Genomic DNA, 72,089 nt, shown 5'->3' on the forward strand with positions numbered 1-72,089 from the left:
ATCTGCCTTCAGCCTGGGTCATTATCCCAGAGTCCTGGGATTGAATCCCACATCAGGCTCCCTGCTCAGTGGGAAGCCTGCTTCTTCCTCTCCCATTCCCCCTGCTTGTGTTCCCTCTCTCGCTGTGTCTCTCTCTCTGTCAAAGAAATAAATAAGTTCTTTAAAATAAATATATAAATAAAACACAGATATTTCTTAAACCACAGCACTGAATTCATAGTATGTCAAAATTTACTTTTCACTTAAGCATCTCAACTGCAGGATACATCCAACTGTGTACATAAGTGGTTTGGACTAGATTAGATTTACTCCGAGGACCCTGCCAAGTCAGAAAGCTGTGATTTTGACAAGATGCATAGAATGAAATTGGAGATCAGGAATTCGATGTGAGAAATTACTAAGAAACACACACATATATACACAACTACCCTCCATAACCACTGATGAGATACCAACTAGTAAAGATTGGTGGGGACAAGATCCCCAGAAGAGGGCATGGAGTTTTCCCTTAGTACAGTTACTGCTTCTGAAATATAGGCTGAAAGGCTGAGGCCAACTCTCAGGGTTGAGGGAACAAATGTGGACTAAAGGGCACCCCACAGAGGATGTGTCCTGGTAAATACTCCATACTTTAAATTGGTATCAGTGAAGTGTTACACACTAGAGAGTCATGAACGGGACACCCCTTAAGTCCATTGATTTAATCATCAATTTAAATCAATAAATTGATTTAATCAATTTAATCACTGATTTAAACCCATGGGTTTAAGGCAATCTCTGCTTGATTGTCAGAGTTCCCAAAATGAATTTCAAGGTATTAAGATATAAAGTCTTGGTGATCTGTGCTATCACTGAAACACCCATACACAGGTGGTGAGCATGTGAGTTGGTATAACCACTTGAGAAAACTGTTTTGCATTACAACCAACTTGGAACTCACACATATCTTGGGACCCAGTTATTCTACTCAGGCTGTATAACCATCAGAAATATGAACCAGAATGGCTTCAAAATACATGCACCAACAGACCTACATGGGGGTTCATGACAACATTTTTCACAAGCCCAAACTTCAAATAATTCCAGTGTCTGACATTAGAATGCATGAATAAATTGTGGCATATTCATACAATGGAACATTAATCAGCAATGGGAAGGCGCTAACTACTCTTCACCCCAAAACTTGGATGAGTCACAGAGATATGTTGTGTGAAGAAAAACCAGGCACATATAGACTGTGTGTAGGAAAAATGACTTAATGGTGTTAGAACTCAGCACAATCGAAGTATTTGGGGGAGGAGAGATAGGCTAGTCATTGGGGAAAACATTGGAAATATTTCTGGGGTGATGGTAATAATTTTTTTTCCCCAAACATATAAACAGCTCTTATACCAACTAATTCAAACAAACATATGAATAATCTGGATATAAAAATGGCCAAAGAAAATAAACAAATGGCCAATCATGAAATTGAAGTAGATCATTTTAGTAATGCAGAGACATGAGAATGAAAAACAAGAGAGATTATTCTTTGCATCTCATGAGATTGGCAGAGATTTGAAAGACTGTAAACAGAGGGTAGTGGAGCCAGAAGGAGACCACAAGATCTTTTTTAAGTCAGAGAGCATTTACAGAGAAGGAGGAAATGTTCCTAGCAACAGGCCTGGCACATAGAAGGTGACCAATGGTAACTAATGATACCCCAAACTTTTCATACTCAGGACCCTCAGAACCTATCTCTGACTGAGTCCAGCACCCATTTGGGCCTCCATGCATCTGCTGTCCATGCATTCGGATCTAATCATTACCCTCTCCCACAGGAGGACCCTCCCATCTAGAGGGCCACATCCTTCCCCTCAGCTCCAGCTTCTCCAACCACCAAGCTGTCCACAGCTGTCACCTGCCTTCCCTTTTCCAGCAGGATGAACTCCCTCTGGCCCCACCACCTTTGTACCTGCAGATCCCTTAGTTGTCTCCTATGCAGCCACCAGTTCTCCATTCATTTGTCACTTCCTCTTGATCCGACCTTCCTGACTCTGTGGTGGGTCACCTGTCTTAACACGGTGTCACAGAACAGTAAGGATAGTATCATGAAGTCACCTTTTAAGTCCATGACTGTTGTAAATTCACACAGGTCCTGGAGATCTGCATTCCCTACAGAAACATAACCTCCATGCTATGACCACCATGACTGTATCACCAAGTATCTCCTCAATCCTTGGCTAAAGCTGTTGAAAGACTAAACTTGGCCAGGTTTCTCGGTCTCCCTTAAAAACTGAATGTCTTTGGGCAACTCGTTTATACCCTCTAAGCATCTGTAAGCAGGCAGGTGGTTAGATTAAGGAAGATCAAGCTTGCACAGGACCTGAGCACCAGAGCTCTTGGCCTCAAAGCGCTAATCCCTCCACTCCCCACCTATGGGTAATCGCCCCTCACTGAGACCTCCCGGAAGGGGATTCTACATGCAGCTTCAGATCAGCCCCTCTGGGAGCTTTGTCATACGCAGATAGTTGTCTACCTGTTTTCTGCTCCTAGGATAGGACAGGGTAAGAACTATCAGTATTTTTAGGTGACTTAGGACAAGGCTCACTGAGGGACTGGTAACCATAAGAAATGGCATGTCTTTTAAGAGAAACCAAACCAAGGGAGGCCTGGGTGGCTCAGTCAGTTAAAAGAAACCAAACTCAAGATGAGATTCCCTTGCAGGGTGCGATTTCTGGCCCTGCAGGAGCAGGAGCGCAGGGGACTACATCTCGTACCACTCTCCAGCCCCCTCTCCCCGTCCCCACATTGTCCCAACTCCCTGCTTACCTGGGACAGGCGACGCTGGACGGGTCTGTGAGGCTTGCACCCAAGAGGCTCACACTCAGGGGCGGCTGAAACCTCTGCGCATAAGAAGCCACTGCCCATAACTGTGTGTGACCACCCCATATATATACCGCTTGGTGGGTGGAGTTATTAGGAGCCCGCCCATCAGTCTGCTCGCTCCTCCTCTGCGGAGGAAAGGTGGGGCCAGGGCACTGTGAGGCAGTTTCAAGGTGCTGTTCGGTGGGGAGGGCATGTTCCGTGATTGAATCAGACCAGGTGGAGAGGGCTGTGTTAACACGCATAATCTCACATGTGCCTTTGCAGTCCTCCCCAATCCCATTTTGGCTGATGAGGAGACCGAATCTGAAAGGCTCATGAGGCCAGTTCATTCCCCCTCCCCCACCACCCCCGACCCAGGGATGTAATTCAGGTGCCGAGTGACACCCTGTCCTCCCAGTATGTCCGTCCTGCACTGTGCAGCACGAGGACTGTGGAGCATCCTGCCGGAGCAGGTTTCAGGTCTGCAGCTTCTGAGAACCCTCAGAGACTGAGCCTGTGCCTTGGACACTCTAGTGGCCGAAACTGCCTTTTTCATAAGTGGAGCCAAGGTGAGAAGGCCAGCCCCGTTAGTCCCTATGTCGGTAATTGCTTCCGTTGTTGCAGTCAACAACCAAGTCCTTGTCTTGCGGCATGCGCATGCCCTGGTCTGAGGCCCGCACCTCCACCCAGCACTTCCCACAGGGCGCCCAGCCCCTCCACATCTCTCACAGCTGCCTGGGGGAGTAAGTCCGAAGCTCATGAGTCTTCGCTGGGTGGTGGGTGGCTGGCCCTCACCTAAAGTGAATGGAATCATAGGGGCTTCCTCCACACAGTGACTACGGTTCCCCATAGTGGGCCGTGAGGCAGAGGCAGGGAGAGAAGCTGCTCTGGGAATGGCGGGGCGCTAGAGGAGGCCCAGCCTGTGACCTGAAATAAATGACATGTGTCCTTGCTCAAACCAAACACGTTTCTGAATCTCACATAACCCTCACGGCAGTTATGGTTCCCAACTTAAAGATGGAAACATTGAGGACCAGAGAGGTTAAGAGATGGAGAAGGGGTGAGAACCCAGGCAAGGATAACTCAGAATCCAAGAGCACAGCTACCATGTATCCTGCCCCAACCCCCACCCACAGGGGCAATGACGGGCACTTCCAGTGGAGCCCCCTGGGGGGAAGGTGCGGGGAGGGGCATTTCCTTCCCAAGGAGCATAAGCCTGAGGTTACAGCCTGCACCCTACCCCCGCCTCCTGTTTCCAGAGACCTGTGTCCTTTTTTTGTTTGTTTTTTAAGATTTTATTTATTTATTTATTTGAGAGAGAGAGAGGAAAAAAAAAAAAAGCACAAGCAGGGGGAAAGTCAGAGGGAGAAGGAGAAACAGGCTACCCACTGAGCAGCGAGCCTAATGCTGGGCTGGACCCCAGGACCCTGGAACCTTGACCTGAGTGGAAGGCAGATGCTCAGCCAACCGAGCCACCCAGGTGCCAGTGACCTTAGCAGTGCCAGTGATTCTTAGCAACCACTCCATCACCACCCGTATAGGCATTCTTCATTTGACTGCGTCTCTCATGTCAATGTTCCAAGGGCTAGTATGGAAGATGAATAGAAAGTGCTTCTAAAATAATTTTGTAGAGAAAACAGATCGTTTTCTGCATGTGAACACAGGATTCTGTATGTTAGAAATCAGCAGGAATTCATTGCTTGTGGTTTAACCGTACTATGCTGCTAAACCAGGAAAAATTATTAAATCAGCCACTTAAAATGAAACATTGTTATTCGTGAATACTGATAAATCGTAGACGACAAAATATATTTTATGTTTTTTACTGTAAAAACAAATAATAGGCCTAGGGGCACCTGGCTGACTCAGTTGGCGGAGTGCACAACTCTTGGTCTCAGAGTTGTGGGTTCAAGACCCACTTTGGGTGTAGAGATCACTTAAAAATAAAATCTCTAAAAAAAAAAAATCATTAATAGGCCTGTATTTCAGTAATTTTAAAAAAGCCTCTCCCCACAATATACTTGGATAATTCCTAAATGATATGTATAGATAAACCAAGCATAGCAGTAAAAATCAGTAGCCACCAAGCAGCCATAGTGACACAAAGTAATACTTCGTATTTCACCAGGATGCATGCATATTTAAAATAGTTTATCAAGTATACTGGTGTGAGTGCCTGGGTGGGAGAGATTGGGAGCTGAGGAGGAAGATAAAGGGAAAAACTAAAAGTTACGAGGTCAGCCTTCCCTGAATTACCATATATAATGAGCTGGCAAGGTCCCCCACACAACCAACCAAACGAAAATGAAGCAAGCAAGAAAATTAAATGAGTTTCAGTAACATTCTCCTGAGCACCAAAAACTGTGGAAATGATATCCTATACATATGGAGTGGGATGTCAGTTGGTTAACCTAATACCTTTAAAAAAACCTTTTTTTAAATTTACCATAGACTGAAGTATGCATATTTAAAAAATCAAATGATACAGAAATGTATAAGATCAAAACAATATTGTGTCATCTTCCCCAATGTTAGCTCCTATTATCTTTTCTGTACGTTTCTTCATCATTACTTTTTTTTACTTTTATTATTTTTTTTTGGTAAACTCTAAACCCAAAGTGGACTTGAATTCATAATCTCGAGATCAAGAGTCATATATTCCTCTGACTGAGCCAGCCAGGCCCCCTATCTTTAGTTTTTACACATTTAAATATGTAACTATATTTCTATATTATATGTATGTATATGTATATGCATATAAATGAGATGGGATGATCTTATATATATTATTTCATGGGTTTTCTTTTTTTTTTTTTACAACTTAGACTTGTCCTTTTTATATTTTTTTATGGAGATATAATTGGTATGTAATATTGTACTTGTTTCCGGTATACAATGTAATGATTTGATGTATTTATATATTGCAGTGATTACCACAGTAAGGTTTAGTCAACATCCATCAGTACACATAGTTACAAATGTGTGTGAGATGAGAACTTTTCAGATTCACTGCTTTAGTAGCTTTCAAATATACAATACAGTTAACTATATGGGGCGCCTGGGTAGCTCAATGGGTTAAGCCTCTGCCTTCAGCTCCGGTCATGATCCCAGGATCCTGGGATCAAGCCCCATATCAGACTCTCTGCTCAGCAGGGAGCCTGCTTCCCCTCCTCTCTCTCTCTCTGCCTGCCTCTCTGCCTACTTGTGATCTCTCTGTCAAATAAATAAATAAAATCTTTTAAAAAACCAATACAGTTAACTATAGTCATCTTACTATATATTATACCCAGGACTTATTTATCCTATAACTGGAAGTTTGTACCTTTTGATCACATTTATCCATTTTGCCCACCCATCCCACTTCTAGCAATTACCAATCTATTGTCTGTAACTAGAGGGTTTTTTTGTTTTGTTTTGCTTTGTTTAGAGTCCACAAATAAGTGAGATCATGCAATATTTGTCTTTGTCTGACATATTTCGTTTTGTTTTTTTTTTTTAAAGATTTTACGGGGCGCCTGCGTGGCTCAGTGGATTAAGCCGCTGCCTTCGGCTCAGGTCATGATCCCAGGGTCCTGGGATCGAGCCCCACATCAGGCTCTCTGCTCCGCGGAGAGCCTGCTTCCTCCTCTCTCTCTGCCTGCCTCTCTGCCTACTTGTGATCTCTCTCTCTCTCTGTCAAATAAATAAATAAAATCTTTAAAAATAATAATAATAATAATAAAAAGATTTTATTTATTTGACAGAGAGAGCATAGGTGCGGACAGGAGGGGCAGAGGGAGAGGGAGAGGGAGATGGCAGGCTCCCTGCTCAGCAGGCAGCCCAATGTGGGGCTCGATCCCAGGAGCCTAGGATCATGACCCAAGCCAAAGGCAGACACTTAACCTACTGAGCCACCCAGGTGCTCCCTGTCTGACATATTTCATTAAGCATAATGCCCTCAAAATCTATCCATGTTGTTGCAAATGGCAGGATTTCCTTCCCCTTTGTTGGCTGAATATTTCATTGTGTGTGTGTGTGTATTTTACATACATATATATATATATATATATATATATATATATATATGCATACATATCACATTTTCTTTATCTGTCTACCGGTTGATGGACACTTAGGTTCTTTCCATGTGTCGGCTATTGTAAATCATGCTACAAAGAAAGTGGGAGTGCAGATGTCTCCTCAAGAATGTGATTTCATTTCCTTCAGATAAATACCCAGGAATTTAATTACTAGATCACATAGTAGATCTATTTTTAATTTGGAGAAGAACCTCCATACTGTTTTCCATGGTGGCTGCAGCAATTTACCTTCCCACCAACAGTTCACATAGTTCTCTTTACTCACCAACACTTGTTATCCCTTGTCTTCTTGATAACCATGCTAACAGGTGTGAGGTGATACCTCATTATGGTTTGTTTGTTTGTTTGTTTGTTTGTTTAAAGATTTATTTATCTATCTAAGAGAAAGTAGGGAGGAGAGGAAGAGGAAGAGAAAGTCTTAAGCAGACTCTGTGCTCGGTGAGGAGCCTGTCTTGGGGATCAGTCTCGCCACCCTGAGACCTCAACCTGAGAGGAAACCAAGAGTTGGACCTAACCAACTGAGCTGCCCAAGTGCCTCCATCTCCTCTGTGGTTTCGATTTGCATTTCCCTGATGATTACTGATGCTGAGCATTTTTTTATGTACCTGTTGTCCATTTGGATATCTTCTTTGAAACATGTCTATTCAGTTCCTCTGCCCATTTTTTAAATCATATTGAGTTTGTGACTTCATTATATATTTTAGATATTAACCCCTTATCAGATATATGATTTGCAAATGTTTTCTCCCATTCAATAGTTTGCCTTTCATTTTCTTGTTTCCTTTGCCATACAGAAGCTTTTAGTTTGATGTAGTCCCACTTGTTTATTTTGCTTTTGTTTTATCCTTTTTAAAGTATTAAATATTATGCGTGCTTATTTATGGCACTCATACAGCCAAAAACTATTTCACTGCAAGTTTCTAAACTGCTACCAACTTTACACACCAATAGAATATTCAAAACTATAAGCAAGAATGGAAAACCAATAATTTTAGGTTTTATGGAAACCAAGTTGTTGTTTGTCACTAAAACAGAAGTCTCAGGCACCTGGGTGGCTCAGCCCATCAAGCATCTACCTTTAGCTCAGGGCTGGGATCAAGCCCTGGATAAGGCTCCCTGATGAGCCAGGAGCCTGCTTCTCCCTCTCCTACCTCCCCTCCTACCTGCTCATGCTCGCTCTCTCTCTCTCTCTCTTTCAAATAAATAAATAAATTATTTAAAAAATTTCAAAAACCCAGGGGTGGCTCAGTCATTAAGCATCTGCCTTCGGCTCAGGTCATGATCTCGGGGTCCTGGGATTAAGCCCTGCATCAGGTTCCCTGCTCAGCAGGAAGCCTGCTTCTCCCTCTTCCATCCCCCCTGCTTGTGTTTCCTCTCTCGCTGTGTCTCTGTCAATTAAATAAATAAAATCTTAAAAAAAAAATTCTAGGGGCGCCTGAGTGGCTCAGTGGTTAAGCCTCTGCCTTCGGTTTGGGTCATGATCTCAGGGTCCTGGGATCGAGCCCCACATTGGGCTCTCTGCTCAGCAGGGAGCCTGCTCCCTCCTCTCTCTCTCTGCCTGCCTCTTTGCCTACTTGTAATCTCTATCTGTTAAATAAATAAATAAAATCTTTAAAAAAAAAAATCTCCCTAAAGAAAAAAAATTCTAAAAACCAGAAATCTCAACATGAACACAGAAGAAATAAGGTGTATGGCATGTTGTATTCAAGACACAGCAACACACAGATATTATATATGCCACTGTGCTAATTCCTAATATCCTACCTGTCCTTTACAGTTGTCTTTGAAAAGAAAGTATTTCCCATGTTAATGGGAGATTGGGATTTTTTTCACTCCTAAAATATTTTGAATTTTGTCTTTTTTTCTTTAAGATTTTATTTCTTTATTTGTCAGAGGGTGAGAAAGAGAGAGAGAGCACAAGGAGGAGGAACAGCAGCCAGGGGGAGCAGCAGAAGCAGGCTCCCCGCTGAGCAAGGAGCCTGATACAGAGCTCTACCCCAGCACCCTGGGATCATGACCTGAGCTGAAACCAGACGCTTAACTGACTGAGCCACCCAAACATCCCGATAGTTTTCATTTTTGGATGATTTCCACCCACAGAAATGTTACAAGAGGAGTCTAGTCACCATAGTATATTCTTCATCCAGATGGGCCTGCTTTCATTTTGCCTCATCCTTTATCATTCTGTTTATTCAGAGCTTTATTTTTCTTTTATGAACCATTGGAGAAGACAAATGCTTCAATAGATTATGTGCTAAGAATAAGGATGTGCTCCTGGCTAACCACAGTGCAGTTACCACATAAGAAATTTAGCAGTGATACAATCTGTTACATCATAATTGAATATAGAGTCCCTATTCACATTTCCTGAGTCGTCCCAATAATGCTCTGTTCAGATTTTTTTTTTCCTGATCCAGGACCCAATATAGGATCACAAATTCCATTTAGTTGCCCTTTTTATTCTCCTTTGATTGGGAAGAGTTCTTCAGTTTTTCTTTATCTTTCATAATATTGACATTTTTGAAGAATTCAAACTACTTATTTTGTGAACCATCCCATAGTTGGAACTGTCTGATGAATTCTTCAGGTGTAGGTTAAGCATTTTAGGCAGGAATACTAAATGTGTGATGTCAGGTCCTTCTCATGTGGATTTTACATATTACTTCCAAGAATTATGTTTTTATATGGGTTCGTGAATGCAGGTTTTTTTTTCCTCACGTGGTAAATACATTCTCTTTTAGATAAATAAGATCTATCCTGGAGGTGGGAGGTGGTAGTGGTTGGCAGAGAAGTGACGATTTTACTGTTTTTTTAAAAAGATTTTATTTATTTATTTGACAGAGAGAGGTCACAAGTAGGCGGAGAGGCAGGCAGAGAGGGAGGGGAAAGCAGGCTCCCTGCTGAGCAGAGAGCCCAATGTGGGGCTCGATCTCAGGACCCTGAGATCATGACCTGAGCAGAAGGCAGATGCTTAACCCACTGAGCCACCCAGGCGCCCCATTTTTTTTTTTTTAAGATTGTATTTATTTATTTGACGGAGAGAGCAAGAGAGAGAGAGATAGTGAGAGAGGGAATACAAGCAGGGGGAGCTGGAGAGGGAAAAGCAGACTCCCTACAGAGCAAGGAGCCAGATGTGGGACTTGATCCCAGGACACTGGGATCATGACCAGAGCCAAAGGCAGGCGCTTAACAACTGAGCCACCCAGGTGCCCCAATTTTACTGTTTCTTTGTTGTAATGACAGCTAAAAGTTGAATCAACCCTTATAGTAAAGAGGAGGGAATGTGGGACTAATAAGCCACACCAGGAAGACAAAATCAATTAGTAAAGTGTGCAATGTACCATTTTGGTGTATGAGATTTATATATTCCATAATTAACTAATTACTTCTCAAATACCACAAGGAGAGGTTCCTGGCTGGCTCAGTTGATAGATCCCTTGATCTCAGGGTCATGTGTTTGAGCCTCACATTGGCCATAGAGATTATTTGAAATAAATAAATAAAAACAGGGCACCTGGGTGGCTCAGTGGGCTAAGCCTCTGCCTTTGGCTCAGGTCATGATCCCAGGGTCCTGGGATCAAGCCCCAAATCGGGCTCTCTGCTCAGCAGGGGGCCTGCTTCCCTCTCTCTCTCTGTCTGCCTCTCTGCCTACTTGTGATCTCTCTCTTTGTCTGTCAAGTAAATAAATAAAATCTTTAAAATAAATAAATAAATAAATAAAAACAAATACCTCAGATATTTATTGAGCAATTATTAGTAACCAGGCACCATCATAGGAGCTGGAAATACAGGACTGGAGAACAGCAATTCCGCACTGCCTTGGCTCCAGCCACTCACACTCTGCCCTGCTTCAGGGTCTTTAAAAATATTTGCCCTCAAATGTGAAAACAGGGGTGCCTGGGTGGCTTAGCGGGCTAAAGCCTCTGCCTTCAGCTCAGATCGTGATCCCAGGGTCTTGGGATCGAGCCCCGCATCAGGCTTTCTGCTCAGCGGGGAGCCTGCTTCCCCCTCTCTCTTTTCCAGGCACTCTGCCTACTTATGATCTCTGTCTGTCAAATAAATAAGTAAAATATTTTTTTTAATGTGAAAACAATGTCACTTGATTTACCACCAAGCTCCTCTGCCACATCAGAAAACTATTCATCTCCACGTCTCCAAAGCGGACCCTCCATTGGACTAATAGCAAATGTAGAAATCCTTGGAAGCATGTTTGAATCCTCTAACTACTTAACCCCAACCAATCAAGCCAACAGCAAATCCCATGGGCATTAGCTTGAAACTGTGTCACTGCCTCTTCTCATGACCTTGCTTAGGGCCCCTGCGTTTATGCCCTCCTCCTCACTGCCCCCCTTTAAAACCACAGAATTTTTTTTAATTAATTTATTTATTTTTATTTGCTTATTTACAGCATAACAGTGTTCATTGTTTTGGCATCACACCCAGTGCTCCATGCAGTACGTGCCCTCCCTATTACCCACCACCTGGTTCCTCAACCTCCCACCCCCCCCCTCCTGCCGCCCCTTCATAACCCTCTGGTTGTTTTTCAGAGTCCATAGTCTCTTATGGTTCATCTCCCCTTCCAGTTTCCCTCAACTCCCTCTCCTCTCCATCTCCCCATGTCCTCCATGTTATTTGTTATGCTCCACAAATAAGTGAGACCATATGATACTTGACTCTCTCTGCTTGACTTATTTCGCTCAGCATAATTTCTTCCAGTCCTGTCCATGTTGCTACAAAAGTTGGGTATCCGTCCTTTCTGATGGAGGCATAATACTCCATTGTGTATATGGACCACATCTTCCTTATCTATTCATCCGTTGAAGGGCATCTTGGTTCTTTCCACAGTTTGGCGACCGTAGCCATTGCTGCAATAAACATTGGGGTACAAATGGCCCTTCTTTTCACTACATCTGTATCTTTGGGGTAAATACCGAGCAGTGCAATTGCAGGGTCATAGGGAAGCTCTATTTTTAATTTCTTCAGGAATCTCCACACTGTTCTCCAAAGTGGCTGCACTAACTTGCATTCCCACCAACAGTGTAAGAGGGTTCCCCTTTCTCCACATCCTCTCCAGCACACGTTGTTTCCTGTCTTGCTAATTTTGGCCATTCTAACTGGTGTTAGGTGGTATCTCAATGTTGTTTTAATTTGAATCTCCCTGATGGCTAGTGATGATGAACATTTTTTCATGTGTCTGATAGCCATTTGTATGTCTTCGTTGGAGAAGTGTCTGTTCATATCTTCTGAAAACCACAGAATTTTAATGGGGAAATGTCCCTATTCATGAGCCCTGGCAAGCTGAAAACTGGTGTAGAGTCACAGCTGATTCTTGTCAATCTCAATATCAAGGACAGAATGAATAAGCAAAGGGAAGTAAATAAACACAGACTAGTATTCAAGTGACTTTGCTGCCAGATCATTTATGAAATCACTGAAAAAGGGTCAACCGAGTAATAAATCCTGGTAGCCGTTTGCTTTGAGGTTGCAGTTTGAAGAGGATACAAAGATATCAATTCCTCAAATCACCTATTCTAGGACAATGTGGAACAATTGTCTAAGTTAATTTCATCAAGACTGTTTTTCCCTGGGGTATAAATATGTACAGTAACTCATATTACAACAATGGGATTAGCCAACCCAGCAGGGAGAATATATATATATATATATTCTGAGCCACTCAGGTATCCTAAGGGCCCAACTCTTGATCTCAGATCATGTCTTGATCTCAGGGTCATGAGTTCAAGCCCAGTGTTGGGCTCCATGCTGGGCGTGGAGTCTATTTTAAAAAATAATGATAAGGGGCGCCTGGGTGGCTCAGTGGGTTAAAGCCTCTGCCTTCGGCTCAGGTCATGATCCCAGAGTCCTGGGATCGAGCCCTGCATCGGGCTCTCTGCTCGGCAGGGAGCCTGCTTCCTCATCTCTCTCTGCCTGCCTCTCTGCCTGCTTGTGATCTCTGTCAAATAACTAACAAAAATCTTTTTTTTTAAATTTTTAAAATAATAATGATAATAAAATAAAAATTAAGTTAAAATTTTTAAAAAAGGATTTGAGGAACATGTTATTCTAAACTGGAGGAAAGTTAATTCTTGTCGTACAGCAGGGGAAAACATGGCTGAATGTGTCCTCCAGTTGTGCGGAAAGCAGAACTTGAAAGTGATGAACTTGAATACTTAGCTGAGATTGCCAAGCAATGTACTGAAGGGACAACCTGGTTCCCTTCTTGCCGCTTACAGAAAAATGGAGAGGAAAAAAGTAAATAGAGGGAAGAAAAAAAGGAAAGAGAATTTGATGATTTGGGAGGGCTTGACCTATCTAGATTGCAAAAACAGCTAAAATTAGGAGCTCCACTGTTGAGAGAGTGTGCTGGGCAGAAGACCAGGGTTGTGGCTGCACACATTTGTGCTGAAGTTCTTAAGGGTCACTGGTTCCAGGCAATTCTGAAATCCAGTGAGCAAATGCCTTTCAGTTTCAAGAGTTCAGAGTCATCCTCTGTGGCTGGAGACCCTGTCCTCAGGGTCCATATAGTTTGAACTTTATGGAATTACAGTTAATATACTGTGCTAACTGTAGAGACGCCCGGGTGGCTCAGTCTGTTAAACATCAGCCCTTGGCTGAGGTCATGATGATCTCCAGGTCCTGGGACCCAGTCTCACATGGGGCTCCCCGCTGCTCCTTCTGCCCCTCCCCGCCCCCGATCCTGTTCTCTCTCAAATAAATAAAATCTTAAAAAAATTATATATATATATATATATATATATATATTATTTGTATGTATACACACACACACTGTGGTAACTGTATGTTCTGTTATTTAATTACCATGGTGAATGAATTTTGTACTTATCAAAAAGAGGCAAAGGAGAACCGCCCCTGTGTTTTCGCTCTAACTTTACCTCAACCTTACCCCTGGCCTTTATCGTGTCATTTAAGTAGCTCCTGGGCTCCTTACCCACAGAAGCCTTGGCCAATTAAGAGATTTTTTTCCCCCCTCTCACTCCAATCTGTTTGGACATTACTCTCAACAGCTCTTCTAATGACTCACCAGGATTTCATTATAATAATGCTTTATAATTCTACCACTGAAAAGTGTTTTAATGCTTATTTTACTTAAAAAGAAACATCTCTGATGTGGGTGAAGTTATTGAGTAACTGCTGTCAAATGAAGCCAAAACTGTTACCAGTTTCAGTGTCAATCTATTCACAAGTTATAATTGGAGGGTTTTAATTCTAGCAAATTCTAGCACTATTAATGTGAGTTTCACTGATGTCTAATTGGAATCAAGAATTGTGGCAATTGATAGCTTTTCACCTCATATTAATGTATTCTTTCCAGCCACCTTCCGGATAAGTGGGGCTTTGCAATTAATTTTAGAAAATGGAACAACTGAAAATGCATGTCACTACCTGCTGTTGGTTTTTCAGCCTCAGTGTGTCATTCTAATGCCCTTTCTACTTGCAGTGACAGTGCTGAGAGATCACACATGTGATGGATGGAGTTAAATTGCTGGAGTACTAGAGCAGTGCCCTTCAGATCCACACTTTACATGAAAAAGTAGGATGTTTCATCTTGCTAAGCAGCTGAGATAAGCGCTGTCCTGATCAATGTAGGGTTCCTCCTACCTCAACGAAAAGGATCCAGGGGCACCTGAGTGGCTCAGTCGTTAAGCGACTTTGGCGCAGGTCATGGTCACAGGGTTCTGGGATAGAGACCCCCATTGGGCTCCCTGCTCAGTGGGAAGCCTGCTTCTCCCTCTCCCCTCTCTTACTCCCTCTGCTTGTGTTCCCTCTCCCGCTGTATCTCTCTGTCAAATAAATAAAATCTGAAAAAAAGAAGAAAGAAAGAAGAGAAAGGGGTTCCAAAAACTCTCCTGAGCATCTTCCTCAAATTATAGACATAACAAATATACAAAGTGAAATTTTTTCACAAAGATTTTCTTTCTTTTGGAGAGGAGGGTGGGGAGGGGCCCTGAGGGACAAGTAGATGCTATGTTGACCACAAAGTCAGAAAGTGAGCTCCATACCATAACCTGAGATCACTAACCAAGCCTAAATCAAGAGTCCCACGCCCAACAGAAGGAGCCACCCAGGCCCCCCACAAAATAAAACTATTTATTACCAAAATTTATAAACAATATAGGATTCCAAATATAAGTATTTTCTAAAATGACAGTTTAACATAATGTAATATAACACAAGTATGTGGTGTTTTGAAGTTATATATGAACCTGGTTTTCAAAAATGCAAGATAAGGCAAAATAAACAGAATTCTGTAAATACCTTGTATACACAAAGACAAAATGAAAACTGACTGTGGTACTTTTGTACGTTAAGGGTATTTATAAATTTGCTTAGGTTGTAATCCTGGCCGCTAATTAATAATATAAGGTCTATACACACTGGGTTCTGCAAAAGTGCTCTAAAACCTTCTGGCATTAAATGGGCTTCTCAAAAAAACGAAATAAAATAACATGACATAACATAACATAAAATAGCATAAAGTAAAATAAAAAATAGGCTTTTCTAAATCTAACAATACCAAAAGTAGAAGACCATTTTCTTCAATATATTGTAAAGCATAGAATTTAATACTGATTTAATCAGCTGGTAAATTTCTAGAAATGGAGAATACATAGGAAAATTATAAATGTCGCAAATGCACTTATGAAAATTTGAAAAGATAATGTAAAAAAATTTTTTATTAAGTAAACTCTACCCTCAACTTGAGCTTCGAACTCACAACCCCAAGATCAAGTCACATGCACCGTGAACTGAGTCAGCCAGGCATCCCAAAACCTGTAATTTTTATATATTTTACTTTGGGATTACACAAGCACTTTGCATTTGTTTCCTGCACCATTTATATGAAGTATTCCTGCTAAGTAATACATCATAGTTACTGAAAGAGAGAGGCACTATCTCTCAGAGAGATGACTATCTTTTAGGTGTTAATACAACACACTGCACTATCTTTGCAATTTCCTGTGAATATACAATCACTTTTAAAAAGGTAAAACCTGCATGCAACCAAAGCCCAAATTACCATAATTCTTGGGATCATATCATTCCAACAATTAGTAATTATGTAATTAACATTCCAAGTGGCATGTGTGAATAACAGAAAGAAAAATATCAACCTGTGAAACTCCCCAGGTATTTCTTTACTCATGAGTTACTATACGGTAAGGTCTGAAGTAGGTCCAATGTAGAAATAAGCCCTAAATTAAAAAAAAAAAAAAAGAAGACATAAGCCCTAAATTCTTCCCTAAATGTATCAGTGTTAAGTATAGATATGAGAACTATTATTCAAATTAAACCTTCCCCAACTCATAGTCCAGAAAAATGTCAATCTGCCTGGACTTTATTGGACCAGACAGAACTGGATTTACTAGTATCCATCTTTGGGGGACGGGGAAGTCATTGCATTTCTAGGGAAAGATTCCTACAGACAGCTACAGCCTATTGACCATTTCCTCTTACTTCCACCTGCCAATAATGCCTGCCAGAAACAACCCTCTGGAGACCCAGGACAGCTGGTAAAAAAGTAAAGTTGCTGAGATTGTAAGAAAAGTTTGTTTTCACCTCTCCTAATGTTGCACTTTTTCTGTCTTCTGAGATAATAAGACTGGGGTGAGCAGTTTCAATATCTAGGGTCAAATTGACTTTAAACAGATTGATAATTTCCTGTAGGTTAAAATATTGTTCAGGAGAACCAATATATTTTTTTCTTGAATTTATATGAAAAGATGCTGGTTCATTTAGGTTTTCGTGCCTGTTATAGGTACTTTCTTTTTTTTTAAGAGATTATGTATTTGAGAGAGAGAGGGAGAGAGCACAAGAGAGGAGGGGGGAGTGGAAGGGAGAAGCAGGCTCCCAGCAAGGAGCTGACACGAGGCTCAATCCAATGATCATGACCTAAACTGAAGGCAGATAACCAACTGCCCCCCCCCCCAGGTGCCCCGGTTATAGATAGTTTCAAAACCTGGGAACAACTCCTGTTCTGACTGCACACCTATCTGTTATTATTTCAAACAGGGGCCTTTTAGAATGCTCACATGCTGTGAGAATTTTACTTTGTTCTCATTCAGTTTCTCTTGAATGGCTTTCTCTTCTCTTTAAGAAAACTCTTTTTTTTTTAAGATTTTATTTATTTATTTGACAGAGATCACAAGTAGAGAGGCAGAGAGAGAGAGAAAGGGAAGCAGGCTCCCCGCTGTGCAGAGAGCCCCATGCAGGGCTCGATCCCAGGACCCTGAGATCATGAAGTGAGCCGAAGGCAGAGCCTTAACCCACTGAGCCACCCAGGCACCCCTGTTTAAGAAAACTCTTAAATTTGACTGCCTTCGGCTCAGGTAATGATCCTGGAATCCCGGGATGAAGTCCCATATCAGTCTCCCAGCTCAGCAGGGGGCTCCCCTCTCGTGCTCTCTCTCTCTCTCTCTCTCTCTCCCAAATAAATAAACTAATTAAATCTTTTTTTAAAAGATTTTTTTTATTTTTTTTTATTTATTTGACAGAGAGAGATCACAAGTAGACAGAGAGGCAGGCAGAGAGAGAGAGAGAGAGAGAGAGAGAGGGAAGCAGGCCCCCTGCCGAGCAGAGAACCCAATGCGGGACTCGATCCCAGGACCCCGAGATCATGACCCAAGCCGAAGGCAGCGGCCAAACCCACTGAGCCACCCAGGCGCCCCTAAATCTTTTTTTTAAAAACCTCTTAAATTGTTTAAAATCAGAGTGTAATTTCCCCTTTGATTTCTTATCTTCATTCAAAATTCAAATGATTCTGAGACTTGCATTCTAACCCCCTCTCATCATCTTCAACCTGCTTCTACAAGGGCTGGATGGAGCTTTTGAGCTTCTTCCTGTGGCCAGCCACAGCTCGCTCAATGGGTGTCAGCGTGTGGCCCCGGTGGCCGGAGGAGACCTTGCACCGGGGACACAGCAGCTCCAGGTCCTTCTCACAGAACAGGGTCAGAGGCTGACCGTGCTGCTCACACAGGGCTTTCCCTTCCTGCGGTCTCCTCTTGCTCCTCCTGGAGGGAAGCTGCTGGACCAAATCGGTCACATGACCTAACTGCACGTTCCTCTTGAAGTTCCTGTCAGGACAGTGATGGAAGCAACGGGACAGGGGAGGATGTCCTGTAGGTCTTCCCAGCGCTGGTGGATGCAGGAGCTACAGAAGTTGTGCCCACAGTCAGTGGTCACTGGGTCTCTCAGGTAATCCAGGCAGATGGGGCAGCTGGCCTCGGCTTGGAGCTCAGCCAGGGAGGCTCCAAAGGGCATTGTATAGTCAGGGTTTCTGTGTGAGGAAACTCCCTTAGAAATGTTTGGTTGTCCTGGAAGTAGGAAGAGTGAGAGGCTGAGAGGGCTCCTCAGCCTTCACCCTCCTTCCTGGCAGGTAGCATCTAGGGAGCCACAGCCCCGCGTTTAACTACTACTTCATCCCCTTAAGTCCCAGGGGGAGCTTCGATAAGAAGTCACAGTACATACCAAGTAGTGATGACCCTGGCACTTCCTCCTCTTGCCTCTGGTGCCCAGCCCAGCTGAAGCAGAGCAATGGAATTCTGCTGGCCAGGAAAGAACCATAATTCATGTCACCAATTCATTCCTATGGGCAAGAAGACACTCATCTGAAACTGAAGGTCACTGAGCATTAATGCCATCCTTCCAGTACAGTCCCTCCTTAGCTGAAATCAAAAAGTTGATGAGGTGGAATTTTCCCCATAGATACATTCTAGTTAAGAATGCAGTAGTGGGGTACCTGGGTGGCTCAGTGGGTTAAGCCTCTGCCTTCGGCTCAGGTCATGATCCCAGGATCTTGGGATCGAGCCCCGCATTGGACTCTCTGCTCAGCAGGGAGCCTGCTTCCTCCTCTCTCTCTCTCTGCCTGCCTTTCTGCCTACTTGTGATCTCTGTCAAATAAATAAATAAATATCTTTTTGAAAGAAAGAAAGAAGAAAGAAAGAAAGAAAGAAATGCAGTAGGATGGCCATTGCAGTACTCCACAAAGATGACCCCGGGGTAAGTGAGAGCCAGCCGGGTATTGGTCATTCTGTGCCTCGCTGAGGAAAATACTTAATCACAAGCAGAGCAGGTCCTAAGAAGCTGAGAAACAACATGTCATCATATGCATTCATCTGTGCAAACTTGTGGAGAGGAGCACAAGAACAGGCACCTGGATGCTTCTGTCAACCTCTCAAGAGTTTTCTAAGAAGTGCTTGGAGAGGTGGAAGACCATGTCTGCCAAAGAGAAAGGAAAATTTGAAGACATGGCAAAGGCGGACAAGGCCCGTTATGAAAGAGAAATGAAAACTTTTTGTTTAAAGATCTTATTTATTTATTTGACAGAGAGAAAGTGAGAGAGGGAACACAAGCAGGGAGAGAGGGAGAAGCAGGCTCCCCGCTGAGCAGGGAGCCCAATGAGGGGCTCAATTCCAGGACCCCAGAATCATGACCTGAGCCAAAGGCAGATGCTTCACTATTGAAATTAGTTGAAGTTGCCTGGGTGCAACCTGAGAAAGTAAAACTTCTATGCCCCCTACCAGGGAAACCAAAAAGAAGCTCAAGGATCGCAATGCACCCAACTGGCCTCCTTCCGCCTTTTCTTTGTTCTGTTCTGAGTATCAGCTAAAAATCAAAGAACATCCTGCCCTATCCATTGGCGACGTTGCAGAGAAGACAGGGAAGAATGAGGAGCAACACTGCTACAGATGACAAGCAGCTTCACAAAAAGGCCACTCAGCTGAGGGAAGAAATGAAAAGAATATTGCTGCACACAACACGCAAGGGAAACCTGAGAGGGAAAAAAAGGGAGTCATACAAGCTGAAAAATTACAAGACATAGAAGGAAGACCAGGGAGATGAGGAAGATCAAGAAGATGAGGAAGATGACGATGATGATAAGTTGGTTTGTGAGCAGTTTTTTTCCTTGTCTATCAAGCATTTAACTCCTGTATACAACTCAGTCCTCAAAGAAAAAAATTGAAACGTGAAGGCTGTGTAAGATTTGTTTGCCCTATAGTGTCTTTTGGCATAGTTAACACACTACCGAATGTGTCTTCAGACAGCCCTGTCCTGGTGGTACTTTCAATAACCACTAACCTTGCCTGGGGCAGTGCAGGGGTGACAAACTCTGACTGCTTTTAAGTAAATACAATTTTTTAATTAAAAAAAGGCAATAGGAAATATAGAAGTATACATTTTGCTTGTTGTTGACAGTACAACAATAAAACTAATAGCTGCAACTAAAAACAACTCAAATGGCCAACAAATGGGTGACTGGATCAAAAAATTGTGGTATATCCTCAAAATGGAATAGTATTCAGCAATAAAAAGGAATGAACTATTGTCATTGGGGATGGGGTGGGGTGGTTGTATAATGTAGAGAAAGATTATAAAAGAGGATTAAGAAAATGTCTGAGGTTGATATGTGTATAAGTAGTCACTACCTTGACTTGACACTTGAATGTGGTAATGGATTCATGGATATGTACCTGTCAAAATTTACCAAATTGTACACTACAAAATTCTATAGTTTCTTTTATATCAACTATCCCTCAAATGGCTGTTTTTGTTGAAAGATAAAACTCTTTCCTATTATGCACACATATTTGATCTTCAGTTAAACCGTAAGTTAAGTAACTTCCTAGCTGTTCCTTTAGCAAACTCATAAGGTGGCCTGTCATCTATGTTGCCAGGCAACACTGCTTATGACAAAAATGACCTCTAGTTGGTAAATTGCATCTGGACTGGGAGGAACTAAAAATATACTATAAATACTGGAAGGGAATACTATAGCTCTGGCCTTTGTTGAGTATGGTGACCCTGTAATTAGGAATATCCTTTGAGGGACCACGGAAACTATACATATAGGAAACTATACCAATCTGAGTGATTCTCCCACTTCCCCAGTTGTGGATCTGGTCCTGCTAATCCTGATTTGTCACCTGGCTGTGGGCGGGAGGGATGAGGACTCCCACTGAATAAAGGTATTTAACACTGACTTGCTGGCCAGCTTTGGTTCATTACCATATACTTCTGCTCTGTTAATAAATACGACCTACAACAGTCTTGTGAATGAGAATACTTTATTACTCAAAATTGCTTGATGTGGGGCACTTTTGCGTGGCTCAGTCGGTTAAGCTTCTGCCTTTGGCTCAGGTCATGATCCCAGGGTCCAGGGATCAACCCCCGCATTGGGCTCCCTGCTTAGCAGGGAGTCTGCTTCTCCCCCTCCCTTTGTCTCCTGCCCCCTTCCCACCCTGCTCATGCTCTCTCTTGCTCTGTCTCAAATAAATAAATACAAAATCTTTAAAAAAAATTTTTTTAATGATCCGGTACAACAAGAAAACCATGCAAATATGAACGCTGACTAAATATGTCATTAAAATAAAGAATTGATTAATTTTCTATATGTGTGATAATAAGGCAACTTTTTTAAAAAGACAGTCCCTATCCTTTAAAGATAAAGCTCAAATATATACATGCGAAGTAACATATGGGGAATATTGTCTAGAATTTGCTTCAATATAATTAAGAGGAAAAGGAGGAAAGAGGGTGGGTACAGATGACAGAAGATACCAAAGTGTTGGCAATTATTGCAGCTAAATGATGGGTTCCTGGGGGTTCATTTATTAATCCATGTATTTCTGAATATGTTTGAAACTTTGGTTCTAATTCTTCCATTGAGAATGTGGATAGAATACACAAAACTACTGCCAGAAGGCACTGGAGAGCAAACAAGTCTATCAGGACCTGAGAGGCCAAAATCCTACAGCAAAGGTAGCCCATACTGGCCTCTTTTTTTAATCTCTCAAGGAATGAGGACGTTGTCTGCATGGGGAGTAGGTTTCTGTTTTTATATATAATGTGTGTACACAGTATGTGTACCTTCACTCACTACCTATTCACTCACTACCTTCAGTTATTTCCTCTCCTCTTGTATAACTTATGTTACATCATCCTATCAGCCTACAGATGAGGGGTCATTGCTCCCATCCCCAAAGGAAATCCTCTCCAGATTTCACTCCTCCTAGTCCCATCTCATTCTTCTGGTCTTTTTACTGAAAACTCCTTGCGTGGAGTGCATGGGTGCCCCAGTCAGGTAAGTGTCCAACTCTTGACCTCCGCTCAGGTCTTCATCTCATAGTCATGAAATGAGCCTTAAAAAAACACAAACAGAAACAAAAACAAAACAAAACAAAAAAACCTTGTGAAAATTTTCTCTATGTTTCCATTTCTCTCTTTAATCCACTAGAAAGCAAGTTTACCTTGTCCCAATTCCATGAATACCCTTTTCCAAAAATTAATCAATGACATCTACTTGGCTCCAATCAATAGTCATTTCCTGACCTGAACACGCTTGATCAGCAGCATTCAACATAGCTGGTGACTCTCTTCCTGAAACTCCTTCTTGTCCTGGTTTTCAGACCACCAGCTGTTTTTCCTTTTTGGCCATTTCTTCCAGGGTCTTTTGCTTGACACACCTAATCACTACCTCCCAAGTACACCACAGCTAGAGTCGCCGGATTTAGCAAAGAAAAATGCAGGATAAACTGTTATAATTAAAATATCGCATGGGATATACATATCCTAAAAAGTCATTTGTTATTTCGCCTCTAGCTTGGATCTCTTCCCTAACTTCAGATCCATGTATCCAACCATTCCTTGACATCTCCACTCACGCCTCGAACAGGCATCACCCCCTCGAATCTGTTCAACAGAACTCCTGCAATTCCTATGTAACCCACCTCCCGCTGCAGCCTTCCTTTCTGTTAATGCTTCCTCCATTTCAGCATTTACTCAGGCTAAACACATCTGTGCCATTCGTGATCCTTCTTTTATGTCCCAGGATCACTAAGTCCTGTAGACGTTCTTGCCAAAATGGACCCAGAAATTAATCACTTCTCATCACCCCCACAACCACCCATGTGCTCTGAGCCATCTTCATCATTTCTTGCCCAGATTACTGAAGGAACTTCTAATGGTTCCTCTGCTTCTTCCTTTCTTTCTTTTTTTGATTTTTTAATTTATTTACTTGAGAGAGAGAGAAAGAGCACAGGCAGGGACAGTGCGAGAGGGAGAAGCAGACTCAGCACTGAGCAGGAGCCTGACCCCGGGTTTGGTCCCAGGACCCTGGGATCATGACCTGAGCTGAAAGCAAACACTTAACTGACTGAGCCACCCAGGCATCCCTTCTATTTTTCTATTTTCCATCTATTTTCAACAAAGTAGCTGATATTCCTGGTAAACTATGAATGGATCATGTCATCCCTGTACTCCAAACCACTCCAAACCCTCAAGTGGTTTTCCACTTGACTCAGGAAAGTTGACCTATGGGACCCAACATGTATTCTTCCCTCCCCATTTTTTGTCTTCACCTCCAAATTCTCTATCACTGGTCCTCTCTGCTCCAGCATTCTGGCCTCCTTGCCATTCCCTGAACACTTTCCATGGATTCTTCTCAAATACTTATTTAATTCACTGGATACTTAATTCACTGATTAAGTATTTGATTAATTCACTACTACATGCTGGCTACTTAGGAAATAAAATGACTCAGGAAGTAGTACTATTATTGCCTCTGTTGTATCGAAGAGAAAAGATTCTAGGAGGTTATAATCTGTCCAGTGTCTCACAACAGGATTGAAGTCCTGTAAAATAATAAAAAGGATGTTTCCATAATAATATATTTGTACCTACAGCCATCTCCAGATACAATGTTCAGCAACAAGAGCCCAGAGTGGGGGAGTCACCACTCAGGAGCAGCTCACACTACCCCACCTTCCTCCCACCCCCTCCTTACTCCTTGTCCAGTCTAGCAGGGGACACAGAGATGTGGGGTCCTGGCCACAGCCACAGATGGAACAACCCTCCCAGCTGTTCCAGAATTGCATCCCCTCTGGATCAGACCGAGTATCCACCCTGCAAGCCAAGTTTTTTAAAGGTCTTTTAAAGGTCAGTCTCATCTTTCTCTCCCCAAACCTTCAATGTGCACATAAAGTCTCCCAGGTCCCCCTGATTAGGTCGGTTCAATCATCAGAACCTGTCAGAGCCCAGAGTTCCTTCCTTCCTAGAAGGAATGCAGGGGAATGAGGTGCTTCTGAGTCTTCCAATAAAGTCTGGATCCCTGCCCATGACCCCAACTCTCACCCAGGGTGAGTCCGAGTCCGGTCTGGCCTACGGGATCCCAGCACAGCGTTTCTGGCCCATGGAGGAGGAATTCCAGAACCCGCAGAGGCTGGGAGTCCCCAGGACCTACCCTCCCTGTTACTCAGATGGCTGAGGAACCCTTCCGTGAACCCTGAGACTGTGGCCAAGTGCCCTTGCCAGGACACCCCATTCCCAGCCCTGGCTCTCGGCTGGCGCAGTTGTCCCCGCTGGCATCCGTGCAGTCCCGGAAACCCCACTTACCTGCAGCGGCCACGCTCACCTGTTCGGTTCTGCTCCGGTTTCCAGCTCTGCTCTTGAAGAGCGTCTCTCACGTGTTTGTGACCCATCCGGGATTGAGGAACCCCACCCTTCCCTGCAGCGCAGACGTGTTTTCTCTTCCTCCTGGGAAGAACCAACTTCCCCATCACTGTAAAGGTTGGAGTAGTCCAATTTCCCTTCAAAACCCCACAGGGAGTGTCCTTTCCTGGGGTCCTGGTAGAGGGTCAGGGGGAGGGGAGACGCTCTCTGGCAGGTACTGAAAAGGGAGGGGTAGAATCCGATTTGTTTGGTCGACGTATAGCAGTTTTGTACTAGCAGAAACAGGGTGTGTGGTTTTTTTTTTTTTTTTTAAAGATTTTATTTATTTATTTGACAGAGAGAGAGATCACAAGTAGGCAGAGAGGCAGGCAGAGAGAGAGGAGGAAGCAGGCTTCCCGCCGAGCAGAGAGCCCGATGTGGGGCTCGATCCCAGGACCCTGAGATCATGATCTGAGCTGAAGGCAGCAGCTTAAACCACTGAGCCACCCAGGCGCCCCCCAGGGTGTGTGGTTTTTAAAAACATTCGGATATGCTGAGATGGGGTAATCTCAAGCAAAACTGCTCTTTTTAGTTGACACCCGACTGGTAACAGCTGAGTAGTTGACCTTCAGCCCTGCGCTTTGCCTGCATCTTCTTCGTAGACCCAGTCATCTCTTCATCAGCCCGCCCGGTTGTCCCTACACTCAGCAGACTGTAAATGCTCGCTTTGCTTGATCCTTAGAATCCTAGAACACAGCGACAACAGCCAGCGTGGAAACGAGACATCCGACCATTCCGGGAGAAGAAAGGCAACGCAGATTTTCTGCCCCGTTTCTGTGCGGATGACCCTCCACTCGGGAGACAGGGTAAGGCTTTGCTCTCCCGGAACCCAAATCTCGTCCTCCAGAACTGAGCACTGATTGGAGCCTAGCGCCACCTGCTGGAAATCTTGAACAGCCACACTGGCATATGGTTCTAAAACTTCACATTATCTCAAAAATAATGTGGGGGGGCGCCTGGGTGGCTCAGTGGGTTAAGCCGCTGCCTTGGGCTCAGGTCATGATCTCAGGGTCCTGGGATCGAGTCCCACATCGGGCTCTCTGCTCCGCGGGGAGCCTGCTTCCCTCTCTCTCTCTCTGCCTGCCTCTCTGCCTACTTGTGATCTCCTGTCTCTCGCTGTCAAATAAATAAATAAAAATTTAAAAAAAATCTTAAAAAAAAAAATAATAATGTGGGGATATCCAGTCCTCTAGTGGACAGCGCAGCAGGTGCCCAAGATCTAAAGCTGTAAAGTTTCCAGCCCTTGGTCCTTCTTGAAGTGGTCTGTGCACATTTAGGTGTATGTGCATTCCTTCTTTTAACTACTGAGAACAAAAGTGTTCTGTAACTTCTCCGTTGCCTCTTTTGTTCACTTCACATATGGTCTTAGAAATGCTCCCCCTGGGGCGCCTGGGTGGCTCAGTGGGTTAAGCCTCTGCATTTGGCTCAGGCCATGATCTCGGGGTCCTGGGATCGAGCCCGCCTCAGGCTGTCTGCCCAGCGGGGAGCCCGCTTCCCCCTCTCTCTGCCTGCCTCTCTGCCTACTTATCTGCCTACTTATAATCTCTGTCTGTGAATAAAAGAAAGAAAGAAATGCTCCTCCCCAGACGCCTAGGTAGCTCAGGTTGTGATCCCAGAGTCCTGGGATGGAGCCCAGCATCGGGCTCCCTGCTCAGCAGGAAGCCTGCTTCTCCTCCCACTCCCCCTGCTTGTGTTCCCTCTCTCCCTGTATTCTGTCAGATAGATAGAGAAATATATATATAATTTTCCCATATTGGGCCACCTGGGTGGCTTACTTGGTTAAGCCTCCAAGAACCTTGATTTCACCACAGATCATGATGCCAGGGTCCTGGGATGGAGCCCCAAGTCTGGTTCTAGCAGGGGGTCTGCTAGTTTCCCCTCCCTCTGCGGTTCTCCCGCTTCTCCACATACGCGCTTGCACTCTCTAGCTCGCTCACTCTCTCTCAAGTAAATGGATAAATCTGAAAAAAAAATTTTTTTGTCCCCATATCAGCACTGATATTTCACTCTTTGGAGTCAACTTTGAGCAAAAGTCTAAATGGAAAATGTATTCATGGTAGAAAAGAGTTTCTAGAGAAAGGATATCCTTCCTGTTAGATCAGTGTTTCCTCCAGTATCTTTCTACCTTTTCATTTTCAGTAAAAACCACCATGTACTGGGTACATTACTAGGTTAGGGACCCTGTGCTCTATGCTTTACTCAGACATACCATGGAAGCTTCACAAGAATTCTGTATTGTAGAAAGAACTGTCTCCCATAAACAAAAGGGGAAAGGGAGACTCAGGACGCCAACTTGGGGCCACAGGGATGCAACTCACTTCTCTGCGTTGCCACCACAGTCTGTCTCTTTCAAAAATACTTGTAGGTCTGTAACTTTTTCTTAACCCCTTGACCTGGCAATTCCTGATTTGAGAATACTCTCCCTAAGGAAAGTCAAAGAAGAGGAAAATCATGTATAAGATTTCCGTGCAAGCAGTATTTATCAAATGGAAAAATTAGAAACATGCCACATACAGGAGAAACAGAATGAGCTTGAGCCTTGGTGTTGAGACAGGGAAAGTACAGGGACCCCATGAAAAATTGTGGGTTTTTTTGCTCCTTTTCTGGATTCTATTTTTTGCTAGGACCCATGCCCCAGGCCTTACACACGTCTTAGAGAACCGATCATGTATGTTCTTTTTGTAAAGGTGAAGGAGTTCACGATTTCTTCTGCGTCTTCTAGCACACTAGATAACATCTAAGGGATGCTGGGGCAGGATCATCAGGAATGTTTTCCCAGACCACTGACTCATCAGGACCCCAGGCTCCAGGGCATAAGTGATTTATGGAGGGCACCAAAACACTCGTTTTTGTTCCTGGATTACTGAGAAGACAGGTGCACCAGACCACCACCCTCAATAAAAACCCCCAGGCCCCAAGCAGAAAAAATGAGACTCTTTCTTTAACACTCTGTCGGCATCTATACTCTGTCTTTTTCTTTTTTTTTTCTTTAAAGATTTTGTTTATTTATTTATTTAGAAAGGGAGAGACGGGCAGGGGGGCAGAGGGAGAGAGAGAGACAAACAGAATCTTTTTTTTTTTTTAAGATTGTATTTCTCTATTTGAGAGAGAGAGTGTGTGTGTGGCAGTGGGGGAAGCAAGCTCCCTGCTGAACAAAGAACCCCATGTGGGACTCCATCCCAGGACCCCGGGATCATGACCTGAGCCGAAGGCAGATGCTTAACCGACTGAGCCACCCTCTATGTCTTTAATAAACTCTGCTCTCACTTCGTCTCTGCTTGCCCTTGATTTCTATCCTGCGTGAAGCTAGGACCCTCTTGGCTGGTCCTACAAGACAACCCTCCAGGCCCTCGGACCCAGCCAGCCCGCAGCAGTGTGATCTTGGCTCTGTTAGTTACTGACTAGGTGTCTCAGGAAAAGTTGCTTAATTCCTCTGAAACTATTTCCTCTTTTGCCAAATAAATTTAAGACAAAAGTCGCAGTGATGTTCACAACAAAAGAGTGTGTATAATACTCTGGTAATAGGTACAATATAGTTACTTTATATATGATATTAGCATTAGAAATGCGTCCCGCAAGAAGCAAATAGGTAAGGACAGTAGTAGATTATAAACAAACTCAAGAGTATAAGGAGAAAGATCAATTATTGACCCCAAAATCATACTTCCTTTTTTTTTAAGTATGTTACGCTTTATAGACTGATGGAAGTGCCTAGAACTTAGACATATTTTTACTCAATCCACAGATATGACATGGTGTAAACACTTTTCCAATATTTGATTTTAAGGAGAGTGCAAGCAAGGATAGGAAGGAGATTATTCTGTATAATTTTAAAATATTTCTTAATTAGTTTCTTATAGAAGATAATTTATATACAATACAAGAGGGTATACTTGTTTTTAAGTGGCTGTCTCTAAGCTTCTTCCAACTCACTATTCACTTAATTCCACCAATCCATCTCTCTAGGTAGAGACACTCCTATTTTTCGTTTTTTTAAAATTTCAAACCTATAGAAAAATTAAAAGAATAGTACAATTAACACCAATACACCAATCCCTTAGATGGTCCAATGAACACGTTTGCCATATGGCTTTATTTCTCTCCATATAGCCATTTTTATCTGTTAATTTGTTTTGCTAAAGCATTTTTTAAAGATGTTCTTTATTTATTTGTTTGTTTGTTTGTTTTTGTTAGAGAGAGAGAGAGGTGGCTCCATCAGTTAACCATCTAACTCTTGATTTTGGCTCAGGTCATGATCTCAGAGTCATGAGATGGAGCCTGGAGTAGGGCTCACACTGGATGTGGCATCTGCTTAAGATTCTCTCTCTCCATAAGGGCACCTGGGTTGCTCGGTTGGTTGAGTGTCCAACCCTCGATTTTGGATCAGGTAGTGATCTCGGGATTGTGGGATAAGGCACTGTGGGCCCCCGCACTCAGCAGGGAGTCTGCTTGGGATTCCCTTTCTCCCTCTCCCCCTGTCCTTCCTCCTCTAAAAAAAGTTCCTAGTGGAGCGGGGGGTGAAATTGTGAAGAAGACACACTGTGGATCTTTAAGCAGTGGTCTGTGGCCATGATTCACAAAGTGTGCTCTCTGGAAAAACAGCATCAGGACCATAAAGGAATTTATTAAAAATACAAATTCTTGGGCACCTGGGTGGCTCAGTGAGTTAAGTCTCTGCCTTTAGCTCAGGTCATGGTCTCAGGGTCCTGGGATCGAGCCTGCTTCCCCCTTTCTCTCTTCCTGCCTCTCTGCCTACTTTTGATCTTTCTCTGTCAAATAAATTTTAAAAAATAAAAAATAAAGTTAATATTAAAAAAACACAAATACAAATACAAATTCTTGAGCCCCACCTCAAACAGAATGAATCAGAAAATCAGGGGTTATGGGTGGTGGAGCAGAGGAATTGTGATGTCTAAATGAGATGTCTCTCCCAGTCAGATGGGGGCCCCCAGATGTCAGGAGATGATTGGGTGGAAGCAGGTGGCAGGAGGTGAAGAATTCACCTGAGGCGGAACAAAGAAATGCATTGAATACACCCTAAGGGAGCTGTGGGCAGGACAGCAGAGAGGCTGTTTTTAAAGGGGGGAGGTGCAGAGGTAGGGGGACAATGGTTTTGGTTACGGCCTAGTTGTAAGTAGCCCATGGGTCAGTAAGAGCCCGTGGCGATTTTGAGGTGGGTTGCGTGGTGGACCTGTCTGTATTCAGCCCTGGGCTCGTTGTGGACCCTTTCTGCATTCCATCGCCCAAGCCTGTTTGCCTAAAAGCGGCCTCTGCAGAAGTCAGTCCATGTTATTAAAAGCCTATGGAGTGATTCTGGTGTATCCTAAAGTTTGAGAACCTTTCATCTGGAAATTCATCTGAAGGAAGCTAGAATGTGTCATCCCAAAATATGCCTCTTTGACATTAAAGTGATTTTGAGCTGAAGGCAATTAAGCAGCTACAAACCCAGATAGGCTCCTTCTCTTCTGCCTAAAGATGGCGTATAAATGCTTGTACTGCAGACAGTTGCTAATCAGCTCAAAGAGGACACTACAGGAATCCGCAAACAAACTCTAGTCCATTAATTCCGGGCCATATATTTAACTTCCCACATTTTGCAACCCTAGGAAACCTCAAACTACTCTTTTGTCCTCCCATTTCTCTACAAATATATTGTTCTTTGTTGAAGATACTCCATCAGCTGGAATATAAACCACGTTTATTTTTCTTTTAGGTTTCTCCAGCTAGTAGGATGTAGGATGCCTTAATAAACTGTTTTTTCTCTTACTAATCTTTTTGTTATTTTTTTAAACATTTTATTTATTGAGGCACCTGGATGGCTCAGGTAGTTAAGCATCTGCCTTTAGCTTGGGTTCTGACCTCCAGGTCCTGGGATCTTCCGCCCCAGGTTATCGGGCTCCCTGCTCAGTGGGGAGTCTGCTTGTCCCTCTGTCTCCCCCCACTGCAGCCCAGTTCGTGCTCTCGCTCTCTCTCAAATGAGAGATATTTTAAAGATTTTATTTATGTATTTGAGAGGGAGCATGAGCAGGGGAGGGGTGGGAGGAGACAGAGGGACCAGCAGGCAGATTCCCTGCTGACTGAACAGGGAGCCTGACTCTGGGCCCAATCCCAGGACCTGGAGACCAGGACCTGAGCCGAAGTCAGATGCTTAACCCACGGAGCCACCATGGCCCCCCTCTCTTTTTGTTTAAAAATCCCAGCTGAGTGTCATATATAAAAAATGAATCTTGGAACACTGCATCAAAAACTAATGAGGTATTTTATGGTGACTAACATAACACAATAAAAAATAAAAATAAAAATAAATAACTCCCAGAGGAAAACCGTGTTGGGTCCAGGGTAAGTTTTGCCTCCCGCTATACATTCAAAGTAAACAATTCTTTCCCACCCTATTGAATGATTCCATCTAAATGAAGCCCCACACAATGATAGAGGAAATGATTACATCACAAAAGAGGGAGGAGAATCCTGTGCTAAAAGAGAAACAAAGTCCCTCAAGATTGTGGGATAAGGCACTGTGAAACCCCCTCCCCATTAAGCCCCATAGCGCCCATGGTCCCATGATTTCCCCATCTCTGTCCCACCGCGTCTAATCTCATCCCACCACCCTGCTTCAGGATAACCACGATTTCTAGCAAGAGCCTCCTAACCATCCAGTCTGACAGCTGCGTTTTACCCCACTTCATCCACCCAACTCCATAATCTGATCTCTAAAATGCAGAGACACCTTTTCAAAATCATGTGTCCCTAGGCTTATAATCTGCCAGTTCCCATTGCTCTCAGATCCAAACCCCAAATTCTTTTTTTTTTTTAAGACTTTATTTATTTGACAGAGATCACAAGTAGGCAGAGAGGCAGGCAGAGAGAGAGGGGAAGGGAAGCAGGCTCCCCGCTGAGTGGAGAGCCCGATGCGGGGCTTGATCCCAGGACTCTGAGATCATGACCTGAGCCGAAGGCAGAGGCTTTAACCCACTGAGCCACCCAGGCGCCCCAAATTTTTTTTTTAAGATTTATTTATTTCTTAGAGAGAGTGTACACATGGGGGGGCAGGGGCAGAGGGAGAGAGAGACTCTCAAGCAGACTCCATGTGGAATGTGGAGCCTGACCCAGGACTCAATCTTAGAATCCTGAGCTCACGACCAGAGCTAAAACCAAGAGTTGGATGCTTAACCGGCCATGTCAGGCAGGCACCCCAAAACCCCAAATTCTTAACATGGCTTTATGCTAACTATCCCCTGATTCCCTCACTTGCTTCCTGGAAGGTAATTAATTCTCTGTGCCACCATTCCAGGAAGAAATGTCACTGATAACTTCTCAGTTTACCAAAGCACACACACGGGCTTTTGAAGGTAGATCTCTGACCTCCGAATTTATTTCTACCCTTAACCTACTGGGTTAAGAGAGGAAGTTGCTAGTGTAACTGGACTAATGGGAGTCTACTCCTTAGTGAGTTACCAATAGAGACTACACTCTTAGAGTTGTCGCACAAATGAATCTTTATTTGCAGCAAATAAAGAGATCACGAGGAATAATTTCCAAAGCCTGACTACTCAAACAGGGGCGAGCAGGTTCTTTTTATTTAGGGTTTAGGATGATTATTTAGAAAGGGAAGTTTGGGAAGGGCGGACATAAGGTTGCACAGGTGTACTTAGAAAATATGTCTATTTGTGCCTGATATGCTGTGTTGACGAAGCTTGAGTTCTTCACAGGATGGAGGGTTTAATGTTACAGTGAAGTCAGAGGTAACTGTTGGACACTTCTGGGCTCATCTGTGCAGGCCACTGACTTGGTAGTTGAGCCCTGGTTGGTTTAGGCTGGCCTAGGCTGGCTAGTTCTTGGTCTAAACCAGCAGTTAGTCTGGGACTTTCTGTGTTAAGACCATTTGGGTTAAGGAATTTGGGGCCTTGCTTGTTCATAGCTGTAATCATGTCTGTTGACCTTGAGTCCAGGCTTCTGCAGAAACAACTAGTATATTTGTTAGTGGGGCCTGAAAAGAAGCAATAGATAATTAGGGAGAAGCACTTCTCTGAAAAACAAGTTTTACATTTCCTGCTAGTTTTAACCTCATTAAACCTATCGGGCATGGTTTCAACAGGTGCCTGGAAGTAGGTGGACTTAGTTAAGCCATTTACCTGAGGCTCCTGTTTTATTTTTATTTTGGTCTTCCTGCATGATTTGCCCTCAGACTGGTTTTTGTTTTTTCTTCCACCTTCTATATTTTCTGTTGGCCAGTTATAGTGGATGCTGTTCACTCATTCTCCCAGCAGCCCTGAGTGTTGGAAGCCACCGTGTGCACAGTTAGAACTCCCTTGGGTACAGCTGCCCCTGCTAATGGGTTGCTGCAAAGATATAGAGTCCGGGCAGTGTACAGTGAAGCTGCTCTTGACAAAATTTCCTAGTACGTTCAAATCTGAAGACAGGTGTGGGGTTCCCTGGCTGTGTGTCTCAGGATAGATGGTTATTTGCAGCTGGCATATGGGTGGCAGGCAAGTAGAAGGATAAAAATAGCTATTGTAAGTGGCACCTGGGCGGCTCAGTTGGTTAAGCAACTGCCTTTGGCTCAGGTCATGATCCCAGGGTCCAGGGATCAAGCCCCGTCAGGCTCCTTGCTCAACAAGGAACCTGCTTCTCCCTCTCCCTCTGCCTGCTACTCTGCCTGCTTGTGCTCACTCTCTCTCTCCGTCAAATAAATAAATAAAATTTTGAAAAATAGCTATCACAGGCACCCTAATGGCAATGTCAGTAAAGTTATTTAATTCTCAAAACTGGTGTTTTTCGTAATTATACTGAAGATATTTAACAATACTAGAGAATAATTTGCAAATGACATCCAGAACCATTTTTTTAAAGATTTTATTTATTTATTTCCAGAGAGAGAGAGAGAGAGCACGAGCAGGGAGAGGGGTAGAAGGAAAGAGAGAAGCAAGTTCCTGCTGAGCAGGGAGCTTCCATGGGACTCAATCCCAGCACCCTGGGATCATGACCTGAGCCAAAGGCAGACGCTTGATTGACTGAGCCACCCAGGCATCCCCAGAACCTAAAGAACACTGAATTTAAGTGACAAATACTTACTGAGTATAATTTCTGATCCAGTTGTTTTACTAGGCTTTTAATTTTTTTTTAAGATTTTATTTATTTGTTTGACAGAGACCACAAGTAGTCAGAGAGAAAGGAAGGGAAGCAGGCTCCCTGCTGAGCAGAGAGCCCGACGTGGAGCTCCATCCTAAGACCCTGGGATCACAACCCCAGCCAAAGGCAGAGGCCTTAACTCACTGAGCCAACCAGGCACCCCTCCTAGGGTTTTAATTTAAACCTTTTTGTACTATGTGTACTATGTACTCACAACATAACTGTTAGTGTGTGTACATGTAAGTCATATGAGAATTGATTGGCAACTGTCAGGCACTAGTTCTGGTGTTTGAGAAAGGACAGGGATAGTAGATGTCCCTACTCCCCTGGAGAGGCAGACAGAAAACAAACACATAACACTCCTGCCTATAGGTATTTTATTCTATTTTCTTAAAGATTTATTTGTTTATTGTAGAAAGAGAGAGTGGGGGGAGGGCCAGAGGGAGAGGAAAAATCTCAAGACGACTCCCGCTGAGCATGAAGCCCAATGTACAGCTCTCTCTCAGGACCGAGAGATCATAACCTGAGCCAAAACCAAGAGTCTCAAGTTTACCCAACTTCCCCACCCAGGTGTCCCTAGAGGTCTTTTAACAAAACATTTTAACATGGTTTCTTGGCGTGCCTGGCTGGCGCAGTCGGTTGAGCGTCTGCCTTTGGCTCAGGTCATGATCGCAGAATCCTGGGATCAAGTCCTCCATTGGGCTCCCTACTCAGTGAAGAGCCTGCTTCTCCCTCTTCCTCTTCCTGCTGCTCTGCCTACTTGTGCTCTCTCTCTGTCTCTCAGCCAAGTAAATAAATAAAATCTTTAAAAAAAAATGGTTTCTAACATCTGATACACTGCAAACATCAAGTATCAGATAATGCACCTGACAGAGAAAAATAAGAATGGAAACTGGTACAACAGCCTTCAAAACCTTTGTGACTCTTTCTGCATGAGCTGAGTACACACGTTCCCTATGGCTCAGTAATTCCACTCCTGCTAACTGACTTTGCAGAACTGTGTACACATGTACAAGAATGCTCATAGCAGCACTATTCCTAACAGAGAAAATGTGGAAACGACCCAGTGTTTTTCCTTTTTTTTTCTTAAGATTTTATTTATTTATTTGACAGAGAGAGATATCACAATTAGTCAGAGGCAGGCACGGGGGGTGGGGGGGAGCAGGCTCCCAGCTAAGCAGAGAGCCTGATGCGGGGCTCGATTCCAGGACCCTGAGATCATGACCTGAGCCGAAGGCAGAGGCTTAACCCACTGAGCCTTCCAGGCGCCCCCCGACCCAGTGTTTTACAACAACAGAACAGATTAATAAAATTGTACTATGTTCCTAAAAAGAAATACAAACCACCAGGAAATAGGTTTTGGGCCACCTGGGTGGCTCAGATGGTTAAGCTTCTGCTTTCAGCTCAGGTCATGATCCCAGGGTCCTTGGATTGAGTCCCGCATGGGGCTCCCTGCTCAGTGGGAAGCTTGCTTCTCCCTCTCCCTCAACTGCTCTCCTGCTTGTGCTCTTTCACTCTCTCTCTCTCTCTCAAATAAATAAATAAAATCTTTAAAAAGAAAAAAAAAGGTTTTGAAAAATAGGAAAAAAATGGATTCATTCCACATACGCAATCTTGAGCTAAAAAACCTAGAAATAAAAGACAATGTAAGATTCCCTTGTATGAAGATAAAACATGAAAAACCAGTCTATGGTTTTAGTGGGGGGTACCGGCTATATTTGGAGAGTGGCAGTAATGATGGAGAATGGCCAGGAGGGGGCAAAAGGGAGGCGGATAATGTTTCTATTTTCGGACCTGGGTGGTGGTGACCAGGCTTTGTTCTCTTTGTAATCACTCAAGACAGGCAAAATGATGTCTGTTTGTGTTTTTATGTCTGTGTGTCTACATTAATCGAAGTTTTTTTTTTTTTTTAAGATGCTATTTTGTCTCCATGGGTATGCCAGGAAATCTGTATTTACCTCAAGATTTTGGTGATGGTAATAATGCCCCCTGTTGCATCAGCAACTGGAAATCATGGTGAAAAGGACTGGCTTCAGTGCATTAGGAAGACAAAACTGAGTTCCCATTCCTGGTCACTCTCCAGCCAGCGGCATGACCACTGACATGTCACAGGGTAGGGCCTCACCAAGCTTTGGTACGGCCAAACCTCTCTACCCTACAAAACCTCCTTTGCCCTTTGCTCAGAGGACCACAGAGTAGGGCCATCGTAAGAATGGACTCTGGGCCAAGACTCTGGGTTCGAATCCTGTCTCTACCAGCTATTGGCTGTACGCTTGGCAGCATGGGTTCACTAACTGCTGTGTGCCTCAGTTTGCTCCCCCGTGAAACGAGAGTTGAGAGAAGTGGGAAGCAGGCACTGGAACACAGAAGCTTATGCACGATGGTCGTAGGTATGAATGGCACTGGAAGCCGCTAGAAGTCAGCCTATGCTGCGAATCTCAGGTCTGGATTGTACGGTCCCTGTGAAGGTGGATTCTGAAACTGGATCCACCCCTTCTCAGCTGGGTCCCTACTGGGTGCCAGGCGCACGGTCACGCAGCTGTGATGAGGCCCGGAATCTCAAATCCAGTTCGTTTTATTGGTGACTCTAATGGTTTTCAGGTGCTAGTCAGAGAAAGGGCTTCCTCTTGATCTAGCAGCTTCTAAAAATAGACATTCCTGGTCTTTGGTAAGAAGACAATATGGAGGGGTGACAGGGCCTGACACTGGTTAGTGTCTTTATAAAAAAAAAAAACGAAACAAACAACAACAACAACAAAAACATTTGTTTCCTGGATGCTAACATATGCACAGAAAGATGCAAAATTTGTGAACAGCTTCATGTATTACCACAAAGAGAACACTGCTCTGAAATAACCATTAGATTTTTAAAAAGATGTTACCATCAAACTCCCCTTACCAGTCCCCAGTCTTGGGGTCAGGATACTTTTCCTAAGAGCCATGAAAAGAGATGAGTTTTTTTGTTGTTGTTTTTTGGGTTGTTTGTTTGTTTTTTGGTAAAGATTTTATTTATTTATCTGACAGAGAGATAGAGAGAGCACAAGTAGGCCGCAGCAGGCAGAGGAACGGTAGAAGCAGGCTCTCCGCTGAGCAGGGAGCCCGACGTGGGGCTCGATCCCAAGACCCTGGGATCATGACCTGAGCCAAAGGCAGAAGCTTTAACACACTGAACCACCCAGGCGCCCCAAGAGATGAGTTTTTTAAGCAGAGGGGAAAATTAGATGATTTTTTTTCTTTCCTTGAAAAGCGTATTCCCGGGGTGCCTAGGTGGCTCAGTGGGTTAGGGCCTCTGCCTTCAGCTCAGGTCATGATCCCGGGGTCCTGGGATCGAGCCCCACATCGGGCTCTCTGCTCTGAGAGGAGCCTTCTTCCCCCTCTCTCTCTGCCTGCCTCTCTGCCTGTGATCTCCGTCTGTCCAATAAATAAATAAAATCTTTAAAAAAAGAAAAGTGTATTCCCCCGGGGCCTGGGTGGCTCCCTGGGCTAAGTGTCAGACTCTGGGTTTGGCTTAGGTCATGATCTTGTAGTAGTGAGATGGAGCCCAAGCCTGGTGTTGGGCTCCACGCCCAGCCTGGAGTCTGCTTCCCCACCCCCTCTGCCCTGGCCTCAGGTGCTTGTGCGCAGGCTCACTCTCTCCCAAAAAGAAATCTTAAAAAAATATATTTTTTTAATTTAAAAAAGAAAAGAAAAATGCATTCCAGAGAACAGAATAATGGTGGGAGAGGGGCAGGGGAACAAAGAATATGCCATTTAGGAAAACAGAGCAGGGATCCAGGAGAGAGCAGGTACCCTCCTGACTTGGAGATGGAAATAGAATTGAGTAAAAGTAGTTTGGACAGGTGTGGATGGAGGAACCACTCACTAAAATAGGGAAGTGTGTAAATTTAACACACTTGGGAGAAACTGAATTAGATGAGAAGCAGAGCTAAGTATTGGTGATTTGGGAAGAAGCATCTAGAAATACCAAAAGGCAATTGGACTTTCTGCCTCAGGGCTTGAGAGAATTATCTGAACTAGAGGTGCAGAGTTAAGAATCTCCAGGACATAGGTGCTAACTGTAGCCTCACAGGTGAATGAAATCCCCTACAAAGTAGAGCACGTGTAAATTTTAGCAGGCACCAGAATGGATGGGAGTGCTTATTAATACACAGATTGCTTGGCCCCACCCCCAAGTTTTCTGATTTAGTAGAATTAAGGGAGAAGGAGCAAGAAGCTGCATTTCTTTCTCTTCCTCCCTCTCTCCCTTCCTTCCTTCCTTTCTTTCTAGAAGCTGCATTTTTAATAAGCACCCAGTGGTGCTAATGATGTTGCTCAGGAGACTGTACATTCAGAACCGTTGGTGTCCAGTAACAGGGGGTCACATATAACCTTTTGGATTCTCTAAGTGCCTCATTTGTCATTTCTTTCAGTTTCTTGTCTTTTACCAAAGCAACAAATCAGTGTTACACGTTCAACACAGCAGGCGAATCGTTCCCTCCCAGTGTTCACTCAATCAGAAATACATTTCTAGTTCATTTTTCAAAGTAAGATCCCTTACTTAATTGTTCTCTAAATCCCTGCCAGCAGTTCATTCCCTGGGACCCTGGGAGGGCACAATCCCGAATTCCAGGCTCAGAGCGGGTGGCTGCCCATCCTCAGAGAACTCACAGAATCAGTTGTTCAACTTTGATGCCGTTTCTGGAATAAAGACTCTGAGAGTTCTAGTTATCAGTCTAGCTCCCCTCAATCAACCCCTTCACCTCCATCATCAGGCTTGGAGCACCTGGTGGGCTCAGTCAGTAAAGCACACAATTCTAGATCTCAGAGTTATGAATTAAAGCCCCATGTTGGGTGTGGGGCCTCATTAAAAATAACATAGGGACACCTGGCTTGTTCAGTGGGTTAAACATCTGCCTTTGGTTCAGGTCATGATCCCGGGGTCCTGAGATCGAGCCCCACATTGGGCTCCCTGCTTAGCAGGGAGCTGCTTCTCCCTCTCCCTCTGCTGCTCTGCCTGCTTGTGCTCTCTCACTCTCTCAGTCAAATAAATAAATAAAATCTTAAAATAATAATAATAATAGGGGTGCCTGGGTGGCTCAGTGGTTTAAGGCCTTTGTCTTCGGCTCAGATCAGATCCCAGAGTCCTGAGATCCAGCCCTGCATCTGGCTCTCTGCTCAGCAGGGAACCTGCTTCCCCCTCTCTCTCTGCCTGCCTCTCTGCCTACTGTGATCTCTGTCTGTCAAATAAATAAATAAAATCTAAAAAAAAAATCTTTAAAAAAACAATGTTTAACATCATCAAGTCTTCAGTCCTGCCTTTCTACTCAAGTTGTTCTTCATGGTGGTTCTCTTTCCAAATTCATGAGCCACTTTGTTACCTGTGCACTCAGGAACTGAACTTTGTCCACTAGTCTCAGTGCTCTCTCAATGGCTGCTTCACAGTTGCTTTCCTCTTCCTGCTTTCTGTGCCTGTGGACCTTTTTCACTTTCTGTCAGTGGCTCTCCAACTGTTCTCCGTCCCCACAGGCTGGTTTCAGCAGAGCATATATGCTCCTCCTTCCCTGCTGTGTGAGCTTCAGCAGAGCGGTGACTGGACAGGGAAGTGCCTCCCCAACCCCCCTTCACCCCCCACAAGGGGAGCTGGTCTGGCACTCTCAGCTGGGATGGGCTGTTTCTGTTGAACAAAACGGCTTCACAGAACAGCAACATCAGACAGGGCCGCTCTGTGACTCTGCTGTATCAAGACAAAAATAAGACGTCTCTTATTGATCTGAATGCAGAAAAAACAGGCCCATCATGATCACACATGACCAAAAATGACCAAACACTGGCATCTCCTGGCAAATGTGACAGTTGATACTTCACCCGTCACGGGGTCAGCCCCAGTCGAGTCTCCTCCATACACGTGATCTGAGACTCCAGTCATAGAATTACTCCTCTTCCTCACAACATCCCATCAGAGCAGTGTCCTGTTGCTTTAAATCTTCCAGATCACCTAACACTACCCAAACCCTAAAATAAATCCTTTCTACCACCACCTCACTGAAGTGCTCCATGGTTCTTCATGGTGTGTGTTGTTCCTCACTGAGGTAATGAACCAACCACACAAATGCAAGAGTGGTCCTGGTCACTTCCGACAGAGTGTGTTAACAGAGACAGATGAGAGGTAGACCTTGTGGGAAGAGAGGGCAGAGGCAGGCTTCTCTCATGCTAGTAGGAGAGAGCATGGGAGGTGGACATGTGGTTTAAAAGGATCCTGATGTGACCAGAATCACTGCTCTCAAGCCATAGTTCCAGCTCTGATTTCTGCACTGAGTGGCAGGGTTAGGACCCCGGGGAGGGACAGGACACCATCACCTTACTTACAAATTAGGTAATAATTGAAAGGGACATCAAAAAGCTCAGTAGTGAAGATAGATACTATTTTAAGGCAATATTTTAAAAAATCAAAATTAACGTGGGACACCTGGGTGGCTCAGTTGGTTACACGTCTGCCTTCAGCATGGGTTGTGATCCCAGGGTCCTGGAATCGAGTACCACTTGGCGCTCCCTGCTCAGTAGGGAGTCTGCTTCTCCCTCCTTGCCTGCCACTCCCCCTGCTTTGTGCTCTCTTTCTGACAAATAAGTAAATAAAATCTGTTTAAAAAAATCTAAATTAATGCAAAAAATACATAATGAACACAAAGGTCAAAATGTCATATAAAGATAGGGTCAGTGTTATTGATTTTTCCTTCATAAAGGCTTTCTTACCAAATTCATGCATAACTAATTCATTTAGAAATAATACCTATTATGGGGCGCCTGGGTGGCTCAGTGGGTTAAGCCGCTGCCTTCGGCTCAGGTCATGATCTCAGGGTCCTGAGATCGAGTCCCGCATCGGGCTCTCTGCTCAGCAAGCGAGCCTGCTTCCCTCTCTCTCTCTCTCTGCCTGCCTTTCTGTCTACTTGTGATCTCTCTCTGTCAGAGAAATAAATAAAATCTTAAAAAAAAAAAGAAAGAATACCTATTAAAATTTTGCCATATTTGATTCAATACCTTTACATTAAGAAAAAGTTAAGTATTACAGATAATTTTGAAGTGCCCCCAAGCCATTCTTCATTCTCATTCCCTTCTGAAGCTGAAGTTAGTGTAAACCTTTCAGTCTACTCTATAAATAATCACTATGAAAAATTTTGAAGATACAGAGCAGAGAAAATCGTATTAAAAATATTTCCATGGTGCCTGAGTGGCTCAGTGGTTTTTAAGCATCTGACTCTTGATTTTGGCTCAGGCCATGGTCTCATGGTTGTGAGAGGCTCTGTACTGGGAGTGGACTGCTTGGAATTCTCCCTCTCCCTCTCCTCTGTACCCCCGCCCCATACTGCTCACATGCTCTCGCTAAATAAATAAATAAATAAAACGAATTCACTACACAATTGAGAAAATGCTAAAAAAAATTTATATCAGTTTATATTCCACATCTCCCAAGGTTTTGTGCATTCATCTTTTTTCCTCTTTTCATTTTTGGTCACGGTCTTTTCACTCCTATGGACCTCATACCCAGTACCAAAAACGTGAACACTTTCTTACAACCTTTATAATTCTTCCTCTGTGTCATTTAATACCTAATACATACTCAAAATTCCCAAGTGTCTAGTAAATGACTTTTTAAAGTTTTTTTTTTAAATATAGATTCAAAGAAGTTACATGTTTCACATTTAGAAATTTTTTCATATTCAAGGTTGTTTTTTTTTTTTTCACCCCAAAATCCCATTGACTCTTTGAAGAGATTAGGTCATTGTCCTATAAAATTTCACGTTTATATGTTGTTTTTTCCTGGAGTCATTAACTTCTTCCTCCTCTACTCCCTGTATTTGCCATAAACTGGAAGGTAGCTACAAAGGCTTGTTGAATTCAGAATCAACTTTTTTTTTTTTTTTGTGGCAGGAATGCTTTGTAGGTGACACAGTGTAGTTCATACAGTATCAGAATCATAAAAGGTACACATCATGGCTGGCTGCTCCCCTTTAGCGATACTGTGATTGGTCAGTGGGTTAGGACGGTGATGGGCAAGGTGACCCTTTAGCACTAAAATGCTAAAAGTCTTAACCACTGAAAGGAAGAAATGAAATTGTCATTATTTGCAGGCAGTATGATCGTCTTTTATGAAACTTGAAGAATGTAAAGAGAAATTATGAAGACAAGGGGATTTAAACAAAATTACTGTATTAAAAATCAATATTTATGTTTTAAGTATTTCCATATGTGAGCAACAAACAGAAGAATATAATGTTTAAAGCAAATCTTTTACAACTGCATCAAATGTAAAATAACTAGGAATGAAGCTAACTACAAAATGCAAAGGTTTTCTGAACAAAATCATGAAACCATGAAATGCAAAAGTTTTGCAAACAAAATCATGAAACATTTGGTAAAACAGATTAAAGAAGACCTTTATAATGTAAAAGTGTACACATTCATGGTTTGGAAGACTCAGTATAGTAAAGGTGTCATTTCTCTCCAATTTGAATCACAGATTCAATGAAATCCCCAATATAATCCACAAGGACATTACTGTAATAATATAATATGACTTCATTTATTTTTTTGTTTAACGATGTCCAAGGGAGCAAACTAAAGGGACAAATCACTGTGGGACGTATTAATGTAGAGGAGTGGATAGCCTATAGACTCCTCAGAAAACATCTATTATATTTGAACTATTTCCCATATGGTCTTTTCCTTCATGCTGCCAACACATTTTAAAACAATGACGTGTATGTGCCGATGAAGAACGAAAATAAGTGAAAAATAAGTAGTTGTAGAATACATAGATTTCTCTCATTTGAAGATGTACAAGCAGAATGTTCTATGCACGTAATATGTAAATTATATAAATGTTTGCTCTTGTATGTGTAGGCTATTTGGGAGGGTTTATCAAAAAGTCATTAAATGGGATTCCTCTAGAAAGGCAAATGGGGCAGGGCGGAGGGGGGAATAGGAAGTCACTGTGTAATACTTCTACCACGGGAAGTTTTTCTATAAAATACAGTGTTATCATTTTACCTTGAAAAACTTTTGTGGAAGATAGTTCTGGAGTGCAGGCATTTGTGCTCCTGATTCAAGAAAGCCTTTATGGATGGATGTCTTCAAGTAAAGGTCCAAACATTCATTCTGTGGATTATGCTTCTTCCGCCTGCCCTGGGGCTGTCTGCTGGTGGGGAGAGTGCTATTAGCCCCGTGTTCCCGCCTGCTAGTCAGAGTCCGTGGACACTGAGTACACTGAAGTTTTGATGGTTTGGTGGGTGCTTCTCCCTCTCCTTCCACCCTGGCCATGCTCTCTCTCTCTCAGATAAACAAAATGTTGTTTTTTTTTTCTTAATTAAATCTCTTTATAGCTTGCAGCCCACTGACAAATACTTCAGACAAGCGGAGTATGACATTCCGCTAAGAAATCCCGAATGGGGGCGCCTGGGTGGCTCAGTGGGTTAAGCCTCTGCCTTCGGCTCAGGTCATGGTCCCGGGGTCCTGGGATCGAGCCCCGCATCGGGCTCTCTGCTCTGCTGAGAGCCTGCTTCCTCCTCTCTCTCTGCCTGCCTCTCTATCTACTTGTGATCTCTCTCTGTCAAATAAATAAATAAAATCTTTAAAAAAAAAAAAAAAAAAGAAATCCTGAATGACTTAGTGTCAATGCCCTGCTAGAAGAAAAATCAACCTTAGCTTAACCATAGCTAGGTCTCCAGGGTCCTATAAGTCTTCTTTAACATATGAAAATCATTTTGGAAACTTTGTTTCTTCCCCTCCCAACTTAAAAGCATATCATCAATCACTCCTCACAATCCTAGTGCAGCTCTTCCTGCCTCTGGGTCCCGTTTTAATGAAACCACCCCTTTTCCACCAAGACATCTCAAGAATTCTTTCTTGATCATTTCTTGACCATTGGCTTCTTCTTTTTTTTTTTTTTTTTAAGATTTTATTTATTTGTCAAAGAGAGAGAGCACAAGCAGGGGGAACGGCAGGCAGAGGGAGAAGCAGGCTCCCCACTGAGCAGGGAGCCCAATGCGGTACTCGATCCCAGGACCCTGGGGTCATGACCTGAGCGGAAGGCAGATGCTTAACCAACTGAGCCACCCGTGCCCCATCCATTGGCTTCTGAACCTCATATCAAATCACATCATTTGGTACCTAGCATAGGGCCCCCGTCTTCTCATCTGAACTTGAGACTTGGTGCAAACTTCCTGAGTACTTCCTCTTCTCTTCCTTTACTTTCTTTACTTTCCAAGGAGTATGGCCTTTTTGGAACACTTTGATGTCAGTTGCTTAGGCTGCCTTCCTCCAACCCATGGCTGCCCCAAGGGAAGGAATTAAAAGCCTGCCTTCACCTTAGCTGGGATGGTAATAAGACCCCAAAACTTCATGTCCTCTTTATTCCTATTCTTATGCAAAGCTGTCCTTCTTGGGCACAGGCAGTCACCTAAGTTATTAGGAGGCTGCCAATCTCGAAACTCCCATGCAAGGTCTCCTCCTCATTGGTCTAATGTGATCTCCTCCATATCCCTTTTCTTTTCTTTTTTTTTTTTTAAGATTTTATTTATTTATTTGACAGAGAGAGAGAGATCACAAGTAGACAGGCAGGCAGAGAGAGAGAGAGGGAAGCAGGCTCGCTGCCGAGCAGAGAGCCTGATGTGGGGCTCGATCCCAGGACCCTGAGATCATGACCTGAGCCGAAGGCAGCGGCTTAACCCACTGAGCCACCCAGGCGCCCCTCTTTTCTTTTTTTTTTTTTTAGATTATTTATTTATTTGACAGAGAGAGAGATCACAAGTAGGCAGAGAGGCAGGCAGAGAGAGAGGAGGAAGCAGGCTCCCCGCAGAGCAGAGAGCCCGATGTGGGGCTCGATCCCAGGACCCCAAGATCATGACCTGAGCCGAAGGTAGCGGCTTAACCCACTGAGCCACCCAGGCGCCCCTCCACATCCCTTTTCTAACCACTACTGGCTGTGAGACCTCTATCTGGAACCAGCCTAAACCAGTACCCAGCTAAACCAAACCCAACCAGAGACCATTTCCTAGAGAAGTTGGCTGTAAGGACTATGTGTTGGAATGTTGGTTAGATCATGATGGATTTCTGTCTTCACTGTCTTCTGTCAATATCCCCCACTAAATACTTCAGCTATAAAATTGGGTAATTACCCCTTGTAAAACTTTTCTAGTGTTTTCCATGGGTTAAAAATGGCAGATTCTTAATGGCAAGGCAAGGCATGTTATGGTCTAGAATGCAATGGGGCAGCAGAGGGACACCAGCATCCCTTTTATAGGGCAGGGCAGTGATCATAGCAATTTTGTTCATGGGACACCTCGTTTTACTTTGACACCAGGAAGCTCTGACATATCCTAAGTGGGATGCCATCTAGGAGTTAGTGGGATTTTTTTGGTAATGGGCCTTCTCTACTTTTCTAGAAGCATGAGCTCTTCTTCAGTTCCCAAGGATTCTCCCATGGGATGCCTTTTAACTCACTGAAAACAATTCAGATTGCAAGATTTGGGGGGGGGGGGGGCGGGGAAAGCTGATCTTTTTTTGTAACACTGCATGGCCTCAGTACTCCTTAGGAGACTAGGAAAAACAGCCCCTTAATGGGACATTAAGCTTCAGTATGATCTGTCAGTTAGATGTCTTCTGCAGGAAACAGGGCAAATGGACAGTGGTACCCTATGTCCAGGCCTGCATGGCCCTGTATTAGGACCCCAACCTAAAGGCCTCTTGTAGAATGTGTTTGGCTGCTAACCAGTCTAGTAACCCCCCTCCTGGTATATTGGATAATTGTCTAAACAGGTTTCCTCCGGATAAACCCAGGTCACTGAGGAAACAGGCCATCCCTGAGTCTCTCACTGGTCCTCCTAATAGACCCAAGTTACTCTAGCCATATGTGGGGACTTCTCCCTCATTCATTTCCCAGTTAATAGCTATGATAACTGAAGCCACTGTCTCTGGTTAGTCCATCTCTAGTTAGTCTGTTTAAGGAATATTCCCAAGCAGCAACTGAAACTCCTTTGGCTTTGGGAAAGCTCCCTGTCTTCTCTGGCCCAGCATGGACTGCCTACTTTCATTTGTTGGTGGAGAGAAAACCTATCTTTTCCTCTATCTGAGCTGATGAGCTTTAGGACCAGGAGTCCCCTTTCTCTGACCACCCAATTTTTTTTTTAAAGATTTTATTTATTTATTTGATGGAGAGAGATCACAAGTAGTCACAGAGAGAGAGAGAGAGGAAGCAGGCTCCCTGCCGAGCAGAGAGCCCAATGCGGGACTTGATCCCAGGACCCTGAGACCATGACCTGAGCTGAAGGCAGAGGCTTAACCCACTGAGCCACGCAGGTGCCCTGCCCACCCAATTTTTAACTGCCCCCTCACCTGGTGCTGCCTCACCTCTTCTGCCTTCCCCTCTCCCAACTCCTGTTTCCACACCACCTTGGTGGTGCATGACTGGCTCCTGTACCATCCTTGGTGTTTCCAGCACCATTGGCCCTTTCTTCTACACTTGCTGTCAAGGAGCAAAGAGCACCCCCTTGTAATGGAGGACAGTCAAAATAAAGGCAGGCAGGGGCAAGGGGCCCCCAACCTAAGAGGATTTCACACCACCCTAGAAGGATCCTTTCACCTTTTCCCACGTGAACAACTGTCTGATAGATAGATGAGCACATGGACAGAAACCTGATTGGGTGACAGGCCCATGGAGGGTTGATCAGATTAACAGAGCTGCCAACAACGTCATAGAAACCCCTAGACTTAGAAACACCCAGGTCAACCCTGGGTCCCCTCCCTCTTTGGGAGCTTTGTACTATCATCCAATAAACTTTGCTTTGCTGCCCCCCTCCCCTCACTCTTCCTCTGGTCTACTTCTTCATTATTCGAAGCCACGTGACCAAGAACATCAGGCACTAAAGGAAAAGAAATGCTGAAACACCTGACTATTGAAGTGTCATGTGTCACAGAAATAACCAGACTTCCTTGCCAGCTGTATTACTCTCAACAAACCTTGCTTTGCTGCCCACCACTCTTCACTCATCCAGACTACCTCTTCATTCTTTGAAGCGGCATGACCAAGAACCTTGGGCACTAAAGGAAAAGAAATCCTGCAACAGTAAGTCTCTTCCAAAAAATTTTAAATTATGAAATATTTTAGTCATACATAATAATAGAATATTAAAATCACCCCCAGTATACCAAGAATCACTATAATTGCAACCTTTTTGCCAGTCTTTACTGGGAGTTCTATCGTTCTTCTTGCCATTATTTTTTTTTAAAGATTTTATTCATTTGACAGAGAGAGATCGCAAGTCGACAGAGAGGCAGGCAGAGGGGGAGGGTGTAGCAGGCTCCCTGCCTAGCAGAGAGCCCGAGTGGGGCTCTATCCCAGGACCCCTAGACCACGACCGAAGCCAAAGGCAGAGGTCTAACCCACTGAGCCACCCAGGCGCCCTCTTCTTGCCATTATTTTGAAGGAAGTCCTCAGACATGATTTCACTTGTAAACATTTTTTTATGTATTTTAAAAGAGACTCTTTTAATTTATGTATATCTAGTACCATTAATTATCTCTACTTAAAATAATTATCATTGGGTGCTTAGGTGGTACAGTCAGTTAATCATCCAACTCTTAAAAAAAAAAAATCACTCAATTCTTGATTTCAACTCAGGTCTTGATCTCAGGGTTGTGAGTTCAAGCCCCACACTGGGCTCCAAACTGAGCATGAAGCCTACTTAACTATAAAGAAATAAAATAATTATCATTACTTTTTTTTTAATTTTAATTTTATTTTTTTGACAGATAGAGATCACAAGTAGGGAGAGAGGTAGGCAGAGAGAGAGAGAGGAGGAAGCAGGCTCCCCGCCAAGCAGAGAGCCCGATGCGGGGCTCGATCCCAGGACCCTGGGATCACGACCTGAGCGAAAGGCAGAGGCTTTAACCCACTGAGCCACCCAGGCGCCCCAATTATCATTACTTTTGTTAAAGATTTTATTTATTTGAGAGAGAGAGCCTGAGGGGGAGGGGCAGAGAGAGAGGGAGAACCAGGCTCCCCACTGAGGCAGGATCCTTGGACCCTGGGATTATAACCTGAGCCAAAGGTAGATGCTTAACCAACTGAGCCACCCAAGCACCCCATCATTAATTTTTTAATAGTGTTTATTTTTTATTATGTTTTAAGTTTATTTTTTAAATTCAAGTATAATTTATCATTAATGTTTTTTAATCATTAGACATCCAACATCTGAAATTGAATTATGATCTATTTTGAAATTGTACCAAATTAGATCAATACATAATAATGGTTTAGTATGTCTTTCAAATCTACTTTAATTCCTAAATTCCTCTATAGTTTCTTTTCTTTTACTTTTGTGTTAAGGAAACACAGCTGAATTTTTATAGTAGAGTTTATGAAAAACCCACCAGTCTTTTCTACATGAATTAAAGACAGAGAGTTGCAGTCTCCCTCTACAATATTTAGACCAGCAAAAAATGTTTGGCACATTTCAGGCATTTTGACACGAGATCCTAAAACTGCCCACCACAAACTTACTGTCCCAGAAGTAGAAAAAGTGTGATATTTGATAGGAGGAAACCAAACTGTCCTCCTAATTTCAGTCCATTTAATTTTCAGTACAGTCCTAGGTTCTGAGGGATATGAGGCTTGCAGGCATTCCGGACAGATAGATGTAAGAGGTACAGGTGTGTGGACCTTTGGCATATGTAAGGAATCTTTGCCTGGAAATGCTGCTACAGCACTATATACAGCACTCTAATTCCCAAGGAATGGGTGTTGGCAATCCCATCATCACTCATGCAGGCGGTATATAGGATCTACCACCAGGCAAATGGACTGGGCTCTCTGGATTATGAGTTGGAAGTTTCCATTTTATAATTTGAATGGTAAATTATATTTGTTTACACTCAGTAATATGCTTACAGAAGTCTTATGCCTTACTTCCATGTTGGGTCTCCTTGGAAGTCTGTTGCAGTTCATGTAGCCAGAGAGGAGTCCTATGTTCATAGTACTTCTGATAAAAAGTACAACTCCATTTTGATGTTGGAGTGCTGCTAAGCTTTAAACCTCACCCCCCTCTCTTCCTCTTTTGCCTCACATCTGGGCAGGCTGGTTAGGTAACCCCTGGTGCTCCCTCCCTTGGCATGGGTGGGAGGTTCAAACAAAACAAAACTTGTCCTCCTAGAACCCACAGTACAGCCCCACCCTCTAGCCACCACGCTTCTTTTCCTGTTTTGTGAAATCATCTTGGACCTATCCAGGTGGCCATCTTGCTTCCACAAAGTCTCCTTATGTGAGTAAGGAACCTTTCCAAACCTAGTTTGTGTGACATTATTGGTCTTGACATTTGGACCAATAATGTGGTGGATTTTGCCCGAATCTTGAGTGAGTTGGCTATAATGGTACTTAGGATGTTGTATAATCTCAGTTTAAACACTAAGGAATTTTTATTATATCTTCCCAAGTACCAGAAGACAGTCTTGTTATCACTCTGTTTCTAGAAAAATAACTGTAATATGGTATTTACGTGCCTATCTTATAAGGAAGGTTTGGAAATCAATACAAATTATCTTGCCATTCTAAAATAATTACTCAGACTCAACAACAACTACACAACACAAAAAACACCTACCATAAATATAAATCTCATTCAGGCTTTTGATGGAAGAGTTAGTGAAAGCTTGGAAAATAGATGAGATCAATCTATGTAGATGGATATTTTAAAACTTCAGATATATTTCAGTGAAAAGAGTGACATGCAGAATACTGCACAAACTTGCTCCCATGGTGTAAATACAAACTAAAGAGTGTTTGATTGTTTGTATATTTACGTATGCAAAAGACACTGGTGGAGGAATACTGAAGGAAATTTTTTCTTAAGACTTATTTATTTATTTGAGAAAGAGAGATCACAAGTAGGCAGAGAGGCAGGTAGAGAGAGAGGAGGAAGCAGGCTCCCCACTGAGCAGAGAGCCCGATGCAGGACTCGATCCCAGGACCCTGAGATCATGACCTGAGCCGAAGGCAGAGGCTTAATCCACTGAGCCACCCAGGCTCCCCAAAGGAACTTTTTTTAAATGTAATTTCTCTTTAATTTTTAAAAAATATTTTATTTATTCATTTGACAGAGAGAGAGAGAGTACAAGCAGGGGAGCAGAGCCAGAGGGAGAAGCAGGCTCCCCACTGAGCAGGGGGCCCCATGCGGGACTCGATCCCAGGACCCTGAGATCATGACCGGAGCCAAAGGCAGATGTTTAACTGGCTGGGCCATCTAGGTGTCCCTCTCTTTAATTTTTTTTAAGTAAGCTCCACACCCAACATGGGGCTTGAACTGATGGCCCTGACATCAAGAGTCACGTGTTCCACTGACTGAGCCAGCCACTGGCCCCCAAAACCTTGATTATAATGCTGGAGAAAGCCAGAGCAAGTAGAGTATTTCACGTCTCCATAGTCTCTTTTGATCTGGAAGAGTTTCGAGTCCATCTGTCTGTTTCATAACATTGATCTCTTTGAAGAGTAGAGGGTAGTTATTTTGTAGAATGTCCTTCAGATAGGTTTGTCTGATGTTCCCTCATGATTTGGCTCAGGTCTGCCTCTTAGCAGGATTAGCAGAGAAGTGATGCTAAATTCTTGGTCAATCACATCAAAAGACACATGCTGTTGGTGACCATCACTACTGGAAACAGAAACTGGGGTCACTTAGTGAAGGCGATGCCTGCCAGAGGACTCCCCACTGTAAAAATTGCTGTTATTCTTCTAAATTAATGCCGACAAATTTTTCATTAAACATAGGGATAGGCTGAAGACTTGCATTCACGCAAGAACTCCAAACTTTTCTGTCCCACACTTCATTCCCCTGGAAGCTGCTGAAAAATATAATCCACCAGGGCAAGGGACTGGCCTCTGAAGGAAAAGCACCTGGAAGCTGGGAAAGGGAAAGCACCTCAAGGGAGACACCGAAGGACTCCTCGAGATGACGTCTGGGCAGCAGCCCAGGGAGCAGCTCCTCTGGATCAGAGCAGGTCAGAGGCTCCCCACGGGGCTCCTGCAAGACCCAAGTGCTGGAAGGCCAGGTGTATGTGAAAGAATTAAGGGGGTGTCCAGACAATTTTGGATATAGTTTAGGAATAAAATAAACACAAGGAAGGAAGGAAGGGGACAAAGGAAAGGAAGATCAGGAGAGTGGTTACTTCTTAGAAACTAGCAATGATGGGAATGCAAGCTGGTGCAGCCACTCTGGAAAACAGCATGGAGGTTCCTCAAAAAGTTGAAAATATAGCTACTCTATGACCCAGCAATTGCACTACTGAGTATTTACCCTAAAGCTACAAATGTAGTGATCTGAAGGGGCACATGCACCTGAATGTTTATATCAGCAATGTCCACAATAGCCAAACTGTGGAAAGAACCTAGATGTCCGTCAACAGATGAATGGATAAAGAAAATGTGGTATATATACACACAGTGGAATTAATTAATTAATTAATTAATTAAGCAACCATCCAAAAAAAAAAAAAAAAGAAGAAGAAGAAGAAGAAGAAGAAGAAGAAGAAGAAATCTTGCATGGATGGAAAATAAGTCAGTCAGAGAAGGACAATTATCATATGATCTCACTCATATGTGGAATTTAAGAAACAAGGCAGAGGGTCATAGGGGAAGAGAGGAAAAATGAAACAAGATGAAACCAGAGAGGGAGACAAACCATAAGAGAGTCTTAATCTTAGGAAACAAACTGAGAGTTTCTGGAGGGGAGGGGAGGAGGGGGATGGGGAAACTGGGTGATGAACACTGGGGAGAGCATGTGTTGCAATGAGCACCCGGTATTATGTAAGACTGATGAATCATAGACCTGTACCCCCTGAAACAAATAACACATTATATGTTAATTTAAAAAATAAAAAATAAACAAACAAAAAAAGAAACTAGCAATGATTACAGCAGTCATAGACCTGTTGTTTGTAATAAGCCTAGTAGAAAAATGGAAGGTTTATCTTCATGTGTATCTTTACTAGAAATGAAGGTTAAACATAAAAGACAAATACTGTTTCTCTGCTCCTTGTCACTGTTTAGGAGAAATCCAGGGAACCACAATTGCTAGTTTGATGGCACCAAAATGCAGAGTGAAGGCCAGCCTCCAAGCCTAACCATAGGAAATGTGGATGGAGGTTGGGGGGTTCAAATTACAACAACTCCATGGGAGAGGCAAGTTATAGATTTTAACAAGAAGAAACCAGTTCTAAAAGTTACACCCATGTAATCAGTCCAACACTTTATTTGCTATTTCCACTCTGTTTTGTGCAGAAACACGTTACTATCCAATAATTGGCTTCTCTGCCAAAGGCCCCTTCCAGTCCAGCAATGAAGCCGTTCCTCATCTGAAGTTCTGCCACTCAGGAGGGAAGTTGCACTAATCTCAGAGACCTAGAGCTGAAGACTGTGATACGATGGAGGTCACAGGTGGCCGTTCCCTCATTGAAAAGGGTGGATCTGATAGCTGAGAGGGAGAGGACTGGACTGTGGGCAGACGCTTGAAGGCATGGATGTGGCTTAAAATATCATTTCCTGATCATCTCTGAATGAAGACAAAGAACTCACAATGGGAAAGATCAAAAATCTTATCTCCAAACTTAAATCTCCTATAACAAATTTACAAGACAGAGGAGGAATCCTATTTTCCACAAATAATATTTTCCAACTTTAAAGGGTGCATACAAAGAGAGCCTTTTCTCCAAAAAGGGGTACGGTACCAACAACCATGACTCAACAGCTCCCAAAAGAGAAATAAAACTGAAAAATAGTTGCCAACTTCTCCAGTAAAGAAGGAAATGCAAAATGAAGTGACATTTTGTTGATTTGCTGAATGAAGTTAGCTAAGTTTCATTTCTGATGAACATTCTGAAGCTGGTGATGCCTTAGGGTATAAGCTCTGATGAGCGGTGTGAGCATACCCTGCTGGGAATTATATGGAAGCATGAATCAAAACTATTATATTTCTTCTTGTGTTTTAGAATTCTCTCCTAAAGACATAGTCTTTTTTTTTTTAAGATTTTATTTGATAGAGAGTGAGAGAGAGAAAGCCCTGGGGGAGAGGAGCAGAGGGAGAGGGAGAAGCAAACTCCCCGCTGAGCAGGGAGCCCCACATGGGGCTCGATCCAAAGATCCTGGGATCATGACCTGAGCCAAAGGCAGAGGCATAATCGACTGAGCCACCTAGGTGCCCCAAGACATAATCTTTTTTAAATAAAAAGCTTTATTTGCCCATCTTCACCATATCATTACATACAATAGCAAAAAAGTGTAAATATCTTACCAACTCAACATTTACTGTATGTCCACTCTTGGAATGTGATACAAACTTAAAATGATATATTAAAAGAGATTCTAATTACATGTGTTAAAAAGAAAACCACAGGCGTAAAATACCATCACTTAGGTTAAGGCCCCAAGTCAGTCAATCAGGGCTTTTTTTTATAAGATTTTATTTATTTATTTGACAGAGAGAGAGAGATTACAAGTAGGCAGAGAGGCCGGCAGAGAAGGAGGGGGAAGCAGGCTCTTTGCTGAGCAGAGAGCCCAATGCGGGGCTCCATCCCAGGACCCTGAGATCATGACCGGAGCTGAAGGCAGACGCTCAAACTACTGAGCCACCCAGGTGCCCTGGAAAACTCTGGCTTTCTAATCACTCCTACAGGTCTAGGAAGTCCTTAAGATCACCCTAAGTTTTAGCCATTTGCTAGTCAGACTCACAAAACCCACCATGAGTGTTATACTAACCAGTACGTTTATTACAGCAAGAGGACACGGATGAAAACGGCGACAGGAGGTCAGTGTCAGGAAGGACCAGTCAGGGAGACTTCGATGAGCCTTTCCCAGTTGAATCGTGTAAACAGTGCTTATCTCTCCCAGCAATGACGTTTACCAACCAGGGAGGTTCCCCTGAACCTCGGGGTTTGGAGTTTTTACTGGGGTTGTTCCCAAGAACACACATAACCGCCCTCTGTGCTCACCCCTGGTCTCCAGCCCCTCCAGAGGTCAAGGTGATACTAGATGGCCCCAGGCTCATATCATAAATGACATTGTTATCCTGGGCTTTGTGGCTTGGCACAAGGCCCCCAGCTATGCAAAGATAGGACTTTCAGGCAGAACACTGGAGGGTTTAGAGGTTGCCTCCCAGGAGCCAGAGGCAGAGGACTTTCTTCGGGCAAGCTTAGTTCTTTACTGCACATACACCAGCCTAGGAATCCCTTTCTTTTCCCAGATCTCACCCGCAACCACAGATCTCCTATAAAGGTTGACCCGAGCCTGCTAATCTGTTCCCCACTCTCTAACCAAAATACAAACCTGCCCGTATCACCATCCTGCCCTTGTCAGGTTACACCTCCCATGGGAAGTCTTCTCGGACATTCCTGAATAGTCAATTCTCCATGTTTATACTTGGAGGTGGTGACACTTAACCCAGGTGGCATTTCCCCTGTCTTTGTACATTGTCACAATGTACCTCATAGTAGGTCCTCACTAAACAGGTGTTGAATGTCTTTGTAATTTAAAGTGCCGCATTCCAGGGATGTGTTTTTAAGGCATGTAATGTTGGGTTAACTTAGTGTCTTTGACCTTCAGTCTGCTCATCAGCAAGTGGCAGGTCATGGTGAGGACTAACCTAGATGCTAGGTAAGAAAGAGGCCATTGCTAGCTCTAATCATCTCCCTACGGCCTCACCCTACACTTCATGTAAAGAACAGTGAGAGCCATGTTTCTCAAATTGGTCTTCAGAAAAGAATCTTCTGGGAAGCTTTGTCAAAAACAGACCCTTCCTTGCAGTTGGGAATAGATACTGGTACAACTACCTTGGAAACCTTTTTGGTGCAACCTGGTAAGTTGAATGTGACTCAGCAAGTCTACTCCTAGGTGCTCAGCCAATGGAAACGGGTACTCATGTCCACCAAAATACATGTACAAGAATTGTTGCAGTAATATTATTATTTTTTTAATAGTCCTTTTTTAGATTTATTTATTTTATTTTTAGAGAGGGGCAGGGAGAGGCAGAGGGAGAGGGAGAAAAAATCCAAGCTGAGCACAGAGTCTGACATGGGCCTCAATCCCAAGACCCTGAGATCATGACCTGAGCTGAAACCAAGAGTCAGATGCTTCACCGACAGAGACACCCAGGTGCCCCTGTAGTAATATTACTCTTAATTGACAAGCAGAGAAACAACCCAAATGTCTGTCCAGATAATGGACTACCATTCAGCAAGAAAAGTGAACTGCTAAACATAAAATCCATAAGAACTTCCCACGTATAATGAGCATAGAAGCAAGAACATAATGCATAAATTTTCACTGAATAAAGGTCAAAATATGCAAAATTAATCTGTAGTGTGAGAAGTTAGAACAGTTGGTTTTCTTTGGAAAGGAGTGTAGGGGTAATGATTGAGAATAGCCACGAGGGGGCTTCCGGGGTCCAGAGATGCTATTTTTTAATAGGGGAACAATAGGGAGAATGTTGTCTTTATGATACTTAATCAAATGGGTGCCTGGGTGGTTCAGTCAGTTAATTGGCTGCCTTGCTGCCTTTGGCTCAGGTCATGATCCCGGCATCCTGGGATTGAGCCCCAAGTTGGGCTCCCTCACCAGTGGGAATCTGCCTCTCCCTCTGCCCCTCCCCCCACTCATGTGCACACACTGTCTCTCTCTCAAAATCTTAAAAAAGTTATGACTGCATTTTTAAAATACCTGTTTAATTTAGCAAAAAGGAAAAATAAACATCACCTTTAAAAGGAGAGAGTATCGGGACGCCTGGGTAGCTCAGCTGGTTAAGTGACTGCCTTCGGCTCAGGTCATGATCCCAGCGTCCTAGGATCCAGTCCCGCATTGGGCTCCTTGCCCCGCAGGGAGCCTGCTTCTCCCTCTGCCATTCTGTCTGCCTGTGTGCTCTCTCTCTTTCCCTCTCTCTCTGACAAATAAATAAATAAAATCTTTAAATAAAAAAATAAATAAAAGGAGAGAGTATCAGTATTGGTATTATATATATACATATATACATGTATACACACACATATGTATGTGTTTGTGTGTATACATATATATGTATATGTATGTATATGTGTGTGTTGCATTTTCTAGAATGTCCCATACTTGGAATCATTTATTCCTTTTCTTGATGTAATACTGGAATATACTTTCAAATGTAGAGTCACAGAAAAAAATGTCATCAGTATCTAGATCCATAGGTGTTTTCTTGTTGTTGTTGTTTCTTTAAGATTTATGTATTATTTGGCAGAGAGAGACACACAGAGAGAACACAAGCAGGGGGAGCGGGAGAGGGAGAAGCAGGCTTCCTGCTAAGCAAGAAGCCCAATGCAGAGCTCTATCCCAGGACGCTGGGATCATGGCCTGAGCCAAAGACAGCAGTTTAACCGACTGAGTCACCCAGGTGCCCTCCATTGGTGTTTTGATACAGTTTAGAGAAAGGCACAGTTTCTCTGAGAACAGGGAGAAGAGGCAACGTAACCAGATAAAGGGAGAGCAAATTGGTTCAACAACTTTGTAAGTTTTGTTTTAGGGGCCCTTGGGTGGCTCAGTCAGCTAAACATCTGACTCTTGATTTTAGCTCACGTCATGAGGTTGAGCCCAAAGTAAGGCTCCAGGCTCACCCCAGAGTCTGCTTGAGAGTCTCTCCCTCCTTCTCCCTCTGCCCTTCCCTCCACATTCTTTCTCTAAAATAAATAAATAAATAAATTTGTAAAAAGAACAGTTTTGTTTTAAAACTTGGCAATGCCAAGTAAAACTGAACATTTGTGCACTTAGCAACCATCAGAGTTTGAAGTAGAAAAATGACATGATTTGATAAGCTTTTTGCAAAAGATCATTCTTGTAGCATGTGGGACAGATGGTAAGAATGCAGAAATGGAAGTGAGGAGACCAACGGGTAGTTCATGCAGTATTTTAAGCAAGAAATTAGGTGGCTTGTACCAAAGACATAACAGTGGAAATGGTGTGTTTGTGTCCTGAATAATAATGGATGTGTTCTCTGAGCTTTTTAATTGTTTCAATGGTGTATCTATTCTTAGGTCAATAATAAGACTTTATAAGTTGATAGGAAGTCTAGGAAGTCTACCATCTGTCCCTGGTCTTTTTTGTTTAGTATTCTCTTGATGTTTCTTGGACAATTACTCTCCCACAGAGACTGTAGTATCAGTTCATTGGAGTTCTTGGAAAATTTTGATTAGAAGCACATCAAATTTAAATATTCACTTGGGACTTCTGACCCTCTCCAGCTCAAGACTACCATTTGTGGTGACAATGGCTAAGAGTGAACTCATTCCTTGTTTCTCCTTTAGGACAAGGACCTTTTGGCACTTCGGTGCAGCCACCATTCAACTCAAATTCCACCGCACGATGGTCCCAATGGCCCCTGTGGCTTCTGAAGATCAGGCTGGCTTGGAGACGCCTGGGTGGCTCAGTCCATGAAGTGTCTGTCTTCGGTTCAGGTCATGATCTCAGGATCCTGGGATCCAAGTCTTGCATTGGGCTCCCTGCTCAGCGGAGAGCCTGTTTCTCCCTCTGCCTGCCGCTCCCCACTGCTTGTGCTCTCTCTCTTTCCCTGACAAATAAATAAAATCTTTAAATTAAAAAAAAAAAAAAAGACTCTCTAAAAAAAAAAAAAAAAAGATCAGGCTGGCTTGAAACCTAAGCAGTTGCCTCATGGGCCTCCTCATCTGATCAATTCTAACCTCTGGCAAGCTCTCTCAACATACTCTTGGAGTTCCTTCAAGTACATGTACATCCATATCTCTACCTATAACTACGTCCGTACCATTTCCATCAAACATGTGTCTATCTCCATCTCCCTCGGGATTTCTGGATGTAAAGGACAGTGCACTTAGATGATATGTAACACCCCACCAATACCCACAGGGCCCCTGGAGATGCCAAACAACCCACTGGGAAGTGTCAGTGCAGATATTCAGGGTCTTATCCTTGGGTAATAAAAATACTATTGGTCTGTGCTCTAATGTAATCCTCATGTCAACTCCTGCGAGATAAATGCTAGTCTGCTTCATACCTTAGAGCTTAGAAAACTGAGGTAAAGAATGGGAAAGGTTCGAGAGTTATATTGCCAATAAGTGGTAGAGACAGTCTGGTACCAGAATCCAGATCTTAAACCTCTGAGCCATATCACCTATTAGAAAGTGCTTCAGAAATGCGCTTTTGATACCACAGCTTGATCTGTTTCACGTCACTCTTTTCAGGTAACCTTCTCCAACACCCCTCAATCCCCAAAGTCGTGTTGGCTTCACTCAAATTTATCCTTGGAATTGTGCTTTTAGTCTACTCTGAGAATCACCTTAAAAATCAGTTTGTTGGGGGCACCTAGATGGCTCAGTGGGTTAAAGCCTCTGCCGTCAGCTCGGGTCATGATCCCAAGGTCCTGGGATCGAGCCCCGCATCAGGCTCTCTGCTCAGCAGGAAGCCTGCTTCCTCCTCTCTCTCTCTTTCTCTCTTTCTGTCTGCTTCTCTGCCTACTTGTGATCTCTGTCAAATAAATAAATAAAATCTTAAAAAAAAAATCAGTTTGTTGCAGCCATTGTGGAAAACGGTATGGATATCCCTCAAAAACTAAAACCAAAACTATTGCATGGCCTGGCAACCCCACTTCTGGGTATTTATTTTTAAACATTTACATCAGGATCTCAAGGAGATAGTAGCATTCCTATGTTCATTACAGCATTGTTCATAGTAGTACCCAAGATGTGGAAATAACCATCAGTGGATGGATGGGTATGGACGTGTGTACACACAGTGGAATATTATTGGGCCTTAAAAAAAAAAAAAAAAGGTGGGGGGGGGATGAAATTCTGCCATATTTGACAACAGGATGAACCTTGAGGACATCAGGCTAAGTGAAATAAGCCAGTCGCAAAAGGACAAGTCCTACGCGATTCCCTATATAAGAAGTATCTAAAATAGGCAAACTCATAAATGCAGAGAGTAGAATGGTGGTTAGCTGGGGCTGGGAGGCGGGAGAAATGTGCAGTTGCTCCTCAATGGGTATAAAGCTTCAGCTATGCAAAATGAGTAAGTCCTAGAGATCTGCTGTACAATGTCTTAGCTATCAAAACAGTATTGTGCACTCGACAATTGGTTAAGGAGGTAGACTTCATATCCAGTGTTCTTAGTACATTAAAGTAAAACTGTCATTTGTTCTGATCTCAAATTTTATGACTTCTGCCTTTTTACAAAATAAACTTACTCTCAGCATACAGTCCAGCAAGCATGCTCTTTGGTATTTTACCCAAAGGAGTTGAAAACTGATGTCCACACAAAAACCTGTACACACATGTTTACAGCAGCTTTATTCACAGTTGTTAATACTTGGAAGTAACCAAGATATCCTTCAGTGGGTGCATGGGTAAATAAACTGTGAAATATCTAGAAAATGGAATATTATTCAGTGCTGAGGAGTGAGCTATCGAGCTATGAAAAGACAGGGAAGGGGCGCCTGGGTGGCTCGGTGGGTTAAGCCTTTGCCTTCGGCTCAGATCATGATCTCAGGGTCCTGGGATCGAGCTCAACATCGGGTTCTCTGTTGTGCTTCCTCCTCTCTCTCTCTCTCTGCCTGCCTCTCTGCCTACTTGTGATCTCTGTCTGTCAAATAAATAAAATCTAGAAAAAAAAAAAAGACAAGACAGGGAAGAAACTTAAATGCATATTACTAAGTGAAGGCATTCATTCTGAGGAGGCCACATACTGTATGATTCCAAGTATGGGACATTCTAGAAAATGCAACACACACATATACATACATATACATACATATGTATACACACAAACACATACATATGTGTGTGTATACATGTATATATGTATATATATAATACCAATACTGTATATAAGTAAGACCAGTGGGGCGCCCAGGTGGCTCAGTCAGTTGAGCATCTGACTCTTGATTTCGACTCAGGCTGTGATCTCAGGGTTGCGAGATCAAGCCCTGCATAGGGTTCCAAGCTCAGCAAGGCATCTGCTCAAGATTCTTTCCCTTTCCCTCTCCCTATGCCCCTCCCTCTGCTCTCTCTTCCTGTCTCTGAAGTGAATAAGTAAATCTTTTTAAAAATCTAAAATAAATAAGTGAAGACCAGTAAGTAAAAATCAGAAACCAATATAAAATAAATTTAAATCAATTTCTATGCAGTATACAGTTGACTCGAACAACATGAATTTGAACTCATGCATCCACTTATACATAGATTTTGTTTCTTTTTTTGGATTTAAGTATAGTTGACACATTAATTTCAGGTGTACAGCATAGCAATTTGACAAGTCTATACATTATGCTATGCTCATGTATGAATTTTTTTCTTTTTTTTTTTTTAAAGATTTTATTTATTTATTTATTTGACAGAGAGAGAGATCACAAGTAGGCAGAGAGGCAGGCAGAGAGAGAGGAGGAAGCAGGCTCCCCGCAGAGCAGAGAGCCCGATGCGGGGCTCGATCCTAGGACCCTGAGATCATGACCCGAGCCGAAGGCAGCGGCTTAATCCACTGAGCCACCCAGGCGCCCTGAATTTTTTTTCAATAAATACGGTAAGGTACTCTAAATGTATTTTCTCTTCCTTACGATTTTCTTAACATTTTCTCTAGCTTACTTTATTATAAGAATATGGTATATAATACATATAATTTACAAAATCTGCATTAATCTACTGTTTATGTTATCAGAAAGGCTTCTGGTCAACAGTAGTCTATTAGTAGTTAAGTTTTAGGGGAGGCAAACTTATACATGGATTTTCAACTGCTCGGGGGTCAGCGCCCCATTCATATATTTTTCAAGGGTCAACTGCATGCAGGTAAGAGGTATATATCAGTAAATTAAACAGACACACACACAAAGCAGTACTTAATATTTTACAAGAATACATCCATACTTAAAGAAAAATGACACACACCAAGTGGGTCCTCATGGGGGTGTGGAGAATCAGAGTGAGGATAGAGAAAGAGGAGAGAAATTTAAAAACAAACAAAAAACCAAGAGGTGCATCTGGGTGGCTCAGTCAAATGCCTGCCTTTGGTTCAGGTCATGATCCCCAAGTCCAAGGATCGAGCCCCACATCTCATTGGGCTCCCTGCTCACGGGGATTCTGCTTCTCCCTCTGCTCCTCACCCCTCTCTCTCAAATAAATAAGTAAAATCTAAAAAAAAAAAAAAAAAAAAAAAAGCCCAAAAAACCAACAAGAGTGTGGCCTTGCATGAAATGATGATAATGTAGTCTGAACTAAAGAGTAAGATTAAATTAGTGCCTCCGGGTTTCCAATCAAGTTACCATTGTAAGCGCATTATGTGTAGCTCTTTCATTTTAAACATGGCTGTGGGATGTCATGTGCCATAATTTAAACAGTCTGTTATTTTTTTAAAGACTTTATTTTTAAGTAATCTCTATACCCAACATGGGACACAAACTCATAACCCTGAGATCAAGAGTTCCATGCTCCACAGACAGAGCCAGCCAGGAGCCTCTAACTAGTCTGTTATTAACGGCAACCTCTGTAATCCTCTCTGTAGTATTTCTATAAATCTTAGAAATTGAAGTACTGAGTCAAACGTCCTGAGAATTTCCACTGAAAAATATTGACAATCGCTGTATTAAGTCCGTCATGTTGCACATAACCACAGTAAACTGTTAAGGGCATGTAAATTTTTTTTTTTTAAGATTTTATTTATTTATTTGACAGAGAGAGAGATCACAAGTAGGCAGAGAGGCAGGCAGAGAGAAAGGAGGAAGCAGGCTCCCTGCAGAGCAGAGAGCCCGATGCGGGGCTCGATCCCAGGACCCTGAGATCATGACCCGAGCCGAAGGCAGCGGCCTAATCCACTGAGCCACCCAGGCGCCCCGGGCATGTAAATTTTACCTCTGTTTTTAAAAAGCATAAAGAAGAAAGTCTGAACCCATAGCATTTCTACTGACTGTATTATTTTTCTCACAGTTCTAGCCAATTGGGTTTTTAGGATCTGTTTAATTTTTGTTAATCTAACAGGAGAAATGTGCATTTGAATTAGCTGTTTTCCATGTTTGCCACTAAGTGTCAGTATCTGTCCACTCATTACTTTGTACTACCTTGGGCATTGTGCAGAGAGCCTCTTTTTATATCTTTAACTTCTCTCCCTAGGTATCATCCCTTTTCAGCACTATTTAAGACATCTTTGTGCTGATGGATCAAATTTTTCTGTAGCTTGTCCCGTTTCTGGACCATCATTCTGTATGCAACATCTAATGGAACCATCCACCTGGATTTCGAATGTGTCTCCAGATGCACCAAGTCCAAAACAGAAATCCCAGCACATGCTGCAGTATGGATGAATCTCGAGGATGTCAGGCCAAAACAAAGAAAGTCAGTTATAGACAACAAATATTTTATGGTTCCACTTATATGAAATATAGAGTCAAAATCATAGAATCATAGAAACAGAAAGTAGAAAGGTGGTTACCAAGGGCTAAGGGAAGGAGGGTTGGGGAATTAGTATTTAACAGATGTAGAATTTCAATACTGCAAAATGAAAAAATTACTAGAGACCTGTTGCACAGCTATGTGAATATATTTAATACTACTGAACCATACATTTTAAAATGTTTCAATGATAAGTTTAATGTTATGTGTTTTTTACCATAATAAAAATAAATTTTAAAAATTAAAGAATTTAAATATAGCCTGAAGTCATTTCTCTTTTTTTTTTTTTTTAAGATTTTATTTATTTATTTGACAGAGGGAGAGAGAGAGATCCCAAGTAGTCAGAGAGACAGGCAGAGAGGGGGAAGCAGGCTCTCCGCTGAGCAAAGAGCCCAATGTGGGGCTCAATCCTAGGACCTGAGCTGAAGGCAGACGGTTAACAACTGAGGCACCCAGGCTCCCCAAGAGCTTTTCTTGAGGAACAAACCAGAGGGCCAAATATACTGTGGGAAACACTAATCTTTAAGAATGGAGAGCTTACAGGTTCTTCAAAAAATACCCACCTTGGGGCACCTGGGTGGCTCAGTGGGTTAAAGCCTCTGCCTTCGGCTCGGGTTATGATCCCAGGGTCCTGGGATGGAGCCACGCATAGGACTCTCTGCTCAGCAGGGAGCCTGCTTCCTCCTCTCTCTCTCTACAGTGCTTCTCTGCCTACTTGTGATCTCTGTCTGTCAAATAAATAAATAAAATATTTTTTAAAAAAAGAGAGAGACGTCAAACTTTAAAAAAAAAAATACCCACCTTATTTTTAGTATTTCCCATTCAGACTTCCTTAAATTTGAGAACATTTTTTAAAATTTTTTTAAGATTTTTAAAATTTGACAGAAAGAGCATAAGAAGGGGAAGGGGGGGAAGCAGGCTCCTCTCTGAGCAAGGAGCCCAATGCAGGGCTCGATCCCAGGACCCCAGGATCATGACCTAAACTACAGGCAGACACTTAACCAACTGAGCCACCCAAGTGCCCCTTGGCAACATGTTTTAAAGTAGCATCAAGTATATATGGTGATACAGGACAAAAATAAATGATAAATGGGCAATTGTAGACTAGAACACATAGGTTACTCTTGTTTGGAGGTAAACAAAGGGCATTGTTCTATACATATATACTCCTACTCATAGAACTGTTTTCTTGTGTAAGCAGAGATCAATGGGAAGTTTCAACAAGAAGCCATTAGCAGTAATTAACTCTAGAAAGGCAAATGGAGGTGAGAAATCACTGTGTAACTCCCCTGCGTAACTGCCATGTGAGACTTTCCTATCACACACAGGATGTCAATTTACTTCTTGAAAACCATAACAGCAGCTCATTCTGCAGTGCAGGCATTTGTCCCCTTGACAAAGGAAAATCCTTATGCTGTCTCCTCAGGAACTGGCCATCCTCATGAAGAAGAGGCCAGAACCTTCATTCTGTGGCTCATCTCTCTCCCATCTGCACTGTGGCTCCTTGCTGGTGGGAAATGTTCTGTTACCCTTGTGTCCCCAGACTGCTGGGCAGGGTCCACGCACAGTGAGCACTCAACAAGTTTGTTGAATAACTGAATGAGCTGTTAGTGAATAGGATGTCAGGTAGATGTTGTATGTATAAATGACAACACATTGACTCATATATACAGTCTGAAGGTGTAGGTTGTCACTAGGGCAGTGGCTGGGAAAATGTGGTGTGGATGAGATTACCAAGGATATTACAAAAATGCCAGAGTCACCAAGGAGACTTATTGAAACTCAACGCCCAAGCCTTTCAAAGCAAAATCCTGATACAGTCCACCTAAGGAAGTCTGCTCCTACAGCTGCTTTGGCACCACCCGGCCATCAGCCCCTCCCCCACCTTCCAAAGCCCCCAGGAGCAGGGGAAGGAGAGATGTTGCTCCTGGAAGCTTATCTCCTAGCTGGGAGGATAGAATGAGCTTGTGAATCCAGAAGACAGGCAAGGACTCATTCTGGAACACCTTCTTTAAAGGGCAGAAGCTGCCTGAGAAAGAAATTAAAACTGCCTGAGAACAAGCTGAAGCTAGTCACCCAGCCCAGCATCTGCGCGCTAGAGAAGACAAGATGCACTCTCTTCAGAGTATTCCAGGGACCCAGCAATCAGACCTCTGATTAAATTAGAGGAGTTTCACTGGAGAAGTAGTAGGAAGTGGGAACGTGGGACAGTGAGTCAAATCTTCCCCACCCCTCACACCCTGCCCCCACGCCTGTGCAGCAGATGCAGAGAGGAAGATGGGAAACATTACCAGGGGCCTGTCATTCCCTGATGCTGATTGCATCTGGAGTCTGTCCAATAGGACAAAGGAAAGGAAGCTCCCTACAGGATTATGAGTATAAAGGGAGCCAGATTCAGAGCTCTCTCAGTAAACAGAGAGACTGTGCTGTGTGGCGCTCCAAGGATGGACAAGATGCGACTGATTGGCAGGCAGAGGAGCTGCTCTCAGGGCTGTGTTGTGAGCCAGATGTGAGGTTCATTCCCAGGACCCTAAGATCATGACCCGAGGGGAAGGCAGGGATTTAACTGTCCTGTGTCAGATGTTTTTCATAATTATTGGCATTTAGGGATAGAAGAAAGGGTTGAGCTCTTCTCTAATGTGGTTGTGGGTCATGTGTCTCAGTCTAAACCTAACTGCAGGTCTTAGAGTTGTGTGTCTACATTCTGGCATCAGCTGTGACCTGTGTAGTTTCAGGGGAAAGTCTCTAACCCATGACTGATTGGTAATGCCTCACTAGACATTGGCTCCTGCTCTGTAGAGCACTCAGGGTAAAGACTGTCTCTCTGTGATATCCTGGATGCTGAGTAGTCCCATGTGTGAGGCAAGGGCAGTCGCTGTGTAAGTAACCATCATTATATGAAGATTTGAATTACTGAGCTCCATGCTCAAGAAGGTAGCTCACTGGGGCGCCTGGGTGGCTCAGTGGGTTAAGCCACTGCCTTCGGCTCGGTCATGATCTCGGGGTCCTGGGATCGAGTCCCGCATCGGGCTCTCTGCTCAGCGGGGAGCCTGCTTCCCTCTCTCTCTCTCTGCCTGCCTCTCTGTCTGCTTGTGATCTCTGTCTGTCAAATAAATAAATAAAATCTTTAAAAAAAAAAAAAAAGAAGGTAGCTCACTAAGACTCTATAAAACATCTACACTGCTTCTGCTACTGCTGCCTATGTCTTTGTCAAAACAAAGATTCAAATCAAGGTTACAAGGCAAAACACCCAAGGCACTCCTATGGTACACTGGCAGCACACTAGACTTAGCACAAGCTGGAGTGGGGGGCAGAGGGAGAGGAAGCAGCAGACTTCCCTCTGAGAGAACCCAACTTGGGGCTCTATCCCATCCCAGGACCCTGAGATCAGGATGGGAGCTGAAAACAGATGCTTAAGGAACTGAGTTACCCAGGCACACCTCAGTAAATAAAATGTCTTAAAAAAATAAACAAAAGATCCTTCATAATGTTTTCTTCCAAACTCAGGCATAACTAATTCATGTAGAACACATATTAAAATAGTATTTGATTCAAGAGCGCCTGAGTGGCTCTGTTGTTAAATGTCTGCCTTCGGCTCAGGTCATGATCTAGGGTCCTGGGATCGAGCCCTGGTTGGGGCTCCCTGCTCAGCAGGGAGTCTGCTTCTCCCTCTGTGCCTCCCCCTGCTTGTGTTCCCTCTCTGTGTCTCACTCTGTCAAATAAATAAAATCTTTTAAAATTTTAAATTGTATTTGATTCAATACTTTAATATTTAAACTACCCCAAAACCATTCATCTATTTCATTCCTTTATGCACCAGAATGTGGTACCTTTCAATCTAATAAAAATAATTACTATGAAGGCCCCCTAGTGGCTCCGTTGTGAAGCGTCTGCCTTCAACTCAGGTCATGATCCTAGGGTCCTGGGATGGAGCCCTGTCAGGATCCCTGCTCAAAGGAAGCCTGCTTCTCCCTCTCCCACTCCCCCTGCTTGTATTCCCTTTCTGTCAAATAAATAAAATCTTTTTAAAAAATTAATACGAAACCGATTAAAAGATATACAGAAGCAGGAAGAACAAAATTCTTTTTTTTTTTTAAGATTTTATTTGACAGGGGCGCCTGGGTGGCTCAGTAGGTTGGGCCTCTGCCTTCGGCTCGGGTCATGGTTCCGGGGTCCTGGGATCGAGCCCCGCATCGGGCTCTCTGCTCAGCGGGGAGCCTGCTTCCCCTCTCTCTCTCTGCCTGCTTGTGATCTCTTTCTCTATCAAATAAATAAAATAAAATCTTTAAAAAAAAAAAAGATTTTATTTGACAGACAGAGATCACAGGTAGGCAGAGAGAGAGGAAGGGAAGCAGGCTCCCTGCTGAGCAGAGAGCCCCATGCGGGGCTCAATTCCAGGACCCTGGGATCAGGGCCTGAGCTGAAGGCAGAGGCTTTAACCCACTGAGCCACCCAGGCGCCCGGAAGAACAAAATTCTTAAAACAGCGTATTTCCATTAACCCTCATTCAACATTTATTCAGTTTGTTAATTCCTGTTCAATTTTCCCCTTTTGGTTGCTGTCATTTCATACACACACACACACACACACACACACAAGTACCTACTACTAAAAATATGGACACTGGGGTGCTTGGGTGGCTCAGTCAGTTAACTGTCTAATTTCAGCTTGAGACATGACCTCAGGGTATTGGGATTGAGCCCTATGACAGGATTCCCGCTCTCTCTCTGCACCTCCCCCCACGTATGCTCTCAAATAAAATCTCTAAAAATAAATAAATAAAAATATGGACATTATTTATTAAATATGACATTATTTATTTATAATACCTAAGAAAATAACAAATGCTGTTAACATTTAATCCATATTCAAATTTCCCCTAGTGGCTCATAAATGCCTTCTTAAATTTGGTTTGTTCAAATCGCGATCCAAAGTTCCAGGTTTCACATTTAGAAATTTCCAGTTCCATTGCTTCTTGGCCTTTTGTAAGAACCAAGTATAGAAATTTTCAGTTCCAACTAGCCTTTTTTTTTTTTTTTTGCATTTGTTTCTGGATACTATTTACTGAAGTGACTAGGTCATTCTCCTGGATAATTTCCACCTAATTGTATTGTTTCCTCATAGTGTCATTTAGCTTATGCCTGTGTTTGCAATCAACTACGAGGTAGCTGCAAAGGTTGGCTGAATTCAGATCCAAATTTTTCAGCAAGAACAATATGTAAGTGATGCAATGTTTTTCAAAAAAACATCAAATAGGGCACCTGGGTGGCTCAGTGGGTTTGGCCTCTGACTTCAGCTCAGGTCATGATCTCATAGTCCTGGGATCATGATCTCAGGGTCCCAAGATCAAGACCCACATCGGGCTCTCTGCTCAGCAGGGAGCCTGCTTTCCCCCACCTCTGCCTGCCTCTCTGCCAAATACATAAAATACATATATATTTTTTAAAATCAAGTAGTGTATACATAATGTCTAGCTTTTCTGCTCTAGCGATGCTATGACTGGTCAGTGGGTTAGGGTGATTGACAGTCTAGACGCCCAATTATACAGGCTGGAACCAGCTCCATAAGATGACCCTGAAAACATCTTAAGCATGGAAAGGAAACAAAGGTTATTACCTGCAAGAATGTAATTGTATTTTAGAAGACTCACAAGAATCCAGATAAAATCTTGAGGGTTATTTTATTTTTTTTAAAGATTATGTAAATTAGGGAGATTGAGAACTAAGGTATTATCTGCAAAAACATAACTATCTTGCTGTGCCTGGGTGCCTGGGTGCTTCAGTCGGTTAAGCATCTGCCTTGGCCTCAGGTCGTGGTCCCAGCATCCTGAGATCAAGTCCCTCATTGGGGGGGTTGGGGGGAGTTCCTGCTGAGCAGGAAGCCTGCTTCCCCCCCCCCCCTGCTTGTATTCCCTCTATCAAAAAAATTAAACCTTAAAAAAAAACCCAAAAAAAACAAAATTGTCTTTTAGAAAACACACAGGAACCCAGGTAAAATATTGAGGATATTTTTGTTTTAAAGATTGAGAGTGATTAGAGCGCTAGTGGGAGGTGTTGTAAAGGGGGATTAGGGAGCCTGATAAATCCCAGGACCTTGAGATCATGACCTGAGCCTAAGGCAGACACTTAACCTACTGGCCACCCAGCCGCCTGAGGGTTATTTATAGCAGCATTATTGTGAAATGTGTATGTAATGTATCAGTATGTGGGCAACAAACAAAAAATGAACAATGTTTAAGAAGTGAAAATTTTACCTACGTTTATTGCAGCATTATTTACAGTAGCCAAGATAGGGAAGCTACCTAGTTGTCCATCAATAAAGGTGTGGCATATATACCACACACAATGGTATTATTCTGTTATAAAGGAATATGAGATCTTGCCATTTGCAACAACACAGATGGACCTAAAGAATATTATTCCACTTTTATGTGGAATCTGAAACACACATGAACAACGGGGGGAAAAAAAGGCAGAAGACTCTGACAGAGTCGGAGAGAGAATTGAGCAGCAGGGGCAGGGAGATGGGCAAAATGGGTGAAGGGAGAGGGAGATACAGGCTTCCAGTTATGGAATGAGTGAGTCACAGGAATAAACGGTACAGCACAGAGAATTTATCAATGATACTGGAATAGTGCTGTACAGATGACAGCTACACCTGTGATACACCTCTAACACAGCATAACAGAGACTTATCGAATCACTATGTTGAGTCCCTTAAACTAATGTTAACATTGTTTATCAACACTGTATATTCACCATTGTGTTTTCATTAGCAGCACTGTGTATTCAGTAAAGTTTTGTAACTACATCAAATATTAAATAGAAAAAGTATTAAATAGCTAGAAATTAAAGTACGTACATATTGTGAAGAAATCAAATATTCAGGGGAAGGTATTAAGGAATACCTTTATAAATGCAGGACACCATAGGCATGTATAACCACACACAATATAGCCAAGATGCCAATTAAAACTATGGCTTCAGGGTGATCCCAATAAAATCCCCAGACGTTACTTTAATGGCATTAAGATAAGCTGAAGGACAAAACACCAAAAAGAATCAAGACATTCCAGAGAGAAGGAACAAAACATTTTACCAGACATCAACATAGTAATTATTAAATAATGTCTCAGTAATTATGAAACTGTTGTACTGGTGCAGGGATAGGCTAATAGGCTAACAGACTCACAAAACGGAAGAGAGAATCCAGACAGAGTCAAACACATGGAAACTGGCTGTGGGATAAACCTCCCATGCAGATCAGTGAGGATTTTTCAATAAATGGTTTGGGGACAACTGGTTATCCAGATGGACACTGGACTCCATTTACTGCTATACATAAAAATCAGCTCATTTAATTTAAATACAGAAACCCAAATTATAAAACACTTCAAAGCCAACTCAGGAGATACTCTAGTATCCACTTGTGAAAATGACTCATAAAGGCTACAAGTCTCGTAAAACAAAGGAAAAGACAGAGATCTTAAAACTGCAATACTATACACGCAACACACAAGTTTTTCTAAAATAAATCATTTGTATTTAATATGAAAAAATTAGATGATTATTCACAAACTGTCAACCATGGCTTAACAAGAAAACAAAGGAGCGATGTTTTTGTTGTTAAATATACAATCTTTTAGTAGAAAGGTTATTGAAATGTTAGACATCAGAGAAGTTTGATAAATGTTGGGAATATTTTAAACAGACTGGAGATTAATGTTGATCAAAAGCAACTAAAAATGGTTGGCAAATCAACATAATGAGACTTCTTTATAGCAAAAGCAAACCGTGGGAAAAAGGTTAAAAGCAATTCCAACAATGGAAAATACTAGCCAACAAAGTTCACTCCCATACATATGTATGATGTATACAAACATTATGGAAGTGCATTTGTGTTTATGTATTTATGTATTGTGTACATACAGGTTAGGTGAGTATACGGATTACGTACGTACCATAGTAGATAAACAGATCTGACATAAATATGAAAGGGATCACTAAGGGGAGTAACTGAAACAAAAATAAACTTGAAGCTACTCCTATGTGTATTTACTTGATGGCATCAAGTTTACTGGCAGCTCCTGGAACATACTTTTGAGGCACGGCAGTAGAAGTAGCCATTTAGACTAGAGATAGGTAACAAGTCACACACACCCTCCCCACCCCACAAGGGTCAGAGAGGAATCTTTATCAGAGTCCTGGTGTGGCGCAGTAGAAGACGGTAAGCCAACTAATGGTGTTTCACTCCCCCAGCCATCCTTCAAGTCTGGCATTCATTGCTGGAGGCAGAGCCCATCCTCTTCTCTCCCAGTCGGTACCAGCAACTGGGTGGATCTGGCCACCCAGATGGCCCCCTGCAACCTGCAGGCTGCCTTGGAGGTCTCCTTTAACTCATTCTTTCACCTTTGGTACTGAGGTCTTTTCTGGAAGTGCCTGGACTTGTTCTGTACATACGTCAGCCTTCTCTGCAGCAACTAGGACGTTCTGGGGCTTGGAGATCTTTTCATCCTGAGACCAGATACTCATCCATAGCTCCCCAGACACTTCCTCCAACATTACTCAGTGCTCCAAGGTGCCACTGGTGAGGAATCGCAGGGCCAGTAAAAGTTGCTCTCAAGGACCACAGAGAAGTCATCCTTGGGGAACCAGATAGGAACTTGGGACATGCTGTCCCAGGAGCCTAATGTTATTTCTCAGGTATTGGGTGTTGCAGGGAGGCAGAGTTGGCTGCCTGTATCTGTCTTTCATAACCGATGCAATGACACTCTGTGTTCCAGATGCTCTCCTATCAGCTCTAGTATCAGGACCAGGAGTACAGGGACCACACACATCACAGAAAAGCTCCAGAGTGCCACACATGTAACTTTTAAAAATGCAGTACACTACAATGAACTATACCGTATCAGATGGGCAAAGATAACCCTCACATACCATTACTGGAATACCATTGTTATTTTTTTTTTAAGATTTTATTTATCAATCAGAGAGAGGTGTCACACGCAGGGAGGAGAAGCAGACTCCCCACAGAGCAGGGAGCCAGATTCCGGACTCAATCCCAAAACTCTGGGATCACAACCTGACCCGAAGGCAGAGTCTCAACCAACTGAGCCACCCAGGTGTGCCAGAATACCATGGTAATTCTTCAGAGGGTCAGGGATTGGCAACTAGAAATATGTTATCAAAAAGGTTCAATGTATACAGCTGTAAACCAAACAATTATTCTTTTAAGAAATGTATGCTATTCAAATTCAAAAAATGCAAGTAGGTGCAGTTTCCAATAAGATTTCTAGTATTTCACCCACAGTTATGAAGAAACATTTATCAGTTTAACATGGAATGTCTGACATGAAGGACACACCAAATAACCAGGAGGAAGGAATCTGGAGTAAACATAGGAAACAAAATACAACTTCAAAAATACTAGATATAAAATTCTTAAACAACAATACGAAGAAAGGTTACTACACCAACTATGTTCCAGTAAGAGCAGTAGGCCAGTGTATAGGGAGAGATTCTTTTAACAGGAAAATCTGATGAAGTTACTCTCTCCCTCCAAAGTCTCTAAGGACCATTTCACAGACTGAAATACCTAACATGGCCTATTTGACCCTACAAAGGCTGGTGGTTCTCCCCTCTCCACAACTCACCTCTGACCTCACAACTCCCCTGCACTCACTCCATTCCCAGGCTTCTTTGCTGTCCCTGGTGTGCCAATCCCTTCCCTGTAACATTTGCTGAGCCCTTCTCTCTGCAACATTCCACCACTGCTATTCCCTCATCTGAAGTTCTGCAATGATTCTGTGTTCTCTAAAATGCCTACCTTGACCACCCAAGTTCAAACAGCTAACCACTTCCCCACCCCCACATGCGCTGCACACACACACACACTCATGGTACTTTTTTTTATCCTCTGGTCACTGATTTACTCTTCCCTGTACCCATAGCGCTTTCTTAGCTTCTAAGTTGCTGAATCAGATTGTTCCTCTGAGGGAGGTTTTGGGCAAAGACTGACACTTAAACTGGTGGACCTTAAGGAGATTGTCCTCTAATGTGGGAGAGCTTCAATCTACTGAAAGCATGAACAAAA

At 43.1% G+C, this 72,089-nt stretch overlaps 1 pseudogene; it reads left to right on the top strand.

Moving 5' to 3' along the window:
- Positions 1-18,057: 18,057 nt before the first annotated feature.
- On the top strand, positions 18,058-27,172 carry LOC123936903 (annotated as a pseudogene).
- Positions 27,173-72,089: the final 44,917 nt, after the last annotated feature.

Source organism: Meles meles, chromosome 2 (assembly GCF_922984935.1).
Source record: "Meles meles chromosome 2, mMelMel3.1 paternal haplotype, whole genome shotgun sequence".
In the NCBI taxonomy this organism is placed as follows: domain Eukaryota; kingdom Metazoa; phylum Chordata; class Mammalia; order Carnivora; family Mustelidae; genus Meles; species Meles meles.